Source organism: Jatropha curcas, chromosome 9 (genome assembly GCF_041381405.1).
Source record: "Jatropha curcas cultivar XTBG-Jc1 chromosome 9, XTBG_Jcur_1.0, whole genome shotgun sequence".
Lineage (NCBI taxonomy): Eukaryota > Viridiplantae > Streptophyta > Magnoliopsida > Malpighiales > Euphorbiaceae > Jatropha > Jatropha curcas.
Genome location: NC_143159.1, coordinates 25,462,799 through 25,528,249, shown reverse-complemented (window position 1 = coordinate 25,528,249; position 65,451 = coordinate 25,462,799). Strand labels below are relative to the sequence as shown.

Genomic DNA, 65,451 nt, shown 5'->3' with positions numbered 1-65,451 from the left:
AGGTGGCTAGATGGGTACATGTAATGGACTCTAGTCTCTAGGATTATAACAAGTTAGCTAGACTGTGTTTTAACTCTTTTCCATGTTTGCAAATTTGGAGTTGATTTCAATCTTTGTAAATGAATAATGGATTACACCAGTTTGAGGGTTCCTCGGGATTGGGTTCAAGATCTTGTTACTTAATCAAGTTGGGGTATGTTGGCCAATAGGTGTTTGTGTGGAATTTGGGGTTTAATTCAATTTTAATTTTTTTTTTCCGTAATAAATTCTGATGTCTGATTACAAAGCCTAAATTTTAAATTGAAATTGATTTTCGCCTTATGTGTTTGGTGAGTAAGGTCTTCCAAACTTGTCTTAGACGAGAATGTGAGCTGAAAACCTATACAGCTTGATTAAGTATACCAGTTTTACTGTTTACAGAACTTAACCCAACGTGTCATTTGTTCTTTGTAAAACACTTGTTTGGTCAAATCTAATTGGCATGAAAAAATGCAGACCAACTTTACTATGGCAAGAGAAATGAGGCCAGCCCTTGTAGGAATAAAGAACGTAGATAGACAGCAGGAAATTTGCTAGAGATGGAACTGCCACGAATTGTTTTCAGGAAAACTAGCAGGTGATGACTGACTGTTGGATTCAAAACAACTGTTGAGGTAGTGCAGTCACATTTAACTACATTCGCGTTGAATATTTTTGCAATTCTAATCTTGTGATGGTAGTTTGTAACTGGATGGAAGGTTTAGTTTAGTTTCGCTGTGATTTGTATTTCTGAAGGTCTTCTGGATGACCTGTTTGTATGTTCATCTTAAAAAGCTAGTCTTCAATTTAAGAATAGTTTTTAGTGTTGATCGTTAGTATTATTTTGCATTCAATGGTTCTCTTGTCTGTTGATTTGCAGTGCCCGCGTTCCTCTGTAGTGAAAGTCCTTAAAGAGTTTATGATGCTCTTAATTTGGATGCTTGAGGGTATTCTATTTTCCTGGTATTGGTATCCTCATTATTATATTGTCGTTTTGGGTTTTTAGTTTCATACTTTGCACCTGATAGTTGTTATAGTAGACAAGATGTAAATTCGTGCTATTAATCTTTCTTTTAGTATGGAAATTAATTGTTGATAGCCTGATGAGACCAGCTAGCAAGAATTAAGATGGGAATTCGTTTAACCATAAGATGATGAAGAAAGTGTTATACCTGAGCAAATGCCTTGTATATATATAATGGCTTCTTGCAGTTTCTGAATGCTCGCTTCTCGGGTCTCTGCTGTTAAAAAACTGTTAACCTAATTGCTTGTCTTATCAAGGTACTTGTGTAATGTTGATTCTACACACATGGAACTGTATGTGCATCTGCTCAATCAAACCTCGCAAGTTGTGTTACAATTTGCAGTTTTACCCTCTGATTTCATTTCTTGCTCTTTAATTTCTAGTCAGTCCAGGTCTCTATTGAACTAGTTTGTAATATTAGTCGTATTGGGGTGATTATTAGGTCTAAAATATAAGTTATTTTGAGTATTTTAAAGAATAATAAATGATGTTTTTTCTATATTATCTTTATTTACCTTAGATATAATAAATATTTTCACAAGTAACTATGAGTTGAGATAAAGGTTAATTTAGTTAAATTATTTTTAAGGTTGTTATAATCTAGGAAAATTAATTGATTTTTTAATTTTTTTGTAAAATTTTAAATGACTTACATTTTGAGACCGAGACTGAGGGATAATATGATAAACTTACATAAATGAGACAAGGAGATCTTTTTCCGCTTGTTTTAATAAATGCTTTGTGTTAGTGAAATCTGAGACTTGCTGGGTATTAAATGTAGTTGAAATGGGAGGGTATGTATGGTACACTACTCACTTGTTGCGCAGTATTGAAAAATTTAGCTATTTATATTGTTAGTATTAAAAAACGTGACTTCCCATTTTTTTTAGGGTTCAGCCCAATGTGGAATGGCGGCCCAAATGTTCCTCAAACTCATAAGTTTTTGTAGTCAACCAAACCCCAATGGTATGATAGATAGGGTATTTGTTGTTTTGTGTAAATTATTATGGATGTATAGTTATTTGTTGGATGTTTGATTTTGTCAAATTTCTAATGATATTTCAATTATGACCTAAAAAAAGATATTTTTAATTTTATCTAATTAATTAAGATTGTATAAGAAGAGTATATTTTGTTAATAATTAAACTGGATATAAGTCTTTTTTGTTAATATTTTGGTTAAACAATCACATTAACAATATTATTCACAAGAAATAATATTATTTCAATTAAAAAAAAAAAAATTTGATCTGGCAATTACTTTGAGTAATCTCTGGGCACTTATTTATTTATTTTAGAGTTAATTATATTTTTAGTGTTTAAACTTTTAATTTTTCTATTTTTCGTATTTAAATTGAAAAAACTTACAATTAAAATTTTAAATAATTAAGCGCATTTAACTGGAATTTCTTAGTGAAAAATGAAATTAAAGTATTTGATCTCATTATTTTACTTTTTTTATTTTCCTAGATTGTTACTCTCTTTTTTTTTCTCTTTCATTTTATTTTAGAATTGAAAAGAGTATTTATGATTTTCTTTTAAAAAAGAGATACAAGGCAATAAAAAATTTTTAAAAAAATAAATGAAAAAAGAGAGGTGGATTGATTAAATGTTTTATGTTTGAATATCATAGGTCAGAGTTAAATGGTAAATTGTAACCTTTCGGAAAAACAATCCAGCTAAATACATTTGATTACGTGTGTTTTAATAGTTCAATTGCAAATTTTTCATATTTAGACATTAAAATAAACAAATTAAAAAATTTATACACCACAAATATAATTATCCCTTTATTTTAATTCATTAGAAGCAAAATGAATCAAATATTATAGTTATGCAATAGAGAGTACGTAGCTTTTCCGTATATTCAACAGATTGGTGAAAACTCTAACAATGAAAAGAATTTAATCTCGAGACCTTTTACTTTTTACGTTCATAGAAAAAGTAAGAAAACCAACTAAATTAACTAATAGTTAAAGAATTTCAATTTTAATTTTTCGTATTTCAATTATAATTTTAAGTAAATTGGATTGTAAAAACAATATTTCATTAGCTGAATGCTTGGATTTCTTTTAAAAATTTCGCATATATACCGAAAAAAGAAGATAATAATAAATTAAGAGAAATGCCAGAGAAGTTTGTTAGGAACTGGACAATACTTTGGATGAAACAAGGGATATAATATATATATATATATATATATATATATATATTATCTTCTTTCTCTCCTTATCCTGTTATCCATTCTTAAAATTCTAATCCTGGACATAGAAAATGTTAAACTCAAAAGTACAGAAAAAAAGAACAGGTGTCTCTCGAAGAAATGAAGATGGTGCCATCTTTCAGTAAAGACATAATGCATGGTTATTTATTATCATGCAAGAACATCCAAACAACTCTTCCATTCGTCATTTGCTTCAGCTCTACAGCCACCACGTGTACTTATAATCCTTCTTGCATGTTGTTAATAATGTCTGAAACCAATCAAGCCCTTAATTAGATCAAACAATACCTATCTGCTGCTGTGTTTTTTCTCCCCTTCTCTTTGTTTCCTCTTAAAATTAACAAATTAAGATGGATTTTGTGAATTCTGTGTTGAACTGGGTTGTGCCTCCTGCAAGTTTAGTGATGTTGGCTTGTGCATGGCCTGCCGTGTGCTTTATAAATACTTGTGAGTGGTTTTATAAATCTTTTATCAGTGAAAATATGGAAGATAAAGTGGTTATTGTCACCGGTGCTTCTTCTGGTATAGGAGAGGTAAATTTCTTACCTTCTCTTCATTCTTTCTTTCGTTCTTTCTTAATTAATTGTATTTTTATGCTTTGATTTACCTTAATTAGTACTCCCTCCATACAGTTTTATCTGTTGTTTAAGGTTTTCTCACAGTAATTATTTTGGATGAACAACTTTTAAAAAGATTGAAATGGGAATGGATTCCCACTTTCCTAAACTCAATTTTGGTTCAATATTACATTTTTTCTGGTGGGTCAAAATCAGAAATTGATAATTGCAATATTAATGTCAGCAAATTGCATATGAATATGCAAAAAGAAAAGCAAATCTTGTATTGATTGCAAGGAGAGAACACAGACTCCGAGGGATTAGTGAGAAAGCTAGACAAGTCGGTGCAAAACATGTTACTATTATAGCTGCAGATGTTGTCAAGGAAGATGATTGTCGGAGATTTGTCAATGAGACCATAAACTTCTATGGACGAGGTATTCTGTATTCATATATGTAACCTGTAATTTACCCGAAATTCATCTTTTGGATCGATCTCAACACGAAATTTGGCTTGTTTGACTGTTTAGTGCACCTGAGAAACACACAATAAGAAAAGCGACTAACATGATTTTCTCTCAGCTCAAACGCGCTGCCTATTCTTGTTTCGGTAAAAAATGAGCCTAAATTGGATGTTTTTGTTAAAATTGATCCAAGAACTAAACTCAATCTTGGGTAAATTATACATTCATGATCAAATTTAGGTAAATTGGGCATTATTCTTTTCAAAAAATGAACAGATTATACTGTCTGATGATTATATTTTTCGATATGCAGTGGATCATCTAGTCAATACGGCAAGTCTTGGACACACATTTTATATGGAAGAAGTTACAGATACCTCTGTGTTCCCACATTTGCTGGTAATTAGGATTGTAAATGCTATTGTGTTTTTGAAGATAATATGAAAAGTTTGAACTTGTGCTAGTATAGTATTATATGCACTTGTTTTTATTAGAAATTAGTCCTGAAATATTGTGGAATCAATTGTTGATTTTCAGGACATAAATTTTTGGGGAAATGTGTATCCGACTTTTGTTGCTCTTCCTTATCTTCATCAAACGAACGGGCGAATCATTGTTAATGCCGCGATTGAGAACTGGTTACCTCTGCCAAGAATGAGCTTATATGCTGTGAGTAATATATAGTGTTCGGATTATTGTTACTTCTATTATTTATTTGAAATGCAATCATTTAGTTTATGATATTTAGTTGTCCTGCAAATCATAAAAAAAGTGAGTTCTGTTTTTATAACATTAGTTAGCAGATGAGACTACGTACATTTTAGTTGTCAAAAGAGGTGAAAAAAAAAGAAAAAGAAAAAGGAGTCGTAGTGAACAAGACTCTTTGGTTTCGAGAAAGAACATCTCTAAGGAAATTATTTTATAATTTTCAGGAAGTAAATTGCTCTAGAGTTACAAAAGACAATAATATGCATAACATAAATTTGAATGTATTTAAATAATAACATAAATTGCTAAGTTCATAGTACTTAATTGCATTTCTCTGGCTATTCTTGAGAAAGTTACTTCTCTTGACGAGGGAAGTTGGGTGACATATTTTCTGAAAAGTATAATTGATAACATACACCAAACAAAAACACTTTTGAATTCTCCGGAAAGTTCGTGTACTTGCTTCCAACTGAATATCACCTAAATCTTAATTCTAAACTAATTGGGATCGTCTATATATATGTATATTAGTATCTTATAGATATTAGCCGAATATTTGAGCAACAAAAAAGAAATTAAATTAAACAGAAATTGATGTTTTTCCTCTTTAAAATCTTTTTCTTCTCTTCTTAATTTTCTATAATGTGCATTTTTCATTTTGTGGCAGGCTGCAAAAGCTGCTTTGATAAACTTCTATGAGACACTGAGATTCGAATTGAATGATGATATTGGAATAACAATCGCAACGCATGGTTGGATTGGAAGCGAAATGAGCAGAGGAAAGTTCCGGATAGAGGAGGGTGCAGAGATGCAATGGATAGAAGAAAGAGAGGCAAGTCTTTACTCAATAGCTTTTATATCTGCACCATTCTAAACATAGGACCTCATCAACATGGTTCTGTCAATATTCGTAACCTTAAGTGATCAACTAATAGAATGTTATATACACATTGATTGCTCGGCTACTAAAGTTACTATTATATACTCTAAACTAATCACATTTTTATCTTAGGTACAAGCGGCTGGTGGTCCGGTGGAAGAGTATGCAAAGTTGATAGTATCCGGGGCTTGCCGAGGGAATCATTATGTGAAATTTCCAAGCTGGTATGATGTATTCCTTCTGTATAGGGTTTTTGCACCAAGTGTTCTCAACTGGGCATTTCGGTTACTGCTATCGGGGCATAGCGCAAGAAGAACTTCTCTTGTAGGCACCGGAAGACCTATGATTGAAGGAAGCTCTCCTAGGAAACTTCTTACCGGTCCTGTTAGCTTCAACAACCACAGTCTCCTGCAGATGCAGAAACTTGAATAAAAGAAGAAGCCTTTGGCCAAGTGAATTATGTAATTAGGATCTTCTTTTAGAGGGTCTTGTTTGTATACTTATTGGGGAAAAAGAGATCAAACAAAATATGTGTTTTGAGGCATCAGTTTGGAATTTTTGTGAAATTTGATGAATAAGTGGGGATTTTTTTTGTGATTTGTTCAATGTTAAAATAAAAATTTAGATTTATGAACTTTATTTGGTTTGATTTAACTCGGCTTTAGGCGGTTTGTAGTAGATCCGGTTTGCAGTTGAAATATATATTCTGTAAACACATGAAAAGAAATTTTAATTTGCACCCCTTTTTTTTTACCTTAATAATAAAATTATATATATATATATATATATATATATATATATATATACTTATTAAATATATTAAAGTCATTCAAATAGCGTACACGACCTCATAATAGATTACGACTTCACAACTTCGTAATAGATCCAGGTACGAATATTCTCCAAATATTCAAATAAAAAAAAGTCACCCAAATAATAAAAAAGAATTAATTACAATTTCACAACTTCATAATAAATTTGAATATTCTCCAAATATTCAAATAAAAAAAAATCACCTAAATAATAAAAAAGAATTCGAAAAAAGAATGCATTGAATAAATTTTGGAGGCTAATTAGAAAGTACTAATTGACGATGACAAGTCAAGGTTAGAAGGAGCAGTGAGTCATTAATATGAGCTCACATCTATTAATTAATGTATGATTGGATAATCTGTCAACTCTATACCTGTTTGACTGATTGAGATTTTAAGGTAAAAGAAGACTTTGGACATGGTCTGCCCCTTGCAAGAAATAAGCATTTATAGTTGCCAGATAAGCTTGTTCGTTAAATTTAATTATATTTTATTATTTGAGTAGCTCTTTATTATTTTTAAATATAATTTAAAATTATATTTATATTTAACCGTAATCTTTCTTTTGTAATCTCAAATTTTAATTTTGATGAATCGAAGTATATTATGTTATCCAATCATATAGGACTAGGATTATTTGTGGATAAGATAATTAATATTATTGACCAAAAATTCACTTGTACTAAGGAGGTATTAATATCGACAAATGAGAAGCAAATTCACAAGTCAATAGCCCATTTTTTAGGTTATTAAAGTGCACTTGTACTTTTTTTTATTTATTAAGAAATTCCAATGGATCAAAATAATACTATAGACTATATAATATAGATAATTTTCTCTTTAATTCATTAAATTGGTAAAACTACAGAGGTTAAGAGGACTATAAATTCGAGACCTCTCACTTCTCACATAAGTGAGAAGATCACACCTGATCGATAAAGTACATTTCTAATTAAAGGATATATTTAGAGATGAGTGTTCAATTTACTTAATATATAAGTATAATTTTTATAATAATAATTTTTATATTTTTCAACTATCTAATAAATATTTAATTGATCTAATTTTAAAAATTTAATAAAATAATTTTTACAAATTTAAATATTTTAATTAATATAATTCTATAAAATAAGTGTTTAATATATCGAAATAAAAATTAAAATCTCACAGTATTTTTTATAAAAAGCACAGGGACTGCGGCAGAAGTACAAATCGCAGCTACGGATATTTGATGAGGCCATGCATGATGCATGCATTTGAAGAAAGTCCTTTTCAAGGCTGAAACCGTCAAAGGGTATTGGAAAATCCATTCAGTACACCTGGATTTGATGTGAAATGACATTAATATCTTATGTTTTTATGTCCCAGGTACATTTTATTGGCCAAAATAAATTTTCAAAATTTTGGTAAAATGAGTCGGCTGGAAATTAGTGAAGTCAATAGCAAATTTATTTTCCACTCCCAATAAATAAATAAATAACAGGATAATGTTCACGTGTTGCAATTTCAGTGAAATTATCCGTTAAAAGTAAATTAATTAATTTTCTTAAATTTACATGTACATATTTTATTTACTCTTAATTAAATCCGGTTCGGATTTCAGAATATAAATATATACAAATATATTAAGTCAACAAAATATCCATTAAGAAAAAAAAGTGAACAAAATAAAACATTTGATAAAGAAAAGTATCCATATTTTTATAAAAAAGATAAAATAATAATAATAATAATAATAAGATCAATTTTTTAAATAGCAAATAATTATTGATTTGATGTATGAATTGTCCACGAATCGAAAACATCTTTCATTATAATTTTCTTGGTCATGTGGCTACTATTAAAGATTGTAGAACCTATACGAAATGAAGAAAATATATTTGTAGACTTTTTTTTTGTGAGCAACTATTTGAGTATGTTCGGTAAAAATTTATTTTTGATAACTGTTAGTTATTTTAATAGTTTTTAACTGTTTGTTTAGTTAAAAACTATTTAAATAGTTTCTCATAAAATGCTAGAAGTTAAATTTTACATAGATTGACTTTTTACTATCAAATATTATATTAACCTCTAATCTAAAAAGCTAATTCAGACGTTATGTTACTGAATATTATAAAAAAAATAGCATTTAGTCAAAAATTATGGCTACTAATAGTTCAAAAATAGCGTTATGTTACCGAATACTATAAAAAATAGCAATTAATTATTGATTTGATGTATGAGTTCTCGACGAATCGAAAACATCTTTCATTATAATTTTCTTGGTCATGTGGCTACTATTAAAGATTGTGGAACCTATATGAAACGAAGAAAATATATTTGTAGACTTCTTTTTTGCGAGCAACTATTTGAGTATGTTGGGTAAAAATTTATTTTTGATAATTGTTAGTTATTTTAATAGTTTTTAACTGTTTATTTAGTTAAAAAATATTTAAATAGTTTTTCATAAAATGCTAGAAGTTAAATTTTACATAGATTGACTTTTTACTATAAAATATTATATTAACATCTAATCTAAAAAAGTTAATTCAGACATTATGTTATCGAATACTCTAAAAAAACAGTGTTTAGTTAAAGCGCTAAAAGCTTTTGCCGAAGACAATCTTTGGAGAACTTTTAATTAGAATTGATTTTTTTTCCTGTGAATTTCATTTTTTATTTATTTATAGAATTCTTTCTATAAGCAACTATAATATTTGATACAATTTTATACTCAACTTGCACTTGAGATTTTTTTTTTTTGTTTAACAAAATATATTTAAAAATTATCTTCTAAATATCGTGTCAAATTTATTCCTAGCCGTTGGATCATTTTGAAAGAAAGCTCAAATTATCAAATACATAATCATATCATATTGATATATATAGCTAAATAGTATATACACATCGAAAGGCTATATCTATAAAGAGATCACCATTTTTAATCTAGATAATAAGAAACTAAAAATAGTAATCTTCAACAGAAATGTTTAAACTGTCTCCACTATCTCTGGACTGACTTCCACTGCCACTCCAATTCCCACGACCACCATCACCACCAACATCTCCCCACTCGAGCTGCTCTGTCTCAGAACCAAGAACTGCACCATTTCCATTAACTTCATTATCAGAAGACCCAACTCTGTTCATTATCATCTGCGCATCAACCGCCATACCAGCATCTGAAGCTGCTTTCTGTATAGACGTAGGGGACATGTCCCCTCTTACACTCGCGGGCAACATTAAATCGGGAAAATTTAAGCTGTCGATGGACGAGTGTCCTCTTAAACAATAAGAAGCTATATCATGAGCCACCGCAGCTGCCTCCGGGGAAGAATAAGAACCTAACCAGAGCCGCCTTTGTGTTCCGGGAACTCTTATCTCCGAAACCCATTTCCCCCACTTTCTCCGGCGAACTCCTTTGTATTTAGCTGTTTCAGCTGTCGTAGTAGTTCTTGAACCGCTCATTTTCTTGCAAAAGTGTGAACAAGGAAGACTTTCTTGAAATCGCAGTGGCAATGGTGAGAATAAAGAAACATGAAATGCTTAATATGAATATATAGGTTGAGAAGTGGAAAGTCATGACAGAAAGAAGGTCAAAATTTTCAAAGGTCAAAAATGAAAATAAATGAATAAAATAATAATTATTTATATTATAATCCAATGGGAGAAGTGGGCGGTGGTTTTAGTTAATGGTATGGGAAGTGTTTTGGAGAGACCATAACTCAGAAGTCAGAACAGAGAATAGAAGAGGAGGGCAAAAAGGGCAAATTGAGTTGAGTATTGGCTTTTTTGAAATTAAACGTGAGGCCTTAAAGAGTTGGTCCTGAAACGTGTTGCGGAATTTATAATGCAAACAAACAAACCGAAAAAAAAAAAATCTTCCCTTAAAAAAAATTATTATAAAGATTATAATCAGATGTTGCAAAATGATTTATTTTTATATTATATTTGGACACTAATAATCTTATAAATAATGAATATTAAGATTAATTTTTCAAATTAATAATTTTATTTATAATTATTACAAAAATAATAAATAATTTTTAAATATTATTATAAAGTAATTGATTATACTTTTTATTTATTTAACACATTAAAAAATATATATTCACATTATTATCAATGGTGAATTCATACTTTAACAAAAATCATTATTAAAATTTTATCAAACACTAAATAATCAGTTAACAACTAACAACCGCTATTAGTTATCAATTATTAAGGGTAAGCAAGGCTCTAATTTTTAACTAAAAATTGAACTAAACTTATCCATTTTAAATTTAAATAGTTGTTTTAAAAATTTTGATTATCAATCGATTTGAATATAGAAAACTATTTGAGTTTTTGATTCGGTTACCGTATATAACTAACCAATTTTTTTTTTTTTTAACTTCAAAATAGCTAACTCAATTATCATAAGAATATATTCGGTTTAGTTAATTGAATTCTTACCCTGTCAATTATGTTTAGTTAATGTGAATATAGTTATCCATTTAATTATATTATTTTCATATTTTTAATAGAATTAAAAAGAATTATCCGTGTATATATTTTAATTAGTTTTTACAGTTTGATCTAAAAATTAAAATTAATTGATATATTGTATAAGTAGTGCATGAATTGAATCTGAATTAAGCAAAGGGGGTTTTATTGATAAATTACCAAACCATGTTCTTTTCCTAGAGCAACAAAATGGGACAATCCAAACGTGATATTTGTATTCGAGTGGTGTGTAAACCATAATTGTCTAATCCCTGACAACGTCCTCATCGACGTTTGGTTCGCTTCTACTACGTACGTTGTCTCCCCATTTTCCATATCTAAAGGAATTAATTATATAACCTTTTTTTTTTTTTTTTTAAATGGAGATTGGTTGTATAATATATTGCGCAACGGACTTTAACGCTCCTTTTTGGATGGAGGTTATTTTTTTAAGAATCAAAATAACTGAGGAAAATAATTGTGAAAGGTAATTTTATTTTGTTTGGAAAAGAAAAAAAAATAATGAAAGAACGAAAATTTAATTTCTTTTTCTCCCCATCTCACTAAATAGAATCTCTCTGTTTGCGAGAAAAAATAATGGTGAAATATTGAAGTTTCTCCCATTTTTTATATGCAATTACCCAAATACTCAAACTACTTTTAACTAAATATTGAAATTATAAAATCATTTCTCTAAAAGGATAAGTGAGGGTAAAATGATAAGATATCAATATTAATATTTTTTTTCCTCTAAAATTTTACTTTTTGCAAACAAAGGAAAAAAAAAATTATTTTCCTTCATTGTTCAAATGCGAGGGTGAAAAATAAGAACAGAAAGAAAATTAACAATTTATCATTATTTTCTTTCGTTATTTTGATTCCTTCATTATTTTGATTCCTCTTCTTTCCAAACAGAGTGTAAGTATTTGAACCCCTATTCCCATTTTTCATAAACTTGTAATTCTGCTCTTTATATATTTATAGTATAATTTGTTGAATTTGTAATTATACACTTAAATTTTTATCAATGTTACTCTAAAACTCTAAATTTGGAGGGTGAAATATAATTTTAAAACTTATTTTGGATAGAATCACTAATTTTTTAAATTTAGAGGATCAAAATACAATTTTTTTTTTATTAAGAATGGCTAGTATGTGCCCGTTTCGCCCCTAAATATATTATTTGAAGGACAACATCATAGCTGTTAAAATTTGTAATTTTATTAAAAATTTTATGTTGAAAATCAAAGTTGTTATCCTTGTAGAAATTTGAGACAAATTTCAACAAATAAAAAATAAAAAATAAAAAAGATTAGCAACTTGAAACTTGAAAGTGAAAAGACTCAATGATGTGTGATAAATAGCAATATTGGAGATGTGAAAGATGGGTTTGAAAAGGTCTTCCACCACCTTCAACTTGGATTTACCAGACACTATTAGATTTGAAATTAAATTTTCATAAAGCTTGTATATTAATTTTTAGCCACAAATTATCTATATGCGCACATAAAATTTCCACCAACCTTGTCTTTTTTAAGCAAGAGGTGTATTCTTCATGTGCCAATTATCATTTCATTTTTTTATTATTATTATTATTATTGAAAGAGTCAAAAAATATAATTGTCTCTCATTCCATATACAAAAAAATTGAAAAAAAAAAAGCCAGAAATTACGGTTTAGAAAGTCAATTTGATTATTCGTCCCCCATCACTCAATCTCTATGAGGCAACGGTAAAGTTCAATTTGGCCATTGGAATTTCCAGAGGTCTAAGAATTGCGTTGACTGACCATACAACTATTGATGGGCAAAGTGGAAGTTGGATTACATTCTTATTACAATAATGCCACTGTCGGTGTATCCGGTAGATATTTTAACATATTTTCTTATTGAAACCAAGAAAAGCTCGATTTAATATTGGATGTGTTCTTATTTAATAGCCGTTAATTGTGTAGTAATTATCAGCTATTTAATTAGTATTTTATCAAATATTAAAAAGAATAATATTTTATAATTAGTTATTTTAAATTTTAAATATTAATATAAATTTGAATAATATAAAAAATAAAATTAGAAAAACTACGTGAAAATACTGTTTGAATAGGTCCTACAGGCAGTCCATCTATTCGACACGCTTGAGAAGCTTTTCCACAATCGAGTCACCTGCTCTTTGTCTAGATGGAAGTAATTTTTTTTTCTCCGAATCAAAAAAAAATAACAATAAAAATATCTAGAAAATAATATTTTTCTTTATTTAACAAAGAGGAAGAAAAAAAATTAAAAGAGTAATATTTTATTTATTTATTATCTGGATCTACATGTTTTGAATCTTTCTAATTTAAAGAGAAAATAATGGATAAAAGTGATATTTTTACTATTTTTATTTAATTATCCAAATGCTTCAAGTTAATTATTAAACTTTAACCATTTTTTACTATTCCATTATTTAAGTGAGGATATAATTGTCAATTATCAATAATTACATGTTTTTTCCTTTAATATTTTACCCTTTCAAACAGAGGAAAATAAATTTATTTTCTTTCTATCATTATATTCAAATGCTAAAATGAAAAATAATTATGAAAAGAAAATTGATAATTTCTCTACTATTTTCCTTTCTCCAATATTTTTCTCTCCCCTTCCAAACAAAGGGTTATGTAAGAGTGATTCTAATGTATTTGGTATGTTAAAAGGATCAACAGACAACAGTTGCTAGCTCATGTTACTGAGAATTATTATCAATGAACTTTTGTTAAATTAATTATTTTATAAAAAAATAAAATAATCATTAAAATATGATAAAGATATTATTAATAAATTATTATTATGAAAAGTATTTATAAATTTTTTACTAATACTTTTATTTATGTAACATTAAATCGACAAATATTCAAAGGTAAACACCTAACTATACTAGGAATAAATATTTTTTGTAAAAAAAATAATTATATTTCTAATTGTTATTTAATATTTTACATGTATAGTAATCAGCAATTCCTGTTTATTACCTTACCCAGGAACAGAGTAAATTACATATGTTATCCAATTAATTTTACATTATTAAGAAATTATTTTATTTTATATATTATCATTAAATATATGTAAAATTTTATATATTTACGAGTATGTATACTTATATCACATATTGTAATTTTTTTTTGGAAAATATTGTAATATTATTATTATAGCATATATAATAATTATATATTTTCATTACTATAAAATTTATTTATATTAAGAAAATATAATATTTTTAAACATATTTTTAGAATCAGTTAAGGTCAGGGTAGAGATTCAAATCGTCTCGCGTGGCATTTATCATCATTATCACTTAAAAAATATATTTTCTACCCCCAAAAGTTTTTCAAATTTTATCTATTAAACAATGCAATTTTTCTAAAAGTAATGCTCAAGAGAAAAAATGCAACAACTTTAGGGACCAATTAGGCAATTAGACTTGTTCATGGATTAGAGTACGGATCGGACCATCTGACAATATTACCAAGCTTGAACAAACTTTTTTTGAGCCTAAAACCGGTTCAAACCGGACCTGCAATAAGCACGATTTGACTTGAGCTAGGCTTAGCCACAATACCTACCAAAGCCCATGAGTATCCCGCAGGCTTAGCCAACCTGGATAAAAGTTTTCAAAATATTTTTCCGATGAAACCAGGCTTGGTCTAATAAAAAATTCTTAGTCCAACCAAACCAGACCCAAGCCCAGACCGAACTGAACTTGAACTGGTCTAGGGCCAATAATGTTTTTCTTCCCAACAGAAATTTCTAAAATGAGATGACAATTTGAAAATTCAGTATTTATTTTCCAGATTGGTTAAATATATGCAAATCAAAATATGACCATGATTTTTGTGAACGATATACAATAACATAAAAAGAAAATTAAAAAACACATAAAAAGAAAGGAAAAAAAAAAAAGATTATACATCCAAATGTGCTGTGAGTAAATAGAAAATTTACCTTCCTATGAAACCAAGATTCTTCTCACCCTCCAAAGAAGCAATGGTGTCTATTTGAAAGCATCAGATACAGCATATAAAAAGTCTAAGAAGCCTGTTCCCTTGAGGAGACCTTTCCCAGTCAAGAGCTCAAAATCTAATAACAACAAGAAGCCAATTACTGCTGCTTTCCCATTTATCAATTCATTCTTGCCGGTGAAGCCAAATGCCTCTGAATCCTCGTCAATTACCATTCTCACCTAAAAGATAAATCATATAACATTTCGATTTAGCATAACTCAAGACACGAACTTTTCTCACCTCTACATGGAGTGGGATGCATCTTAAAACAAATATGTAACTGCTTTTAAATTTACCTCATCCACATTGACATCACTTGCAGTCAAACCAGGTTGAGCCTTCCCACTAAACACTATTTCGGCTGATGCATCAGCTTTTTTACCTCCTCTCAAGCTGATGTAAATATTTTCTTCATCAGTTTTTACAGGAAATACGTAGAGTGTTCTCAAAGCAGGCGTAAGAACTCTCAGCACAGGATTTTTTGGATACCATTCTTTGATAGCTCCAGTTCGAAGATCAAATGTGCTATCAGTCGTCGGGCAAACTATACAACCATCCTGCAAAAGAACCAGCAAAAAAGGACTATCATGTTTCTTGGTTTCTTTGTTGTAGGAAAACACCATAACGTAATGCAGCTAAAATGGACATCAAAAGAGCCTAAAAACAGGCAACTCATTGTAAAAGCATTAATAAATCTAGAACTGTAAATGTACAGGTGCAGGCTCGTATTTTTTAAGAAAAATTGTGGGAAAATAAGTATGGACATAAATCGATGTTTACTTACTTACAAGGACAAATATGGTAAGGATATAATTTATCTATTTATTTTATGCTAAGTGCAATAACATAAAATTTTCAACAGCATTGACTAACATTTACAAATTAAAGAAAACACACTCACACCTGATGATTTTTCACATTACAGAATTCTTTAAAAGGGAAGAAAGTGCATTTAGAACAACATAGCCATCAAAAACATCAGACCACAAGCCCCATTGTAGGAGAATTTCAGAGGCCCTACATTAAGATTTGACAACTTCAGATTCCAATAAAATGGGTGGTTAAGATTCATATGCTCCCTATTTGTTCTTGAAGCAAAAAATAACTCTGATATCAGCTGTCAATAAACAAAATTAATGAAGGGCTCTGAAAAATGGACTAACCAGCTAATAAAAAAAAAAGGCATTAACTTACACCGTGTTACTGCAATTTCTTTAATGGCCAAAGCTATCTCTAACTATTACTAATTACATCCAACTTCAACCTGCATGTTAGGACCTGGCCTAGCAATTAGGGTGAGAAAAGAAGAGAAAGAGCGGGAAAGTAGAGACTAGAGAGAGAAAGAGGCAGAGGTAGAGGTAGATTATAGCAGAAAGCCGTTATCTTTTTTGTTTGATCCAATGCTAGTAGTCTAGTAAAAACTTCATTTTTTTATAGCTGCTCCAATAACTAATCTCCATGGCTTTTTTTATATATCAGCCATTATATAGCATATTGACCAAATCACAATGAAATCACTGCAATTGTTACACTGAGGTGTATCAAACATAATTTTTCTAAACAAATTCACAATAGCGCCAAAGTGACTGCCCACTTTGGCCGTGATAAAATGCTGGCACCAACACAGTTTTCAGGAGCAATCACAACAATTCAATCTCCTGTGACATCAGATATGTTTTATTGATTGATAGCCAATTCGCTCAAACAATTAAGAGCTAAAGAAAGTAATTAACAGAGCAATGGATGTTATAAACATGTAGCAAACTACCTCTGATCCAAATTAGGTTGAAAATCAACAACAAATAATGAATAAAGAGACCAAAAGAATCAACCAAAATAGGCTGAAATTGGTGGTGATACAACCAGGAAACAGACCACCAATCTGAACTTCCATTATTACTAAATCCCAATAAAAAAAGATTACTTTGCACAAAAAATCCTGATAGAATCAGGTTTTGACCAAAATAACTGAAACACACAGAATCCCAAATTATAAAATTGCCACAGTATCTTGAACAGTAAAACATTAAAGAATTCTAGAGTTTACTCCTGCATCATATTTGAAACTTTAAATGCAACTGCTAGCTATTATCTGAGCCTCCAGTTCCATTCTCAACACCACAATTTTTCTATTGCTTCTTTCATTAAGCAAACATGCACTTTCTACAATTCAATAACAATTAGTCCAAAACTAAGACCAATTAGAGACAGATGCCATTACATTCAATAACTAACTAATGGATAGAAAATGAACAAGAGGATCCCAAGAAAAAAAAATCAAGGTAAAATCACTACAATATTCAAAATTCCACACTAAAGACTTGAACTTTATTAAATTTTACAACTAATTAGCTAAAGATTAAAATTTAATTAAACCTGGGTCAGCTTAGCATTAAGGAGTCCTTCAGTATAAGCTCCTTCAGCTGGAGACCTATTCTCAATAGCAAAAACCTCATCTTTATACCAAAGCAACAGTATCGTCTCTCCATCCTGGAGAATTACCCGCCTTTCACCTTTCGGAAGTGCCGCCAGCGGGACCACCGGAACCCAATTTTCGCCATCGCCACCGGAAATCGGAGATCCCTCACTCACCGACACTTCTGTCGCCTTACACCTAATAATGGGTCGAGATTTTGCAGTCCATAGAGAGGCAAACTGGTCTTTTGCAGGCAATGCAGGGTGGTAATTGATACGATGCTGCAGCGGGTGGCGGCGGGAAACAGGGATACGGGGAGGGTTAAAGGAGTAATTTTGAGGCAAAGAAGAGGTGAGGTGAGAAGGAGTGGTGGCCATGGAAGAAGGCAGGAGTGGAGAATGGGAAAGGGTGAAGACTGAAGAGTTTGCATGGCCACACAAAGTAGATGATAATTAGGACCAAATCGGTGCCTTGTGCCTACTCTGAACCGCAAGATGAAGTTTGAGGTTGAACCGTTAGGACAATTTGTTGTTGTTTTTTCTCGTTATTGAATAGGTTTAAGTGTTTTTTAGTTAACTTTTACTAGTATCGGATTTTCTAGCTAAAATACAAATAAAAGAAATGCATTTTCCAATTTTACATTATTGTTTTATAAGATAAACGGTATTATAACTTTTAAAGTTTGGCCTAATGTGTCAACTCTGGGAGTTTTTTGTAATTTTATCCTACTTTAATCCTTTTATCAATTTTACTTCAATTTCGAACTTTAAAAGCAATAACACCCTCAATGAGGATGTTATTGTTATAAAAGTTTGAAATTGGGGTAAAATTAACAAAAACATCAATACATTAGGCCTCAAAAATATGCATAACTATAAGCATAAGGACAAAAGAAAAACGTACAAACTATTAAACCTAATGAATTCTTACCAATAATGAATTTTATAGTTCATCAAAACTAATGTAATGAATTCTTTTCATTCCATTTGGTGTAAAAAAATTTTTCAAAATTTTGGAGAATGCAATTGAATTCTCACATTCTTGTGTTTGGTATATTTAAAAAAATATATATTCATTTAAATTATACGGATTCAATTATCTGAAATTGAGCATTGAACTAAATTCCATTAACTTGATGAATTTATTTTATTTTATTCTTCATTTTTAAGCGTATTTTTTAGATAATCATCACACATTGCATTAGATTCTAAATTTATACTAAATATAAAGGCTTAAACTACAAAAACACTCCCAACTATGTTACTTGTTGTAAAATCACCCTAAAACGACTTTTATACCCCGGGCATTCTCATTTCGAAACTTAGATATATTGATACCCTAGTTTAATTTCTAAGTTAAAAAAGGACTAAAATAGTATTTAGTGCATGACCCATTTATTTACCTTGGGTTAACTTAATTGAAGAAATAAAAAATCATCATTTTAGTACCTTGCCCTTAACACCCAAAAATCCTCTCTTGTGAACCAACTTTTTTTTTTTTTTAACTACCAAATCCTAAAATCAAATCCTTAATGTACTCCTTAGGAAATGGATGCACTTAAATAAGCCATAACAACAACAAAGGGAGAAAATAACACTTAGATCAAGACAAACACAATGAAAAAAAAAAAAAAAAAAAAAAAAAATAAAAATAAAAACCAAATGAACAGAGTGGAGAAAAATTTACAGATAAAAGGTCATTCATTGTCAAAGAAGCAGCTCAAAGAACCCTCGTTTGCTTTCCAAATGTGGAAAAAAATAAATAAAAATCAAATGAAAAAAAAAAAAGAAAATATAAAGGCCTAGAAGATAATTAATTGTTTGTTTTAGAAGGTTTGTAATAAAAACCAGGTCCAATTTGTAAAAAATATACAAAAGTAAATAGTAATTTGCTCAATAAAATAATAACTTAAGGATTATTGAGTTTGCCTCGAGGCAATCTATCAATTTTCAGAAATCAAGAATATTTTTTAGTCCTAATATAGGCCCCAAGTTGCTCTTAGTGAAAATAAATAATCCCTACCCTAGTAGTAAGAGATAATACACTGGAATTTAGTGGTAGGCAAAAATTGAGTCTGGGATCTCCAAGTTTCGATGCATCATCCTTACCACTAGGATAGTAGATCATTTATTAACATTAAGAAGAATAATAGAATAAATAGTAACATATAAGATTTTTATCTTGATATGTATTGACCTGATGAATTTGAAACTATTTGTAATTGCTATTAACAGTGCGGAGTGTATAATAATCGTTATATATGGTAACAAATGCCAAAAAATACCTTCTCTTAGTACTTTTTAGTACTTCACAGAAGTTCAAAAATAATAAAGTACCTTCTCTTATTTTACTCCGCAGGATGGAGTAATATTTTTATTTAGTACATTGAGATTATAATATTACTAATAAGTTTCAAGAATTACATAGTAAAAATATACTTTATTTTTTTTTATAATTTTTAGTTTTTTTTTTCCAAATTTTATGTGTTTTTGTTAATTTTGAATAAAAACAAATAAATTTTAAATTTATTCTAAACATATAAAAGTTTATTAATAAATAGAATTCATTTGTAAATGAATTTCATATTTTTGAATTCATTTATACCAAACGGAGCATTTATATTTTAACTTTGCCTTCTATATGTTTAGTTCTCTCCTAACAATTGCAATGTTCTCTCTATTTTTATAGTTGTCTACATTTAGTATGAAGCAAGTCTTTCTTGTAGTGGAATAAGAAACTATGATTATGCTCTAAATATCTTTCTTTTAATATAAGGATTTCATTTTTCTGAGTATATGCATAGATTAATGAGTTTAATTCTTTTACATGTAAAATGTTTATTTTTAGCCCTAATTAGGTATCAAATGGAGAAATTAGGATTTTATGTTAATTGAATATCATTTTGATCTTAGGCATCACCGGATAAGAATCCTAATAATCATTTGTGAAATAATTTATTCTTATCTAGCAGGCTGAAATTTATTTAGTAATTATTTATAATTAAATGCTTTTAAATTACATAGCTTTTTTCTTTTTTTAATCGTGATTTCTCAAATAAGAGTAAAGTAATTTCAACATATTTTCCGTTGATTTATTTTTCTGAATACTCCAAACGATGAAAAATTGTGAAAATAAATATTTTTTTACAAGTTATTTTATGCAAACAAAAAGAGTTTAATTAGTCATAAAATTTTAATTCTTGGTACAAAAAAAATTAGACCCACTCCCATTACATCATTGTGATTGCTAGGTAAGTATTAGTTATACATGGAGAGGAATCCAATATAATACATTATTTAAATCTTAAAGTGGGACAAATGCATCTCTCTCAAAATTTTCTGATAACCTCAAATTTTATTTTAATTCATTAAAATTTTTAAATTATAAAAATTATATTTATTAAACACATTAATTTATAAAATTATTTTATTAAATACTTCAATTTATAGAATTTGAACTATTAAAAATTTGCTAAATAGTTGAAAAGTATACAAATTACCGGTTAAAAAAATTGTACTAACACTGTATTTGAAAGATATTTTATATATAAAAACCAAAATCCTATTAAAACTTTGACAAGACACAAAGTTTTAAATTTTTGTGATATATATAAAAACCTTTTACATTTTTACAAGAGAAACTTAATTTGTTCTGTGAATTCTTACATTTTGATTAATGGAGTCACTTTATTTTAATTTGAGCTAATTGGATTTATAAAATTTAATTTAATTTTAGTCCTCAATTGAATATGTAATAGGAAAAAATGGTAATAGACGAGAAAGTGGTATTTACAAGAAAGAAAATTTATATAAGAATTATATATTTTTTTTTACATACCAAATTAGTAATTAGCCCTTGTAGTTGGAGTTAGCTAAATTTGTATACAAAGACAAATTCATATATTATGCTACGGATCGAAATTACTTCCTTTGGAATCAAAGAAAATAAAATTAATTACATGAATTACTTATTTGTATGAAATTATGTGATTTTCTTAATAATAAGTAACTGCGTTTACGACTAATATATTATTTATGATATTCGAAAAATGATAAATTTAATATGATATGCAAAAGTTAATTTATGATATTAAGCAGCAAAATTGAGTTATAATTTTATATCAAGGACTAAAAGAAAAATTATTAATTTTGTAGTAATAAAAATAAATATTGATATTTTAAATCGAATTATTTATTATTTGATAAGGAATAGATGAGGGATAGTTTTTTTCTTTATTCACCAAATCACCAAATCGGCGAAAAGTTTTTATATTTAAAAGGTTTCAAATCAAAAACCTCGCACTATTATTTATATAAGTGAGAAAGTTAATCAAAGCACACGGCAAAATTATAAAAAAATTATTAATTGTATAATAATAAAAACAAACATTTATATTTTTAAAGCATATTAATTATTGTTTAATAATAAAAAAGTGTACCTCTTAACAACCAAAAATGGTCCACAGCCACCAAGGAATGGAATAATGGCACAAAACGTAGAATATCTTTTTTTTTTTTTTTAATTGAGAAAAAAAAATCTAAATCTCAAATGCTGACATGGAAAATCAATAAATCCTGTCCTATAAATATTGAGGGACGTCAAGGCAAAAACTTCTTGTCTCAAAATTAAGAAGTCTTTTCTTCTATCTTTCATTTTCCTGAGCAATATAATATCTGTCTTCCTTTTAAAGAAATTGAGGATATGGATATGGAAGAGAAGGCTTTTGCTTCTACTTTTGTTTACAGAGGCCATAAAATCACAGACAGCCTGGAAGAGAAAGTTTCAGTCTTTCTTCATGAAGAAGATTTTCATCCCTCTGATCCTTCTTTTGATGGTGAGGATGATGGTGATGATTTGCAGGACTCCATGGAAAGAACCTTATATTGGGAATCACAAGAAGCCTTGCTTCAGGTATTATTTTATTTCTTTTAATTAATTTTTGGTTAAATTTCTTGTTCTTTGATTAAGAAATAGAAAGAAAGAAACAAAACGAATAGAAGATAATTATATGTTTTGCAATTAATTAATTGTTAATTAATATGAGGATGAATTTCAGTTTTTTCTTAATTTTTTCTGTTAATTATTAGAGAGGTGTAGAAATGGAAATAAATTTCTTATTTACAGTGTTCAAAATCAAGAAATTTTTGTGGCAATGAAAGTAAATTTTAAAATTATAAATGAATTTTCAATTTGAAAAATTAAAATTAAAATCAAAGATTGAAAGAGGAGCAAATTTTTTCTGGTTCACTAATATTCTAGTTTTTGGATCTTTTGTCTCTTAGCTAGAATTAAGATAATTTTTAATAAAATTATGTTTAAAAAAAAAGAAGATATTTTTAGTATCATATTATATGTGCTAAACGTACGGTAAGCATTTAATGTCACGTGCTCAATTTATGCATTACTTTCTGGCACGCCACACCTGTAACAGTAGTAGTAATTGGTTGTAGTTCCGCCACGTGTGTGATCACCAAAATGAATTTAAGGCTTGCATGGATTTTTTTTTAAATCGAAATAAATTAAATTTAGAAATTTTTCTTTTTCATTGTCAACAATAGTAGTTTCTTAACTGGACCAAATTTTTTATAATTAACGACCAAATATGTTACAAATTTTTCGTATTTTTGCAGGAGGTTTTGGAGCGTTGTAGCTTAACAGGTTTAAAGATAAGACAAGAGATTAGCAGAATCATAGAGAAAGCAAAAGAGATAGAATATTGCCACTGTGTGAAGCTTAGCTCTAATGGCTGCAGCTCCTGTTTGAGAGTAAAGGTTGTTGATTTGTTGTCTCTAAAAGGGTTCAATGCATCTCTTTGCACATCCAAGTGGAAGAACACTCAAAAGTTTCCAGGAGGTAATCATTTTTACACTTCCATTTTCACGTTAGGGCAGCAAGCTAACTCAATCTCTGTAAAGATAACAACACAAAGTTCGATTTCTTAAAAACACACTCGCTGGAAGTAAAAAAAAACTTCTATAATCTATAGCCCGAAAAGAGATTACAACTCTTGTTATAAAAAAATAGTTTAAAAATAACAAAGTTTTGAACTTAGTTTTGATTTTGTTTTTTGTTTTTCTCTTTTGTAGGGAAGCATGAGTACATTGAAGTAATTGTAAACACAAGTGGGCGCAAGAAGCAAATCACATACCTAATAGAATTGGAATTCAAAGACCAATTTGAGATTGCAAAAGCATGTGATGAGTACAAGAAGCTCATAGCTCAATTACCAAAATATTACATAGGGAAAGCAGACTATCTAAATGCCATTGTTGGTATTATATGTGACTCAGCCAAGAGATCAATGAAGGAGAAGAAAATCCATATGGGTCCATGGAGAAAGAGAAGCTTCATGCAAATGAAATGGTCAAATTCTTCCTCGAAAGGTTTGATCGATGAATCTCGAATGCACTTCTCTGCAGCTCCTGCTATGATATGCACCTAAGTAGATGATCACTGGACAAACAATTGGGAAAACAGGAAAAAAAGAATAAGCATTACTGGTTTTGACAGCGAAGAAAGAGAAAATTTTGACTCCTATAGTTTGTAATTTGCTATATATATGTATATATATATATGCAAAATACTGGTAGTGTACTACTGTGTTTATGTGCCAATAGAATCAAGAAATGAGCATTTGCAATTGCGATTTTGCGGCATTTGAGAGGAGATGAGATGAGATGCTTAAGTATTAGCAATTATAGGTTAATGTTATGTGTGTGTGTGTGTGTGTGTGTGTGTAATCTAGTAGAGAGAACAGTCTATTACCAGGGAAAAACCCTTCTTTTCTTTCTCGTTTTTTATTTTTTATCAGAAATGTATTTACTTCTTGTTTTTTACTATGATACTATTCTATGTAATGAAGCAGATGACTTTCAGAGAACTTTCTTATTACTTTCTTGTCTCAATTATTTTTGTAATGCGGTTTATTAAGATATTAGTCTTAAAAGTTTGAATTTCTTGTACCAAAACCTGCCAAGAATGCCAGTTAACCCAACAAAAGTATATCTCTGGTTCAAATGCGCTGAAAGAAATCAACATGTTCTTCTTTGTAGAATGTGTAATGGCTATATCTAACTTATGGGTGTAATTCTCTTTCTAGATCACAGAATCACCATTCTGTTGGCATTGATATACAAATTTAAAAGTTGAAAATTCATTTGTTTTATTCCTAAAATATATTGTCATAAAATTTTAGATTGTTGAAGTTGTAAAATTCATTTGGAAATTCCACCCTTTTCTTTTTGGGATTTGATTTAGCTATATTCAAATTCATAATTAATTTTTTTTTTCATACAAAAATTTAGGATTATAAATGCATTTTACAAAATTTGGTAGAATTCAGTCATTCCAGACAGGGGTAAACACCCATTTTGGCAATAATATCATTTTAGATATTGAAAAAAACAGTTAAAATTGTTTAGCCCATCCAACTTCGACAAACCAACTTTTGAAGTTCACATTTTATTGCACACAAAAATTAAAGAACTGCATTATTATGGAAGCAAAACCAAACAAGGATGACACGAAATCGATAACGTATAGCAAAATAAAAGGGAAGGAATGGAGAATTCCACCACCCTTCTTCATATCCATTTTGTTCATTCTCCATCTCTGACCCATTCACAGGGTGAAATCAGATTTTCTACATACATAATGTCTTCACATTGGCGCTTACCAAATTGCCAAACACTCGTTAAGTGTTTTTTTCTTTAGGGTTACACCTTAATTAACCTAAATCCCCAAAATTATTTAACTGATAGCTGTTAAAATTTTAGATTCTGGGATATCCATAAATAAATTGAAATTATATGAAAATAAATTGACTGAGCCAAGCTATATCTTACCCATTAGAAAACTTATAGTTCTATTCTTTTACAAGACTGTTAGCCAAAACTTCAACACACTTGAAAGATACCAAAATTCTATTTCCTACAGTTCCATGTTTCCAAGCGCAACCGTGAAAGATAGCTCAATCTACTGTTAACGCATAACGAATTGGATAAGCATGCTCCTATGTGAAAATTTGCAAGAAACTAAAATTATACTACCATGGTACATAAATCATATGGAATCATTTGATAATTTTTTGGATATGGTAAATATATATATTTTGCACAACATATGGCCATTTTGTCCAAGTGTGTGCAAAGTCATGATCCATCCATCTTCAGGCTTTGAACAGTTGGAAAGAAGATGAAAGAATCCTGAACAGCCCATCTGGGTTATCAGCATGTACCTATTGAAAGATAATAATCGATATGAGCTGCTCATAAAGCATTTAATAAAATACTCAAGCCAAAATACATAAGTTTTTTAAGGAATATATCATGTCCTACACAATATAACGTGCAAACGAACATGTATGTCATGTGCTCATTATTCTTTTAGAAACTTAGGCCAGTGTGTCTATGTCATAATGTCTCGACATATCCTGTCCACGTCAATGCTTCATAGACCAGGATATAACAAGTTCAGGTGGTGATGGCAAATACATACCTCAAAATCGGGTAAACTTGTTAGGTTTTAGCAACCAACACCTGCTGACCTAAATAAATTTACAAGTCTTAACATCTAAAGCAGCCTGCAAGTAACTAATTACTCGTTGTATTTTTGGCTTTTCTTTCATGGGATGAGAAAGTGGGCCAATGACAGCTAATTACCTAAACGATTCAGGCTCGGAGGGACTAGCAACATTAAAAAAAGTAACAGCAACATACCCAGTGACCAGCATCTTCAAGGACATGCATTTCAACTCCACCTCCCTCCTCAGCAGCCAGATCCTCTGCAGCATGAATTCGCTGCAGATCTTCAAGGGCCCATCTGTGCAAACTCCTCTCTGCCTTCAGAAAATTGACATGAACACCTCTAGGCAAGTTCTCAACAAATTTCCTATATTTGATCAATTGCAGAAGAAGAATAAGTAAGGCAGCAGGGGACTTCAGCTTGACTGCTGAGTTTGGACAAACTAAGACAAAATAAATTCCACAACCCCACCAACAGCTCCCTTCACATTACCATAAATTTGTTTGTTCATAAGATCGGTACAGTTCAGAAATTCCCTCAAGGTCCAACACCCATGAGAAGCCTGATGATGAACTGGGAGGACCATTCCGTCGAAGATTAGTCACCACCCACTGTACATAACAATAAGGAAAAAAAATTAAAATCAAGAATCCAAAAGAATCAGGTCAAATCTTAACCAAAGAATATATTTAAAATAATACAAAACAATTGAATGGTAATTGGGCAGGAATGTTTTTTCCTGTAAAAATTGCTGTGGCATGAAATTAGCAACCTTATAATTATAAGGATCTCGAATAATCCCTGATAGAGAGAAGTTCTCTGGAGTGGATGTGGAGGTTCATAGTAGAAAAGGACCATCTCTGAAATCAGTCAGTTTTAGGAAGCACAGGATGGACCATAGTTGGTGAGGCAAGGTTATAGAATTGATTAGGAAGTATAGGTCAATTTCTAACTAATTTAAGCTTTAACATAGGGAATGTGAAAGCTTCTACTTAGTATAAAAAGATAGATTCTTATCATCTCCTCAAAAAATCAAATTCTCTGATCCTTTTTAGCTCGTCAAGGAGAGGAAAAGTCTTAGTGTATTCTTGCGTGATTGTTGCTGGAGAAAAGTGGTATTGGTATTAATGCTCTGATACCAGTTGTTGAGCCTCAGGTACCACTTGACTCAGCTCTTATACCACTTGTTGGGCCCTCACAAAGAATCAAGAGAAAATTGACGCAGCAGAAAAATAGAAATGGGACACACAGAAATTTACGTGGTTCACCCACTAATGTTTAGGGCTACGTCCACGGGACAAACTCTGAATCATTCTTCCACTATTAAAAATAGTAAGTACACAATGAGAGTAATACAAAATTAGTGGCACACAAAGTGTTTTCCAAAAACACCTCAAAATAATTTCCTCACTATTTTTCTCTCTCCTAATTTTAGGAAACCCTTCCTAAAACTAAATAACTCGCTCTCTATATTTTTTTTTCTTCCTTTCTGCTGTGTTTTGCTTGAGGCTTCTCTACCTCTATTAATAGGAGAGGAGGATGCGTTAATAACACGTCCACCGATTCTTTTCAAAGAAAACGTGTGTACTGTACACACGTTTTCCTCTTTCCTTTTTTTTTCTTCATTCAAAGCGTGTGGGTCCCACATGTCAGAGTGACCCACAACAATTCTCCCTCTTCCAACAATATAGTGGGACTCTTCATTCCTGCCGCTTTGACACACAGCTCGGACTTCTCCTTTTGTCTCAGTTGTTGACAGAGCAATACACTTCTGTAATCTTGACTGCTACGACACGGCTCCCCCTGCAAATGTGATTGGATATCCTGAAAATCCATTTCACTGCAGTCCAATGTTCCTTTCCAGGATTTGAAAGAAACCGACTCACTACTCCAACTGAGTGAGCAATATCTGGCCGTGTACAAACCATGACATACATCAAGCTTCCAACTGTTGAAGCATATGAAACCTTATCCATTCCTTCTTTCTCTTCATTGGTAGAAGGGCACTATTTAGAACTTAATTTAAAGTGATTAGCAAGAGGACAACTAACCACTTTAGTATTCTCTATTCTAAACCTTTGAAGTACTTTCTTAATGTACTTCTCCTATGACAACCATAATTTCTTGGCTCTTCGATCCCTTGTAATCTTCATGCCAAGAATCTGCTATGCTGGTCCCAAGTCTTTCATAGCAAAAGACTTACATAGCTGTTTCTTCAAGCTAGTGCTTCTGACCAACAATCAACATATCAACCACATAGAGCAAAAAACAATGTAGTCATCATCGGAGAATTTCTTTACGAAAAACACAGTGATTTGAAGTAGTCTTTCTGTAGCTATGCTACCCCATAACAGACTCAAACTTCTTGTACCACTGTCTCAGTGCCTGCTTCAAGCCTTACAGGCTCTTTTTCAGTTTGCAAACACAATTTTCTTTTTCTATGAAACCCTCTAGTTGCTTCATGTATATTTCTTCCTCCAAATCTCCATGTAGGAAGGTAGTCTTTCCATCCATTTGCGCGATTTTCAGATCAAAACTGGCAGCCGTTCCGAGCATTGTTCAAATGGATGTCATTTTCACAACTGGTGAAAAAGATCAAAATCAATACCCCTTTCTTTGATTGAATCTTTTCACAACCAGTCTAGCTTTGAATCGTGGTTGGGAGCTGTGTTCTTCCTGCTTGATCCTGAACACCCACTTGTTCTTCAAAGCTTTCTTGCCTTTGGGCAACTTCACCCACTCAAATGTTTCATCCTCATGCAAGGACTTCATTTCATCTTGCATGGCTTCAATCCAATTTCTCTTGTGTTCATTTCCATAGCTTCTTCAAAGCTTTCAGGTTCTCCCCCGTCAGTCATCAGTACATACTCATTGATTGGATATCTAGTAGATGGTTGTCAGACTCTACAAGATCTTCTTAATGTTTGAGAATCTTCCGATGCTGGTGGTTGAACATGAACAACATAATCTTCATCTGGTTCATTCTAATTAGGAACTTCTGGATTTTCTAACTCTGGCGCTTGTTCTTGTGGAACATTTTCTTATCTCCAATTTGTCTGCGTACTAATGGAGGGACTCTCTGTATGTCTGTTGAGTCTTCATCAGATCTATTGGCACTCTGCTTCAATAACTTCAATAGTCTGATCTTCAACAAATACAGCATCACGATTTATTGTAATCGTCTTCTGGATTGGGTCATAAAACTTATAGTCAAATTGGTCTTGGCCATAGCCAATGAATACACATTGTCGAGTCTTGACATCAAGCTTCGACCGTTCATCCTTCGGGACATGTACGAAGGTTTTGCAACCAAACACCCTCAAATGATCATAGGAAACATCCTTTCCTGACCATACTCTCTCTGGAGTATCATACTGTAGAGGGAAACAAGGTGAACGATAAACTGCTGTGAGTAAAGCGTCACCCCAAAATCTCTTAGACAACTTTGCATATGAGAGTAAACATCACAATCTCTCCATCAAAGTTCTAATCATCCTCCCAGCCAAACCATTCACTTGCGGCGTCTTGGGAGGTGTTGTTTGATGTCGAATGCCATGCTATTTGCGGAAAGCATCAAATGACCCAGTGTATTCTCCACCATTATCTATCCTGATACACTTCATTCTTACCTGTCTGTCTCTCAACCAAGTTTAGAAGACTTTAATGTATATACCCAGGTCTTCCTAGAATGGTCATCGATAAAATATCACAAAATATCGATTTCCACCATATGACATCGTCAATGGTCCACAGAAATCTAAATGAATCAAATCTAATACATTCTTCATTCTAGAAGAAGGGGTAATCTCGAAAGCTACTCTGTTTTGCTTTCTCGCCATACAATCAGGACATTTGTCTAGGTGAACTTCATCCAATCCAGGTAGTACGTTCTTTCTTGCCAGAGTTTTTTTACTCATGTGGCGTAGTCGTTTATGCCACAATTCAACTGTACTGTCATTCTCCGCTATACTCAAAGTGTTCTTGGGAGAGTTTCGCATGCATAACGTACAACTTTCGGTCTTTAGCTACCACAAATGAACCTTTTGTGAGCTTCCACTGACCATTTCTGAAGGTGCTACAGAAACCTTCATCATCAAATCTACCAACCGAGGTTTGGACGCATGCTCGAAAGCCCATTCTTCATCAGTCTTGTCTTCCGGTTTAGTTCAACTAAACACGGTCAAATGCATTTTGATTACCATAGAGAGATCTCACATTTTATTTCTCCATATATGGTAATACGCGCCATTTAGACTGATCATTTTGCTTATCAATTTTGACTTGTGCAGAATATTATCACCAACATAAACCGTATATTGAACAGTAGTATACATGAATAGTGACCATGAATAGTAACTATCTGCGTGAGTAGTAACTGTACATATGAATAGTACTATGCGTGAATAGTGCTGGGCTTACTTGAACCGGACTCAGCAACAGTAAGCCAATAGTACTGTTCACCATCAACTTTGAGTTACTATTTTACTATTCATCACTAAGTCGATTCTGCAACGTCTTTCTGAGCGGACAGCACCAATGGACTCGTCATAATTTTCTCTTCGTCGTGGTATATTTATTTTCAAAATATATAAACGAATTAGATACCACTATCTGACCGGCTCGATCTGCTGAAACCTTCGACTCTGATACCAGTTGTTGGGCCTCAGGTACCATTTGACTCAGCTCTGATACCACTTGTTGGGCCCTCACAAAGAATCAAGAGAAAATTGACGCAGCGGAAAAATAGAAATGGGGCACATCGAAATTTATGTGGTTCACCCTCAACTGTTTAGGGCTACATCCACGGGACAAATTCCAAATTGTTCTTCCACTATTAAAAATAGTAGGTACACAACGAGAGTAATACAAAAATAGTGGCACACAAAGTGTTTCCCAAAAACACCCCAAATTATTTCCTCACTATTTTTCTCTATCTTAATTTTAGAAAACCCTTCCTAAAACTAGATAACTCGCTCTCTACATTTTTTTTTCTTCCTTTCTGCTGTGTTTTGCTTGAGGCTTCGCTACCTCTATTTATAGGAGAGGAGGAGGCGTTAATAACGCGTCCACCGATTCTTTTCAAAGAAAACGTGTGTACTGTACACACGTTTTCCTCTTCCTTTGTTTTTTTCTTCATTCAAAGCGTGTGGGTCCCACATGTTGAAGGGACCCACAACAATTCTCCCCCTCCCGACGACATGGTGGGACTCTTCATTCCTGCCACTTTGACACACAGCTCGAACTTCTCCTTCTACCTCAATTGTTGACAGAGCAACACACTTTTGTAATCTTGACTGCCACGACATGGCTCCCCCTGCAAATATAGTTGGATATCCTGAAAAACCGATTTCTTTGAGTTACTATTTTACTATTCATCACTAAGTCGATTCTGCAACGTCTTTCCGAACGGATTGCACCAATGGACTCGTCATAATTTTCTCGTCGTTGTGGTATATTTATTTTCAAAATATATCTACGGATCTAGTACCGCTATCTACCTAGCTAGATCTGTTGAAACCTTCGGCTCTGATACCACTTGTTAGGGCCCGGTGATAAAAATTACGAGAATAATTACGCAACGAAAAAATAGAAATATGACATATATTTACGTTGGTCACCCTTAACTGTTTAGGGCTACGTCCACGGGACCAATTCCGAATATTTCTTCCACTAAAAATAGTAGGTATACAAAGAGAGTAATACAAAATAGTGGTACTCAAAAGTGTTTCCCAAAAACACCCAAATTATCCTCACTATTTTTCCCTACCCTAGTGTTAGACCCTTCCTAAAACTAGATAACTCTCTCCCTCTCAAACACAGATTTTTCTTTCTCTTCTATTTTTATTCTTCTTGTTGGTGTGATGAAATGAACTAAATCATCTCCTATTTATAGGAGAGGTGGACGCGTTAATCACGCGTTCACCGACAAACAAATCGCATCCACCAAAAAAAAATTGTCTTCTCTTCTTTTATTTTCAAGTTGTGTGGGTCCCATATGTCGGAGGGACCCACCACGTTTTCTTATCTTCCTCCTTTTTTTTAATTTTCAAATGTGGGTCCCACTGAGTGGGCACCGCCACAACAAATCTCCCCCTGCACACTCAAGTGGGGACGAAGGAAATGGGTGGTGATGTTGATTCGCGCAAATCATTCTGGATATCTGATGACCTTTGTAGGAGTAGTAGTTTCTTGGCAATCAAAATTGCAAAAATGCGTTGCACTCTCAGTGGGACTCACACTTGAGTGTGCAGGGGAGATTTGTTGTGAGCCTGAAGTAGTATTTCTGTAGCCTTGCTCCCCCATAACAGACTCAAACTTCTTGTACCACTGTCTCAGTGCCTGCTTCAAGCCGTACAGGCTCTTTTTCAGTTTGCAAACACAATCCTCTTTTGCTACGAAACCCTCTGGCTGCTCCATGTATATTTCTTCTCCTAAATCTCCATATAGGAAGGTAGTCTTTCCATCCATTTGCTCAATTTTCAGTTGAAAACTGGCGGCCGTTTCGAGCACTGTCCGTATGGATGTCATTTCACAACTAGTGAAAATATCAAAATCAATACCCTTTCTTTGATTGAATCCTTTCACAACCAGTCTAGCTTTGAATCGTGGTTGGGAGTTGTGTTCTTCCTGCTTGATCCTGATCACCCACTTGTTCTTCAAAGCTTTCTTACCGTTAGGCAACTTCACCAGCTCAAATGTTTCATCGTCATGCAAGGACTTCATTTCATCTTGCATGGCTTCAATCCAGTTCCTCTTGTGTTCATTTTCCATAGCTTCTTCAAAGCTTTTAGGTTCTCCCCCGTCAGTCGTCAGTACATACTCTTTGACTGAATATCTAGTAAATGGTTGTCAAACTCTACTAGATCTTCTTAATGTTTGAGAACCTTCCGGCGCTGGTGGTTGAACATGAACACCATAATCTTCATCTGGTTCATTTTCATTAGGAACTTTTGGATTTTCTAATTCTGGCACTTATTCTTGTGGAACATTTTCCTCATCTCCAAATCTTCATTCCAAGAAAGGAACATTGGACTGTAGTGAAATGGATTTTCAGGATATCCAACCACATTTGCAGGGGGAGCCATGTCGAGACAGTCAAGATTACAGAAGTGTGTTGCTCTGTCAACAACTGAGGTAGAAGGAGAAGTTCGAGCTATGTGTCAAAGCAGCAGGAATGAAGAGTCCCACCATGTCGTCCAGAGGGGGAGAATTGTTGTGGGTCCCTCCGACATGTGCGACCCACACGCTTTGAATGAAGAAAAAAAAGAGGAAAGAGGAAAACATGTGTACAGTACACACGTTTTTCTTTGAAAAGAATCGGTGGACGCGTTATTGACGCGTTATTAACGCGTCCTCCTCTCCTATAAATAGAGGTAGCAAAGCCTCAAGCAAAACACAACAGAAAGGAAGAAAACAAATGTAGAGAGAGAGTAATCCAGTTTTAGGAAGGGTTTACAAAAACTAGGGGAGAGAAAAATAGTGAGGAAATTATTTTGGTGTGTTTTTGGAAAACACTGTGTGCCACTATTTTTGTATACTCTCTTTGTGTAACTACTAATAGTGGAAGAATTATTCAGAGTTTGTCCCGTGGACGTTGCCCTAAACAATCAAGGGTGAACCACGTAAATTTTTGTGTCACAATTTTATTTTTTCCGCTGCGTTAATTTTCTCTTAATTGATTGAAAGGACCCAACGAGTGGTATCAGAGCTAAGGCAAGTGATACCTGAGGCCTAACAACTGGTATTAGGACTGATGCCCAACAACTACTATCAGAGCTAATGCCTAACGAGTGGTATCAGAGCATCAGCAAATGTGTCCTTGGTAAGAATCTCATTTCTACATAATATTCATTCACTTATCTGTTTGTATTCAGCAAGAGTCCCTGTCTCTTTGAGGAGGTGATATGAGAAGTATCCTCTGTAAGAATCTCATTTCTTTCAAAAAGATCAACTCCCTCAAGTTGTTCGTGTCTTCAATATATCTCTCCCTCTCATCCTCTTTCTCTCTCTATCTCTCTCTCTCTCTCTCTGAACATGCCTGGCTTTTATATCATCAATACCATTCAGTAACTCCGTATATTAACAACTAAGTTAATCCTAACTTTGTCAAATAAAATTAACTGGAAATAATTCTAGCAACATTTTATCTACAAAATCAACTCACACACTGAATTTGACTTTTTTATTCATAATTTTATCATTTGATAGAAATTCCATAATACTTATTAAGAATAAGTGATAGTGTTATTTTTATAGTATTTTCAATACAATTTTTATTAGGATGTTTAGTATTTTTAATTACTTTAAATCAGTTTTTATTTATTTATGTTTATCTTTTTATTCAAAGCTACCTTGAATCACAATTCACTTGGTGTTAAGGAAATTTGTAGGGTTTTGGCACAGAAAAGAGCAAAATAAAGCCAAACACTCAGGCTCTAGCACGCCCAAGGCATGCACATCAACACGCCCGTGCTGGAATCAAGAAGAACCAAGTGGAGAGTCAGACTCTAGCACGCCCCAGCCGTGCTGGACAGCACGCCCGTGCCACAAAGGAGATATCAACCCAAGGGCTTGTTTGCTGAAGCACGGTCGTGCTGCATTCATCCTGGACTTCCAGAGCCTAGCACGCCCTAGCCGTGCTATTTGGCACACCCGTGCCACAAGACCTTATTCAAGCGTGCCTCTGAGCACGGCCCGTGCTGATCCCTCCACAAAGCTAAGTTCTGGCACGCCCAGACCGTGCTTCCCAGCACGCCCGTGCTAAAGACCAAGAGCTTATTTGAGTCAAAATTGCCAACCAATTCCCACCATTTTCATGAGCTCACCTTGGATACTTTCTTCACATGCAAATTAAGTTCTAAGCTATGCACATGGAAAAGTCATGATTGAGAGAAATTTAAGGCCTAATGAGAACTTTATTACCTAAACAAGGTGGACTTAATGCCATAAACAATGTGGATTTCTTTCCCAAGAAATCTATAGAGAGGAAGGGCTCATTGTAAGGCATCCCATCCCCATACCATCCCATTCCATTCTATCTCATCCCAGATTTCATTCTCTTAGTCTTGTATACAGTTTCATTTCTTCAAGAGTTCAAGTATTCAAGAAGTTGTGCAAGGATTCATGGAAGCCATTTTGAGCTAATTGTTAACTAGTTCTTATTTCTAAACTCTTAATCTTGTTATTTTCTTTCATTATTCTGATTGATTATGAAATATTCAACAAGTATTATTGAGTTTTATTTAAGCACTATGTTTAACTAAATTCTCATACTGCTTAATTTCTTTTCCAATTTATAATATTAGATTTGTTTTTCTTTGTTCAAGCTATAATTTATTAATGAACTTAATGCTTCCAGGCAGAATTTCTCCCCTGGATTGAGTTATTTCATTAATCACTATCGGAAGAAGGATTTTTAACATGAAAAAGTTAATGAATCACATAAGAATAATAACTTAATGCGGAAGCTATATGGTTTGCCTCATGGGGGGTTTTCATGAATTAACAACTTTAATTTATGAATTCATACACAAACTATAAAACTTAATGATTTAATTCATGTTTGATTATGCTATGGGAAGATAGGTAGTTAGACGGAATTAAAATAGCTAACAATATATCGGGAGAGCTTGTTAGTAAGTTTAGAGTTGTTTCCCCTACTTAAACAATTAAAATTGATTAATGAACTAATAGAATAAATTGAATAGAATTAAGTGAAATCAAAATCCCTAGTAGTTTTAAATCCTTGATTTCTCTAATCAATTTTTGCCTGCTTGACTTCTTCTAATTTTTCTTATTGAATTTACATTCTTAAAACAATTTCCTCATTTATCATCTAAATAATAATAGGTTAACATAATTTTGGTACTTGGTATACAATCCTCGTGGGAACGACATTCTACTCATCATATATTATTTGTAGCGATTTCATACACTTGCGAAAGCACTGTCAATAAGTAATAGCCAACTGGCTTTCTTTTGCCCGATTTGAAAATAAAAGAAGCCCAGCAGAATTAAAAAAGCTCAAGCTAACAATTAATAAATAAAAATTAAGAGTATATTTTCATACCTCTGCAACATCCTTAGAAAATCCTGCTTGAAGAAGAGCATTCGCAACCTCTCGCTTTGAGGAGACCTTCCTTAAAGAAACATGTATTTGATATTTGTCATCTTATGCAATAATGAGAAAGAGAGAGATTGCAGATTGAACATATATCACATATATAAACAAACCTATAGCATTAATGTAGGATATCCAATGCATTGAAGCAAATTAAGACATAACTAAACAAGGAAATGTCATGGCAATTAACAGGGTATAAATATAATAATGCCAAACAACACTAACCAGAGACTACAATGTTAAATCCATTAAATTCAAGGTAAGGAGATTCTGCAAAATGCATTAGGTATGCAGATATAATGGATACCTGTTCTTGGAATGGATATCCAGGGATCAAGGAAAATTTAAAATAGCACACATTCATAGATATAAGCTGAATCCCTTCCGGTCAGTCTCTGGAATTTGTGAGAGCCCTCCCTCGCAAAGACTATTTTATGTTGTAAAGCTTGGTATATGGAGGGGAATGATTCAGTAAAATATTTACATTTTAGTGTTATTTGCTTGGAGAAATAAATCTTGAAGTATACATTTTTAATACTTTAACGCAAATTCTTCAGAGTTGTTACATGTATAGATTATATATGTATACCAATATAATTAACTTATATATTCTGCAGCTATAGAGTTTTAACTAAAACAATAAAAGAAAAAAAATTATACAATTACAAAATATTATTTTCATATTCTAGTGATTACCTGCTATTCAATTCATTAATAATATTCTATTCTTTTCAATAGTTTATAGGCTATAAAATGCTATCTTGCATGGCAGATTCGGTTAATTTAATCATGTAGGCATTAGGATCTAGCATCATATGAAACATAAAGGACAAAATACCAAAAGCCTCAAACAAAATTTATGTTGGACAATGTTGCAGAACTATAAGGATGGGTTTGGTCAAATTTGATTGACTAAGAAAAGGACAAGAACAGAAAACGGACATATCAGAAAACCAAAAAAAAAAAAAGCAGGAAATAGACTGAATGCAATGAGTCTAAAAGTGCTCGGCTTGTATAACATTCTAAGAGCACATATTCATTAAATAAAAATAAATAAAGTTCTTACAAATAAATAAATATCCACAAAGCCTACATAAATAACATAACACAATGTATACAAGTCCAATAAGGGAGCAACAGTATGGCCCATAAAATAGAAGGCATATGATGCATCTGAAGAAGGATGATCAAACTTGTAACAAACCTGATTTGGCAGCTTGCTAAGGAAAGATATCAATTCTGCCGGATGGTCTTCTCCATGTCCACCAGCTCGAACCTTTCCAGGAGTAGCATCTAGAACCCAAACCTGTAGTTGGGGAAAGGATAAGAACGAGGAAAGACAGAGAACACCAGAGGAAATGTCATTCTTTTTTTTCCTTAAATATGAGGAAACATAAATCTTAATCATGCTCGAACTACACTCCAACACCAAACAAACTTTGTTCAAAAAAAAAAAAAAAAATATCAGCAAGTTGCATAGTTAGATAGCAAAAGCAAATACAAAATTGCTAAATAACCTTCTAAAATTTTAAAATTTTAGAACTACATAAATTTCCATTCCTAATAAGTTAAAAAAAAACAACGTCATTGTTCAACAAAAATCAAATAATGTCAGCAAGTTTTCATCACCTAGATAGCAAAAGCAAAATATAAAATTGCTTATCCTTGTTCAATTTTCTATTTCTAAGACACAGAGAAAGCATAAATATTGCTAATGGGTCCCCTCCCCAAGACAGACTCAGACCACAATTAGGGTTATGATATAAGCTTCACCTATTGGGGAAGTACACGGCTAGTCAGTTAAGACCCTAGTTAGTACTGGAAACAATGTTTGCATGCATGAGGAAGTACACGGCTAGTCAGTTAAGACCCTAGTTAGTACTGGAAACAATGTTTGCATGCATGAGGTTTCCAATGATCTTAATTTACTGATATGTCAAAGTTAGAGCACGGTACACATGACTTGCCGTAAATTTAGAAGTAATTACTGCCTACAGAACTGACATTTCAACATAATCTCAAATTCTAAGAGCTTTTTAAACAGTATCTGGCACAACAAACTTACTCGAACTGGTCGTGCAAGAGGCTTTGCAGCTTGTTCCACCATACTCAAGGCAACTGCATGGATAATTGGGAAGTGCATTAATTACCTTAATCATCTGAAACATATTTAACTATCACAAGTTTGCCCAACAAGAAGTACCTTTTCCTCCAAAGCTGTGGCCAATAAGAACCCGGGGAGTTAATCTAAGCTTTGCCACCTATTCCAACAAGAAAACAGGGAGAGAAAATTAGAAAAGAACACTGGAGAACAAGTCCCAAATCCATATTTCTTAAGAAACCCGTTACTCAAATGCGCAGATTCTCTAATAAGGGATTTAAGCATACTCCGTTTGAGAACACTTGATGGTCCTATGACGGAGATCTTCACCTTTATTATTCTTGTACGTAAACAATTATTTCAAGAGTTTTAATGGAAACCATCAAAGGACAATTAGGCCCAGGGTTTAACCAACACCACATGCAGTGTTTAAACCCAAAAACTGAGATACACAAATAATGAGACCACACACTGTTAACCGCCAACAAAAATGAAATTGTATATGAAGAACACAACGTGCATAACCACATAGATTGGAGTAATATATTCTTCAGGACATCTCAGAGCTCGTGTTTATCTAATGCAAAATAATCAACATATTCAAGCATAAAAATTGTTAAGTTACACACCAGCTTTAAGACATCAAAAGCTGTTGAGGCAACAGTGTGGGGGCCCCTCTTCTTCACTGATGCTGAATCACCATGGCATCGTAAGTCTACTAAAAGAAACTGCAGAATACATAGTTGGACTGTTAAAACATTTTTATGAAACAATGTCAGAAATCAACATGATCTCAAGCCAACTTAATTGCAAGCAAACGTCAAACTAACACAAGGACAAATTTTAAACAAAATATCTTCAGAAGTTCAAAAGCAAACTTCTAAAGCAACCACAACATTGCTACATATCATTTGTATTCTTTTCCCACTTCTTTTGGTGGATGATTAGTACTATTTTGATTTGGAATGCAGGAAAAATGTGTTTCACATCAAAAGAGCAGATTGATACATATAAATCTTATTGGAACCAAAACCTTGAGGGAGAGAATTACACAGTCCTGTTAGCTCAACCAAGCATTTTTATATTTTGTCATAAACGATTAAATTGCAACAACATGATCTTAGAAGTTATTAACACTACCTGCCACATTGGAAATTCCTGTGCTAATCTCCGAGTAAATGTTCCTGTAACATGTCAAACAGAAGAATGACTGAGGAGCTCATTTTGAAGAGATATTAGTTAAGGTAAAAAAACAGAGAGCGAGCATGCTGAAAAACAACATTATGCTTTAAGGTAAAAGATTTCGAGAGTGAGCATGCTGAAAAACAACATTATGCTTAAAAAAATATCTAGATTGTATAAAGTCATAGATTTTGGCACTGAGAGAGTTTTTATAATGAATATTTTGTTTCAAACAAATCAACATGGCATATAAACTTATAACTAGCCTGAAACACTTAACAATACCTACCCCAGTTCTTTCGGCTCCCTAGAATGCCATGCAGAAGTACAGCAGTTGGTGGATCTGGCATTGACTTGTCCATTGCAGTACTCCACTTTACCTGCACTAGATCATTTTGCATAAGAAGTTCCATCCATTATAAAAGAAAAGCTAATTTTACCAAGAGATTCAGTAGCCTATCAACAAATAAGGTTCTCCAATGATTAGAATGGAAAACACAACTTTTCTCCTGTTAGACATGACAAACATTTTAGTTTCCTAAAATTTCACTGCTATCATTGTCATCGGGCATAAAATTGGAACCACAAGGAAACATCTCGCATCTCCAATTTTTTTCCTCTTATGTGATTTGAAGACAGCACTAATTATCTTAGCATTCTACAAATTTAATATGGTATTTTGACAAATGCATTCTGTCACCAAAAATATAAACTAACCATCATAACAAAATTCAGCAGCAAAAGCACCAATAAGTGTTGCTACATTGAGACACTTAAACCCAACATTTAATAAAATTTTTCAAGACTCATAACCAAAGAAAACTATTTGCCCTAATATATTAGAATGTGGAAGAGAAAGAACACAAAACCAACCCCATTACATGATTCCGAGAAAATTTATGAAACTTACAAGTTCTCCTTGAACAAGATCAAAAGCCTGCAACAAAAACACACAAGAAACTTTAAAGCGTCAGATCATTCTCTATGCTCTACTTTTACTTCGTTACAAATTGCTATCTTCTTTGTTCAATTTTTGAAAAGCTCAATTATACTTCATATAAAAATAAATTGTTAAAATTCTTATCTAAATACACATGCCTATGAGAAGAAAATTTTCATTTACCAAGACATCAGAGCGGTCAGCCACATTTCTACCAGGCGCTAGCCTCTCGTCTACCAATGCCATGCGTATACTTCCATTTTTAGTAGCTTTGCTTGATTGACCAACAGCTGACCAAAATGTGCTGCTCTAAAATTAGAAAAAATAAAAATCATAGCACCTATTTTTTTTAAAAAAAAAAAAAAAAAAAAAAAAAAAACACAATTCAACAAAACAAAACTAACCAATTAAATTTTAAAAAGTAAAATAAAATAAATTGGTACCTGGTGGCGATCAGGCATGGAAATTCTAGTGGTGGCTTTCCGATTTAAGCTGGAAATCAACTTCAGATCAACATAAGTAACAGTAGATTTGCCGGTAAAATGCGAAGCCGCAGACATTCTCTGTAGAGACGAGAGATTGCAAAGACGAATAAGAAGCTTGTAGGATTCACCCAAATGGCGAATCTAATTCGGATAGAAAGTGAAAGAAATTAGATACAATAAATGTAGGAGAAGGCGGAGACACCGAAGCTAGGTAGCTAGATTTCGGTGTCTCTCTTTCTCTCCGAGTCAGAGCTGAGCCCCCTTGACAGTTGAAGACAAAGGCGCGTTTTCTCTTTTTGGTGTCAACCTCTCGTTTATTTCAAGTTAAGTTGTGATGCGCCAACTGGGAAACGTGGGAGTTGGGAGTTGGGACTGTCGCTGACAGCTGTGCCTGTGTTCATAAACCAACCAAATCTTTTGAATCAAATCGAATTAAATCGAACCGTTAGTAGTCTGTATGATTTTAAAATACCTTATTTTGCAATTTGTTAAATTACCTCTTATTTTAGTTTTGGAGTAAAGCTCAATGCCGGTAATTTGGAAACAATATATAATTTACCAAAAATTAACTTTTCCTAAATATAATTAAAAAGTAATTAAATATCTAATTTAAATCAAATATACTTAAATAATAATCAAAAAATGATAATATTTTTCTAACCAAATATTTCAATATAGTCAAATATTTTTCTAATTCTATAATTTTCTTAAATCAAATACTTGTTAAATTTTTTTAAAATTAAATACTATAAAGTTTATAATAATTATTATATTTTTAAATAATTTTTTATTTTCTAACTTTAAATTTTTTTTAAGTAATTTTTATTAGTTACAAGGAATAAATACTAATTTTATCTTTAAACTTGTTTAACAAGATCAAAAAGATTAGATTTGACCTTTTGGACCAATTTAGCTATTGAACTTGTTTAAATAATTAAAAAGATCTAATTTAATTTTTTAGGCAATTTAACCCTTAAATTTATTTTAAATGATTAAAAAAATCGTATTTGTCATTTTGAGTCAATTTAATCTCTAATTCTTCATTATACTTAAATGTGAAATATCATTATATAGACATTTATTAAAATTATAATTGAGATTGAGCTAACTAATTTATTAAAAAATTAAATTAATTATAAAATGTAGGAAGATGATATACAAAGTATATTGTATCTCTCTAACTTAATCGATGGTTTTGAATTTATAAATATGTATTAATTTGAACATTTTAACTTAACCTTTGTTATTGAGTTATCCTTTATGAAATCTATGCGTTTTCACGTTGAATAAATTAAAGTTATAATAGATATTTATATATTTATTATATTACAAGAAATTATGCTTATGGATTTTAAATTTATATTCATAAGTGTTGAAAAAATTCGATTCGAACTGGGTTTAGTTTATATTTGGAACTGGCAGGTCTGTCGCCGGACCAGGAGAGAAGAAAGAACGAAAAAGAGAAAAAAAGATTTAATGCATTCTAGGGTATTTCAGTTCGATTCGAACTGGGTTTGATCCAACTCAATGGTTTAATCCAATTTTCAGTTGATTTACATATTTTTCAATTGAGTTTGACGATTTAAAATTGATTTTCGGAGCATAGAAAATTACTTTCCATTAAATTTCATTAGTTGAAATTTACGGTTAAATTTTAAATGAAAAATTATTTGAAAATTAATTTTTGGATTATTTCACTTGCATGTACAACATAAATTTTAATTATAATTGTTAATTTTTTAATTATATTATGTTAATTAATTTATTAAGATAAAAAATAAATTAATTTAAATTTTTTAGATAATTCATATTAATTAAATTAATTATATGGCTAACTATATTAATTTAATTTTTTAGATAAATCAATATTAAGTATTACAATTAATCAAATATTATTTATATTCAAATTATAAAATTTATCTGGTTATTGGCCGCGTTCCCCGTTTACAAATGTCATTGTTTAGCTGTCGAAGATGAAGCATTAGCTAGTGTTAGAAATGGAAGTGACCCTGTCTCGATCTCTTTGTATTAATCTCCATTCTTTCTCTCCAAATCCCTTCAATAATGGCGACCACAACAATAAACATTTCTTCAAAATCATGGCCTGCATGCCAACTCCATACCCCAAAAGATACCGCAAAAGAATTCCCAAATATCAGAAAAAGAAACTTAAACGATTCAAAGAAAAAGATGCATTTCCAGCTTCATTACCACTTCATTCAAAAAACCCAGGAGCAATTTGCGAAGACATTCAAAAATTTGCCAGAGAAAACAAGCTTAAGGAAGCTCTTACCATTATGGATTACTTAGATCAGCAAGGCATTCCAGTTAATGTCACTACTTTCTCTTCCCTTATTGCAGCTTGCATTCGATCCAAATCTTTAGATCAAGCAAAACAAATCCATGTTTTTATTCGCATCAATGGGTTTGAAAACAATGAGTTTCTGAGAACTAAACTGGTTCACATGTACACTGCTTGCGGTTCTTTAAAAGATGCCCAACAGGTGTTCGATGAATGTTCTAGTAGTAGTAGTAGCGTATATCCATGGAATGCGCTGCTTAGAGGTACTGTAGTATCGGGTAGTAAAAGATATCTAGATGTGCTTTCTACTTATACAACAATGCGAGAATTAGGTGTTGAATTGAATGTGTATAGTTTCTCTAATGTTATTAAGAGCTTTGCGGGTGCATCGGCTCTTAGACAAGGGTTAAAGGCTCATGCTGTTTTGGTAAAGAACGGATTGATTGACAGTTCAATACTCAGGACTAGTTTGATTGATATGTATTTTAAGTGTGGTAAGATTAAGCTTGCACATAAAGTGTTTGAAGAAACGCTTGACAGAGATATTGTTTTCTGGGGTGCAATGATTTCTGGATTTGCACATAATAGGCGTCAATGGGAAGCATTGGATTATTTTAGATGGATGGTAAGTGAAGGGATGTACCCAAATTCGGTCATAGTAACCACAATCCTCAATGTGATAGGAGACAAATGGGCGAGAAAGTTAGGCAAAGAGATTCATGGGTATGTTGTGAAAACAAAGAGTTATTCGAAACAGTTGACAATTCAGTCTGGATTAATTGATATGTATTGTAAGTGTGGGGATATGGGTTCCAGTAGAAGGGTTTTTTATGGCTCCATGGAGAGAAATGCTATATCTTGGACTGCTTTGATGTCTGGTTATGCATCAAATGGAAGGCTCGAGCAAGCATTGAGATCAGTTTCTTGGATGCAGCAGGAAGGGTTTAGGCCTGATGTTGTCACGGTTGCGACTATTGTTCCAGTATGTTCAGAATTGAAGGCTTTGAATCACGGCAAGGAAATTCATGCTTATGCAGTTAAGAATTTATTCTTCCCTAATGTCTCTGTAACGACTTCTTTGATGAAAATGTATTCAAAATGTGGGGTTTTAGATTATTCTGTTAAATTGTTTAATAACATGGAGAGCAGGAATGTAATCTCATGGACAGCGATTATTGATTCATATGCGGAAAATGGGTGTATAAATGAAGCGATGAATGTGTTTAGGTCAATGCAGTTGTCAAAGCACAGGCCAGACTCGGTTGTAATGTCAAGAATGTTGAGTATATGTGCCGAAATTAAAGCTGTGAAACTTGGGAAGGAGATTCACGGGCATGCCATTAAGAAAGATTTCGAGTCAATCCCTTTTGTTTCAGCAGATCTTGTTAAGATGTATGGGAGAAGTGGATTGATTGATAATGCAAAATCAATTTTCCATGCAATTCCTGTCAAGGGCTCAATGGCATGGACTGCAATTATAGAGGCATACGGATATAATAATCTATGGCAAGAGGCAATATATCTTTTTCATGAGATGATTTCTGGTGGTTTCACTCCCACCCATTTCACATTCAAAGTAGTTCTATCAATTTGCGATCAAGCTGGATTTGCAGATGATGCTTGCCGGATCTTTGAATTAATGTCTCGAAGATATAAAATTAAAGCATCTGAAGAACATTGCTCTATTATTGCGGGACTTCTTACCCGGGCTGGTCGCACTCAGGAAGCCGAAAGATTCACAAAGATGAGTTCTTCCTAACCATGAAAAAAATGTTATTTGCCTTTTCTTTTTTACCCTTCAAGTTCTTGTAAACTCCTTTATGTTAGTTCAATCTATACTCTATAGTACTTGTGGAAGTTGTATAGATTTGTCATAATTTGTGTATCGTAGGAAGGTAGATGAAAGGAAATTCTCAACTTGCCTAGAAGTGTTCAAATTTTAAGTGCATATAAGCTGTTGGAACTACGAAGTCAAGTTAATATGAATTTTTCTTCCAAGAGACTGGAAGATGTAAATCTTGGCTGAATTCATGTGCAGTTGATTTTTAATACCCAGTACACCATTGGGCAAAATTAGTTGTTTGAGTTTTCTTTTTATAAAACGCTATCTTAAAACGCTATCTTAACTAGTTCAAACGCTATATTGTTGAACACTATAAAAAACTACTTAAAAAGTTATTGCAGAATACAACTTTAGTAACATAAATACCCATAAATGTAGTGCTCCAATACTTCAAAATTAATAACTTCCAAATAATATAAATAACTTTGGAAATAGTTTTATTAGCCAATTCTATTTGTATTGCAAATCAAGTGTACTCTGATTGATATTTCCACGTCTTGTAAAAGCTAAAAGCTGTAGGGAGTGAGAAGTTTTCAGAGTAGTATAATTTAAACTAGGTATATATAATATAATATAATATAACTAGGTTTAGGCTTATTGTGCGGGTTGCCTAGTTGATGTCTTTTATAGTTTATAATTTGTAAATGTATTTTAAATATGATATCAAGAATACAAATAACAATTAACTTTTTTAATTACTGTATTATTTATATCAATATTTTTCTATATGTAATTTTTAATATTTAAAAACTTATTTGAATTGTTGCATTATTTTGATATATTTATTTAATTCTTTTTTCTAATTTTTAATCTAATTGTTGCACTTATATTATTTTTTTAAAATAAGATTTATTTTTAATTTAATATTTTGAGAATTCTAAAAAAATTCTTATGCATTTTCTTAGTAATTGTTTGAGACCAACATTATATATTTTCAAAATTATCGATAGCAAGCACAGAAAGAGAAAGCACATGTTATATAGATGTAAAAACTTTTATTAAAAATATATATATAATTTTTTTAAATAATTATCTATGCATATCTACTAATTATTAACCTAATTTTTATTTAAATTATATATATATATATATATATATATATATATATATATATATTTCCATTCAAAAAACTTTTTATATATATTCCGAATATAAATACATAACCATAATTCTATCAAATAATTCCTCAACAACGGGCCTATTGATGAGATTTCTAACCAAATTAAGCAAGAATACAGGAAGTTAGAAGATTTATGAACAACTCAAAAGGAGAAGCAAGAAAGAGAAATTAGCAACCTATATAACAATATTTTTCTACCTAATGGAATTCAATGAAAACACACATACACCATACACTAATAAGAAATCTGATGCTAATACTCCAATGCAATTCAATGAAAATACATGTGAGATGATCCCAAAAAATATTTGTAAGTAAATGATGGATATTAATCAATGTAGTTATGGATAGTTTCAACCAGAGAAACTAAAGAGATAAACAAATTAATACAATTGAAAGAACGTACTTACATGTTGTTGGGCAAAACAGGCACCAAAAGAAATTCATTTACCATGAAAAAGAATGAACTTACGTGTAACTTTGCAAGAGAAAACAATATAAAAAGATACGATGAAACAATCAAGAGAATATAAATACGATATTATCAAAAAAAAAATTCTAAATGATAATGGTAATAATATATATCTTGAAAAAAGAAATAAAATATAAACTGAAGTAAGGAAAGTCTACCATGGATTCTATATATTGGCTGAAAATTGAATAAAAATACAACTACAACAATAATTTAAAATGAAGATTAGCAGATTGAGTTTTTGCATCTAAAAGAGTACCACTTAAAATGAAGAAGTCAACTCGCCGAGTTCCTACGTGAAGAATCGCACTTTACATTTACAAATAAATATAAATGAACCTAGAATTAATGAAGAAGCTCAAATTTAGGCAATAAGATGATAAAAGATTCAACTATCAGCTTCTAAATTTAAATTTTAAATATTATTTTATTGTAGATAATAAATAAAATTTTTAATTAATCCAATCAAATTAAGTAAAAATTAAAAACTTTATAGAAAAAGGAAAAAAAATTAAGAGAATGTATTAAAAATTAGAAATTTTGTTAAAAAAGGAAAAAGGAAATGTTGAAACCACATGATGCCAACTCAGCATTTTAATGTTATTTTTTGCTTGAGGAATATATATATATATATATATATATATATAAGAGTCAAGGACAGTCTCAACAAATATTTCCAAAACTTTCTTTCCATAGATTTCCGCTTCTTTATAACACTTTTTCTCCCTACATAATCACTACCACCTATATCTGAGAATCTCTCAATGGATTTTTATTTCAAAAACATTTATTTTTTGCGGAAATTTGATATAAGTCAAAACTCAGAAAAGTAGAAATAGAACGACAATATTTGAAGGTAAGCTTGGCAAGTTCTATTTTGGTTATTGCAAGAGTATATAAGAGTTGAATTACTTGTGTTAAAACAATTTGTTGTAGCTTTTTGCCACATAAAGCTGTTGTGCATGAATCAATAAGCAGAAGCCAAGAACAATATAAATTATACAATTTCTCTCTCTAGTTTATCTCTCTAAAATAAGAAAAATAAGAATAAGAATAAGTGATTAATATGGTAATAGAAATCTTTATAGTTCCTTATTGTTATTATTGAAATAATAATAAAATTATGATTCAATTTAGAAAGAAATATGAACAAGTTTTCTCTCTAAAAGTTTTGGGATTAAGAATTTTTTTTTTATATCAATTTTAATTGGTGATTAAAAAGGAAAATGGACTTAAAGATTGGGTTTCTCATAAGATTTTAATCATTTTGGTGGTGAGGTTGAAAGATTTTGAGATAATCTAGTTTTTCGGTCACCGCGGCAGTAGCATCGATGATATTCCAACAAGAGAAAAAATTGATTTTAGAACAAAATTGATTTTGTCTTTTAGTTAAGGTCATTGATGTTATTTTATAATAATTTAATGTCTAAAGTACATAAAATGGACGGGAAGGAAACGGTGTTTAACGGACTAAAAACATGAGAGTATAGTAGTGTATTTACAAAAAAAAAATACAAAAATAAAGTAGTTAATGTCGATAAAATATAAGAGTACGGTTATAATTTACCATTTATTATTATCCAACATCTTCGCATTACATTCGTCGAATTGGACATCGCGGATGAGAGTTCTATATTTGGGGAATAAATTTTGTTCAAGCATTATATTGGGCTTAGTATTTTATTAGGTTAACCACTCATGTTATCACTATTTAATTATTTAATTTTAAGAGTAATAAAATAAAATATAATTAAATTTATTTCTGATATTATATTTTAATTTAACTATATAATTATTAATTAGTGGATCACATAAAATATATCAATTTAACTATATTTATAATATTATAATTTCTTCATTAGTTGAACCAAAAAAAGAAGTCTCCTCAATAGTTATGGAAAAAAACAAATGATAATAGTAGCAATATTTATAGTATTATTGAGAAATAGGGAACATTAAGAACAACAAATCCGATTCCAATGAAGAATACAATTTTGGTACATTGCATACAAAATAATAACAACAAAATGACAAAAAATAAAGAAAAAAGAAAAAAAAAAAAAAAGAGGCTAGTGAGAGAGAGAGAGAGAGTGGCCCTTTTACAATTTCCACTACAAATCAATTCATTTATTGGCCAAGCCAAAATCTTTACCTTTATAAAAGCAAGGGAGAAAATGGACTCTTCACATACTATTCCATCAAACAGTGCCATCACTATATTTATTTTGTTCTCAATAACAACCATCCAATTAGCGAAAAATCTCGTAATGAAAAGACTTTGAGTTCGAGAATTTTCACTAAAACACCAATATATAATTAACTTTAAAAATCCTTTTTTAATTACTCAAAATAAATCTTATTATTATTATTATTATTATTAGATGATATGCAGAAAAGGCACCTTTATGCATGTAGCGTCTTTAATCTATCCTAATTAGTTGTTGTATATGAACGAAACACAACTAGACAGAAATTAATATTATTAACTCTTTAATCCTCTTTTTTTTTTTTTTGGTTATATGTTATGTAAAAAAAAATAATATTATAATATATTTTATATCAAAGAACATACCTAATTTTTAAGAAAACGACATGAGGCATACCATGTCAACAAAATAATCGAATTAATTCATAATAAAATTTTAAAAATACCATATAAAATTACTAAAATTAAAAATTTCGTGATAAGTACATAAAACCAATAAAGTTTAAACATTTTATTTTTGTCATTAGGCACAATATAACAAAACAACAAATCTATATTTAGGACTTTGGTTAACAAATTATTAGTATAAAATAAATATAAAAAAAAAGAAAACAACGTAAATATTATATTAGTAATTAGTGTTATATAGGAATATTCTATTACCTAAGGATCCCAAAGTGAATCATTTTGCATATTATCCCATTCATCGTCCTCAAAATCATTGCAGAACATCATAGCCTCTTCTGCCATTGCCATTTGCATCCACATCTTCGGTGAATCCAAAGGAGACTCGTTAATAGCCTGAATTTGACTCTGCGAGAGTCTAACTGTCACCGGACCGACAACATTGGTCGAGCTAGAGCCGCCACTATTACTATTACTACCACCACTACTACCGCCACTGCCACCCTCTCGCTCAGGCGGCCTAAGACGAATAGCAGCCTCATGGGCCGCCATGCGAATATCATCTCCATTAGAGCTTATAGGCTTTGGAAGCTCATTAACCAACTCAGGAAAATTAAGCTTAGCTTCACGTCCTCTGAAATGCAAAGCCGCTACATCATAAGCTGCTGCTGCCATTTCTGGCGTTTCGAAACTCCCTAACCATATTCTGGTTTTTTTCCCTGGCTCACGGATCTCCGATACCCATTTCCCCCATTTTCGCTTACGTACCCCTCTATAGATAGATGGGGTACCGCTTTGGCTACTGGTTTGCTCTTGCATTAAAGAAAGTTTTTTGCTTGAATTGAATGTGCTAACTGGTAAGGAATAATGTCATCTGGTTATATGTATATATAGATGTGGAAATTAGAATCAGAATCCATGAGGCTTCCAAGCAGTTGCAGAAGTGAAAATGATATGTGCTTTACTTAGGTTCGTGTTCCTAACGTCACTTTAGGTTGTTTGAATCCTAGGAAAGGAAAATAAAATTTAGGATTTTGATGAAATAACCAATCAAAGAATGGCAAGTGTACGAGTTTTTCTGAATGCAAAAGATTGGATTTTTATTTAGTTTGTGGAGGCTAAGAAGAACCCAACAAAATGGATATTGTTATTAATTAAGATTAATTAACAACATAAAAATATTATTATTATTATTATAATTATGTTTTTCTCCTGTTTATAACGCGGTTTGAAACCAGGTGGAGAAGCAGGAGATGGGCTGAGAATGATTGGGACCCACTTTATATTTGTGTATCTCTCTATCTATGATCTATAGACATAGATAGAGAGATAGAGAGGTCTCTGTGTATTTATTGGTAATAAAGTATTTGTGGTTATTAGAGCAGAAATGGTTATGGTTTTTAGCTTTCTTCCACAATGGAAGGAATTGAAATCGAAATTGCAGTAAGTGAAAGATGGAGATGATGACGTCTTTATGATTTGTGGCTGGCGAGAGAGACTGTGGGTATTCGAACAATACCGACAATCATGTCGGGTCTAGAATTTATAGGTTTCCGAACATAAATTAAAGTCATTGGTTTTGGTTATAAGAGAGAAGAAAATCAATTTGTGATTTGAGATAATCACCGAGTGAAATGCACTTTTTGCTCAATTATCAATTCACTTGATTTATCGTTTTGATTGAAGACATGAAGAATAAAATTAGTAGAAAGTGAAGAATTTTTTTTTTTTTTTGAATTTTGGGTTTAAAATGTAATTTTTTTAAAAAACTTTAGAGTGCTAAAACATAAATTTATTCTAAGAAATACTCGATCCATCCTTAAAAAGATGAAATTGTTTTCATTTTGTGTTTGTCACAAGTTATAGGTTACTTTCCCTTTTGAAAGTATAATTAACTTTTTAATTGTTTAATATACTCTTATTTAATATTCTTTTTTTTATTTCATTCTTTGTTGAAATTAACATTTAATATCAATATGGGAGATATTAGAAGAAATATGGGTAAAATTAATTATTTAAATTATATTAATTATTGCCTTCAAAAATAATTATGTTAATCATTTTTCATTAATTTGTGTGAGAGTAGAAACAAAGAGACTAAGGAAGTATGTATTTTTGAAGCTTAGAACAACATGGGAGCCTTTTAGTTCATACAATTCACACTCCTAGATATTCATGGCGCCTCCTCCACCATAGTGTGAGAGTTGGGAGCAACTCCAAAAGCAAGATGATACTGATGGCTCAAGGGTCAAATTCTAATCTCAGAATTTTGATGATTAAAACAAAACAAATAAATTTAAATTATATTATTTGTGCTAATAATATTTTATGCAGAATACTTATGGAAAGTAACAAACGAACAAGGCAAGTCCTATAAAATCCATAGTGTATGAAGACATCCGAAGACCCTAGTGGTTAGGTCTTTAGGATTCATTGTAGAATAGAGAGAAAATTCATCTATAAGCACAAAAATTAATCTTTCTCTTATAAAAATTTTTTCGAAAAATTAGATTCTTCAAAATAAATCTTCTCGTCAAAAAGTTGTTTTCGAAATTCCTTTTAAGAAATCGAAATGATTCAATTACCTAAAATTAAAGAGATTATGTCTCTAACGATTTTGGTAATAAACCTTATGCTTTCTTTTTCGGAAATCCTCTTTGAACATCTAAGAATTTTAACTTATTCTCTAACCTAAAACGAAGGAAGATCTTATTTTTTTCGTTTTAGTAAATAGTATCTTTTCGAAAAATATTTCTCAAATAAATTGCTTTCGAAAATCTTTATGTTTAAGGAAAGAGAGATCGTCTTCTATTTTCCTACCAAAAGGATAAAACAAATTTTTGGTAACTAAGATTTTCGTATCTTCTAAATAAGGAAAGCAAATATTCTGATTTCAAAAAGAAATATCCACTTTCTAAAAATGAGAGTTACAAATCTCTCTATAAAAAGGAGTTTTTCACTCTTTGAAATGTGTGGAAGAAAGAGTTTTCGTTTTAAGAGTATTCACCTATTGATTACATCTTTATCTCTCAAAACTTACTCTCTACCCCTGTTTTTCTTTTCATCTTTATACTTTTATGTTTTTATCTTTAAAAGAGAAAAGAATTTTTATAATAACTACTTTTGAAAAACATTTTTGTGTTCTAAACGATTTTCTAATCCGAAAAACTGTTTTTCCTGTGCTTATATTTGCATTTCTGTCTGTCTATTTAGATTCTGATATCTTTAGTAGACAGGTCTTTATTTGATAAACAATTGTGTAATAGCTTAGGTAAGAAGCTATTGTGAAAGAGGTTATCAAGCAACCTTCTCCGTGAGAGAGATTCTAATATCTTGAATTGAGTTTCTGTACTCTGTCAAAAACAGAAAGAGTTGAGGTTAACTAGAACCTTTGGAAAATCTAGTGGGATAAAGGGTAGATATAGGTGTTGATCGATTGTCTTGTACTATTGGTTTGTCTCTTACCCTTGAAAAGAGATAACATAGTTGAGGATCTCAAGATGAGTCTTGGGGAGTGGATGTAGGCGAGTTAGTGCCGCACTACTATAAATCACTGTGTTGATCTTTTTAATTTCTGAACTTTTGCTTGATACTGCTTTACTTACACTTCTGTTTATATTTTAGAAATGCTAAGATTGTTAATGGATTTGATGTTCTAAAACTGAAATAAGTCTTATCTTCTCTGAATTTTAGAACTCTGGAATTCTGATAAGTGAATATACCAAGTTCTAAACTGTTCTTCTATTTACAGTATATTTCACTACTTAGGTTTCTAATCAGTTTTCTAAACTCGATTAAAGCTTTGTGAAGCAGTTCTAATTTCAATAACTGTCTCTCACACAATCTTATATGATTTTCTAAACTTTATGAGAAAGCTCTAAATACAATAGCTTTCTGTCATAAAGAAGTTCTAATATTGAATAAGACATTGTGAAGCAGTTCTAATTAATAGCTCCACTTTGCATAGTCTTTTTATAAAACTTTGTGAGGTAGTTCTAATCCATAATTTATTCTCACAAGTTCTCTATTTTTCCGCTGCACTTAGAATTCTGAATTTTGTTTTAAAATCTAAAATTTATATTTTTAGAAAACTCAATTCACCCCCCTCTTGGGTTGTGCCATACATATACGGGACCCACAGGTACTCCGTCAACAGAGTTGACAAAGCAATCATAAGACACAACAGTTTTCTATCATGCTCCTATAACAAATGTCTCTTTGTTGATTCATACGCACATAAAAAGCAATCTTGTAAAGGTGAATAAGAAATTATATAAACCAACTAGTCCTCCAAGAAGCTAGACCTCTTAAGCGCTTCCTTTCAACTATAGCTTCCCGAAATGAAAGTAATTAGAGTAGAATAGTACCATATACCCTATCACCACCATAGATTGAAATGACAATCTCATAGATAGGATATCTATAGGAGGTAATACACGTGAATTAAAATAAAGAAGATTTGTTGATTTTATTCTCTCTCCGTCTTTTTTTTTTTATTTTTTGAAAGGCAATACTACATATTTCATTAAGATAAATCAAACAACAAGGAACCAACAATAATAGAAGGAGGGATAGGACCACACTCCTTCAAATCAGACATAAAATAAGCATTAGTTGCTAGAAGATCAACAACCTTATTCGCTGATCTTTTAGCATAAACAACAGAACAATGAGGAAGTTCTTTAAGGAGAGCCTTACAGTCTAGGATTAAACAACTAAAGTAAGAGGTGTTGACTTTACTATGCTGCATCGCCTGGACTAGAAGAAGAGAGTCTGTTTCAAACACCACACGTTGAAGGCCCTTGCCTTTAACCCAACTCAGTGCCTCTCTAAAGGAGAGAGCCTCTGCCACCTTAGGATTAAACCCACCATATAAAGACAGCTAACATGCATTCACCATAAACCCATCTTCATCTCTTAGTACCCAAATAGTACCTGCAACAGGCGACGTTGGATGCACAACTGCATCACAGTTGCATTTCAGGAACGTTGCTAGAGTTTTACCCATCTAACAGTATCAGATGGTTGAAGGCCAGGCGAGACAGATGTATGAAGCTGGGCTTACTGCCAAGCAAGTAGCTAAGAGTGGGCCTGAGATAATAAAGTCACAGCAGGGGTGTCAACATTATTCCAAAGAACTGAGTTGTGATGGGTTCATATTACCCACAGAGTCATATGCAATTTTTCCACTTCATTTGTACCATAATTCAGCATTGCAGAACTCAATCATTCTTCTATGGAGATATTTTGATGCAACTGGTGAAAGGTTGCAACACCTAGCAAAATAGAACTCCAACAAATTACTGCAAACTCACAAGTAACAAGCATATGAATCAAAGTTTCCAGCTGATAATCACAGAGAGGACAAGCACCATTAATATCCAAACCTTATTGAATCAGTCTAGCTCAAACTAGAATACAACCATTAAAGATGTGCCATAATAAGATTATGACCTTAGGGGTATCTTCAAAGCCCAGACTTTTCAAAAAATGTGCCATGTCAAGCCTTGCTGCTGCAGCATTTTTTGTCTGCAGTTAAACTCCTGTACGCACTATGGATCGAATAACTCCCGCTCTTGTCAAACAGCCAAATCCAGTCATTAGATCTACATTCAAAGCTCAATGGAACTTCTAGAATTAAGCTTCTATCGCAGGCATTAAATAGTGACTCTACCACTTCCCTCTTCCATGGCAGTCCATCCTCTGATATAAGATTTTTAACAGTAAAAATATCACAATCAGATGGCATAGTGGAGCTTTCCCAAGCATTAAGTGAATCCAGAAGCCACGCATCTGACCATACTGATATAGAATCACTAGTACCCACTCGCTTAATAACTCCTGATTTCACCGGAGGAATAGCTTTGAAGATGCTACTCCATATGTAGCTGGGATTTGATCCAAGTGTTGCATCAAAAACAGTAGAAGACGGATAATAATGAGCCTTGTATATACGAGATACCAAGGAATCAAGACTATGGATCAAGCGCCAAACTTGCTTCCCCAAGAGCGCAAGATTAAACTCATGTAACCTCCTAAAATTCATACCCCCCATTACTTTAGGCTGACACAGTAACTCCCATCTCTGCCAGTGAATACCCTGAGATCCAGCCGAATTATTTCCCCTCCAAAATCTATTTATCAAACGTTGCAGTTGTTCATAAATTCCTAGTGGAATAAAAAATACACTTATAGTGTATGTTGGTAGGTCTTGCACTACAACTTTGAGAAGAACTTCTTCACCAGCCCATGACAACAAAGATCTATTCCAACCTTGAATTCTTTTCTAAACTTTATCTTTCAAAAAAGCAAAGACCTCATTTTTATTTCTTCCAACCGTTGAGGGGAGACCTAGATACTGCCCCAACCAAATCATCACTTTCCCCTACTTGTAGAATATCCCGAATTTTGTTTTTCACAGGCTAAGCAGTGTTTGGGCTGTAAGCAATAGAGGACTTCCTAAAATTTATAGTTTGGCCTGGGGCCCTTTCATAAGCATTAAGCACTCCTTTAAAGAAGCACACTCAAATTCTATTGCATTGAAAAATAGAAGACTATCGTCGGCGAAGAACAAGTGATTTACAAAAGGGGCACCTTTAATCACGCTATACTCCATTAACATGCCTCTTTGTTCTCAGACTCGAAGCAGCAGTGATAGGTCCTCTGCACAAATTATAAATAAATATGGAGAAAGGGGGCATCCTTGTCTCAGGCCCCTTTATGGAAGTACAGGTCCCAGTTCCTCGCCGTTATGCAACACAGAGTACCTAACTGAAGAAACACAAAACATTATCAGCTTAATCTAGCCCCATTCAAAACCCAGTCGTTCCATCATACCCTGTAGAAAATCCCATTCCATACAGTCATAGGCTTTGCTCATGTCAATTTTCAACGCTGCTAATCCTACTAAACCTTGTCGTTTCCGCTTAAGATGATGAGTTACTTCATAAGCAACCATAATGTTGTCTGAAATTAGCTTGCCAAGGATAAAAGCATTTTGAGATGGGAAATAAATGTGGAAGAACTCTTTTCAATCTATTAGCAAGTACTTTGGCAATGATCTTATAAAGGACATTCACAACGCTATGGGACGATGATCAGACATAGAAACATGTTCCTTCTTCTTTAGGATGAGGGCTATATGAGTATCATTTAAGCTCAGCGAAAACAAACATGAGTGGAGAAATTCCAAACAAGTTGCAACTATATATAGGCCAACTATATGCCAATGTTTCTGATAAAATCCCGGATTATTCCATTCGGACCCAGGGATTTATCCGGAAACATTGAGAATACAGCTTCTTTAATCTCATCTACTTGGAAGGAGGCACCCAACATCTAATTATGATATTCCGAAACCAGAGTCTGCACATATGAGAAAACATCAGATCCCAAACAACCGTTAGAAGAAAAGAGCTTCTAGAAATAGTCCACCGTTAAATCTTCCAACCCATGGCCTTGTTCCCTCCAATCACCTGCTTCACTATGCAAATGAGTTATGAGTTTGCGTTTGCGCCTACAGGAGGCTTTAGCATGGAAGAACTTTGAATTTGCATACCCTTGCAACCAGAACTGTTTCGAGCATTGCTTCTAATAAAGTTCCATCTCTTCTAGACTGCGTTCATAGAGCGAACCAATGTCTAAATATTGAGCCACTAAAGTTGGGTCTATTCATTTTTGGAGCAATTCTAATTGCTTCTTCAGCTTAACCACTTTCAACCGCCTCTCCATCAAAAATCCACTGCCCTGTTCATTCAAATCCTTCCCACAAGCATTGATTTTCGACCACTGAAAGACTGGGGTTGGAAAGCCAAAAGAGCTCAATAATAGTAATACATCCTAGTTCCCCTAACCACTGGTTCTCGAAACGAAATCGAGATGTACCTCTGGGAGTAAGGACCGATGAAGGTTTTTTCAAAAGGGGGGAGTGGTCAGATGCTCTCATCGGAAGGTTTACAACCTTGTGATTCAGACTCTGTTGAGGCACTACTGTACCCGATCACTTGACCCATTCCCCCTCTCTCAAGTGAAAATATAACCCTCCATACCCAAGTCATGCAGACTTCTTGCGTGTACAACCTCTCTAAACCCGTCAAACAACCGTGAAGGATGAGGATGGAGTCCGCTTTTCTCTGATTCACAAATAACATCATTAAAATCCCCCATACATCACCAAGGCAGGGAGGATTTGTGCTTTAGAGTTTTCAAAAGGTCCTAGGAATCACGACGCTGGCTTCTATTGTATGGCCATAAAATCCCGTTAAGTGCCAAGACTCCTGATCTGGAAGGGATACCACCATATCTATATGGAAATTTGAATAACTAAGGAGCTGAGTAGTATTTTTATGCTTCCAAAATAGGGCCAGGCCTCCACTTAAAACTCTACTATCTACCACAAAGCTTCCCTCAAAACCAATATCTTTGCAAACAACATTTATTTTTTCCCTACTAACTTTGGTCTCAATTAAAAAAATGAAACTGGGCTTGTATGTACAAGTCATGTCCTTAAGGACTCAAACTGTATGTGGGTTGCATAGCCCATGATAGTTTCCAACTGATGGAATTCCTAATGTGCGATGGGTCTGGACCCTAGGACCCACCATAGAAAAGCATCAGACTGCTCAGTCAAAAGGTCAACACTCATAACCATCCCCATTTCATCTTGGGCTTTCCCATCATCACAAATCCTTCTTTTTCCATATGCCACTTGGGGCCCAATGAGAGAGTTGTTAGGCCTAATTTCAGCAAGAGTTCCCACAAAGTTGTTATGCCCAGTGTGGGTTTGTTCCTTCCCCGACACAATAGCCACTCCCTTCCTTCTAACAATAGCTTCCTTGCCACGATTCCCTTTTGTAAACGTCATGAAAATAGGATAATTTGGTAACTACTCTCCACAAACTTCTGTAGCCCCCACTATCCCCTCTTCACCACTTCCAATTCCAGTTGACGGTTGCTCCTTCAATAACCAACGATTTCCTACTGCCGTAACTGTCCAATGTGATCCTCCTTGTAACTCAGGACCGTACAGGCGCTCAGTTGGGTTTCCATAACTCACAGCCAACCGATTACAGAATCTCTCAGCATGGCCTATGATGCCACAGTTAAAACAAAAGCTTGGAAGCCATTCATACTTGAAAGCTATCCATAACCGTTCTCCCCGGTCTCTTTATCCACATACATTGTTTAAGAGGACAACAACAATCCAATAAAACTCGAACCCGCATGTATCCTTTCCACATGCCCGAGAAATTGGTCTTATCAGCACTCACAAACTCGCCCAAGTAGTTGCCAATGGATTGAGCCACCTTCGTCGAAATGAATCCATTTGGAATATCATGGACTTGTATCCAAATGTAGCACTAACAAACTTGCCCAAGTAGTTGCCAATGGATTGTCATTCCAACTTATGGCAGTAACGTGGTATTAACTCCCTAACCAATTAATTTTTATAAATTCAACCCGAATCAAATATTAATTTCGATAAAAGTAGATAAATCGACCAATCGAACTCCTTTTCAACAGGCTAACCAAAATGATTAGTTTGATGCAATCAGTTAATTTGCACATCCCTAACTCTCCTCCTCACTAAACAAATCGACATATCTCTAAGGAACTAACTCACTTTTCTGAAGCCTTTGGTCTTCGTTCCCATCTCTTGGTTTCTAACTAGTCTTATTAATAATTGGCTCAAAAAAACGTTTTTCTCCTTTGTGAATCTCGTAATATCAAAGTGATTTTGTTTTTTTTTTTAATATTAGAGGAAAATCTTGAACGTGAGTCTTTATCAAGTTATATATATATATATATATATATATATATATGATTCACCTGAATTTATTTTTAACGGATTTCAATATTAGTTAAATTAGTTTGGGACAGATATAAATACTCCCTCCGTCCTATTTTATTTGCTTGTTATTCCTTTTATTGATGTCTCAAAATATTTGTAAGGTTTTAAAATTTAGATATGTAAATAAGTAAATAATTATTTTTCTCATAATAACATTTATGATTATTGATTAAACGAATTAATGTCTTAATGGGTTAGAGTAAAAAATGGCAAAATAACTTTTATTGACTAAATTCTTAATATGCGTGTTTTGTCAAGCCATGCAAACAAAATGGGACGAGGAAGTATTAGATTTGCTACTACTACAGGGAATTTGGATCAGATTTGAGTATAAAATTTTAAGTAACCTTGGTACCCATTCCATCTAAAAATAAATTAAAAAATTACTAAAATTCAAAGTTTGAATATAGAAAGTTAAATCTCAAATGAATTGAAATATTATGGTGTTACTTATTAATAGTTGTTGAATGAATTTTTAATTTATTATTGGATGATATTACACTTTTAATTTCATTCAAAAATAATTAAATTGTTAGGGGTGTCAAAATGGATTGGCGTGTCGGGTTCGACACGGATTCATATAACATGTGACACAATTAGGATCAATGCGAACACGGTCTATTTAATAATCGTGTCAAATTTATCAACATGAATATGACTCAAAAATTAGACAAGTGACACAAACATGATACGTATAACTCGCCTAATATCATAAACAGATTAAATGGGTTATGTTGACCCGTATACGATCCTTGTAACCTGTCTAATATCATAGACAGGTTAAATAAGTCATGTTGACCTATATGCGACCCACTTAACCTGCTCATGATATTTTTAAGTTTAACATACTTAACTCAAATTATATTTCAAAATTAACTTTTACACGTAAATGCATAAATTTTTCTAGATTTGCTACTAAAATAAAAAAAAATAATATAATAAAAGTTTAAATAGGATTTTAGTTGGAGTATTTATGTCTGCCCTTAAATAAATGGGTCACTCCCCTAACCCGCATATCAACTCGTGACATAACACATAAATTCATGTTATATATGAGTGGCCGGTTTGTGACACGAAATACAAAATTCTATCTCATTGAGATATATCGAAAAAGTTACAATGCTAAGATTTTGCTAATTTGGTATCCTGCGAAGCCTTTTATCAAGGTATCGATAGTAAAAGCCATGCATAGTATGACCTGCATCAAAAAATGCATACACACTATTATTTTTAATATTGATAATAATTTGAGAATTTAACTAATTATATTGAAATAAGAAATTAAGTTTTTTTTTTATTTTATGTTTATAATTTATTATAATGACTGTTTATTTATTTAAAAATATTAATGTATTATACTTATTTAGTGCAGTGTATACTAAGAGTATGGATATTTTAACTTTTTAAAATTATCGTATTCCGTGCATTCTCATATCTCGTGTTCTGTATCTGTGCAACGTAGCTGCTAATATATGAGATTACTTAAACACATGAAATTTTCTTTTGCGTTTGTATTTTGTACATGAATTATCTTTAAAAAAAAAAAGCAGGAACTAAAAGGTCGCATTTACAATTTTCTGAACTAATTTTATTATTATTTAAAAATTTAAAAATTTTATATTTGAATTGTTGATTATTATTAATTTATAAAATAATTAATTAAATTACATATTCAGATATTGTGAATTTGAATTTGAATTTTTTATAATATATTTATAAATTTATACATTTATAGTTTTAAAAAAACTAATAAGACCCCATTTTTTTTTTTTTTAGAAAAAATATACTAATAAGCACAAGTGTCGTTGTCTAAAAATCTTATGAGCTTTAAGTTTAGACATGATTAATTGAATCGAATTGAAGGTATTGTAATTTCAATAACACAATAATTTAATATAACAACCTGTGGGAAAAATAAGTCTTTTAATAATGTATATTATATATAAAAGTGGAAATGAGGGGATAATAGGATTCAATAATGTTTTTAATAAAATTTAAAATATTCTCAAATAATCTTATTGATGATCAATTAAATTTTATTTAAATATTATGCTTAATAAATAATTAAAGTTAACTATATATTAATAAATATTTTTTTATTTTTAATTATTATATTATAAGGCTACATGAAAATTAAAAATTCTTTTATTTGCTATATATGTTTTTAAAATTTAGGATTTAAATTAAATTTTAGAGCTTAAACATATTACATACTTCATGTAGTTATTATATACATTATGTTGCTCTCTTTAACTTAATAGATAATGAAATAAATTTATAATTTACAATCTAGATATATCTGGGAGTAAAGAAGGGAATTATGAGATTTTCTAAAGTAGTCTTAGTTTTAATTTGGAATTCTTAATACATCATTTTAATTAACTTTTTATGCATTTTAATCAGAAAAAATAATTCTATTTATGCTTTTAAAGATACTTTTTAGTTGTATTTTTAATTCTTTTTAATAAAAAAAATAGATTTACATTTATATTTTTGAATATCCTTTTAGTTAGATTTTTTATGTATTTTAATTTGAGAAAATATGTATATGTATAGATATTCTCTATTTGATATTGTAATATTATTGTCCAATGATTTTTGTGATTAATAGTTTTTTATGATCTTAATCATATATTCTCATATTATATTGCTTTTTGGAAGATAAATCGAAAATCTTAATTCAACTATTGAAAATAAGTTAAATATAATGAAATTAAAATAATTTTTTTTAAAATATATTATTTCTCTTTGATTTTTTTTGGAGAGAATGTGTGTACACTTATTTGAATCATTTATATATTATTATATTTTAAATTTTTTTTAATTTAATAAAAGTAATAGAAGTATGAAATTATAGAATTTGACTAATATTAAAAAAAAAAATTTTTTTTAGTCTAATGAAATCTTTTTTAAAAAATAGGATATAAATATTTGAATTTGCTATAATTTTTATTTTCAACTTTTCTATATTAAAAATGAAACAAAGAGAAAATTCAAGAGCTCTATTTTTATTCAATATTTTATTTTTTTATTTTTAAAATTTATGGAAATTATTCTATGATTTAATTAGATATATTTTTTTAAATATTTTTTAAATAGATACAAAAATAATTAGACCATTAAAATTTTAAAATTTTTTCAAATATTTTTTATATATGACTTGATAAAGTACATTCCATTACCAATATTGTTATTTATCACTTCACATGTTGATTCCCATGTGGAGTTGAGAACTTTAAGCAATTTATTCTGGATTATGTGCAAAGACATGGTCTAAAATATTAAATAGTATTGATAAAATTTCAGCTTAATTTCATCTGACGAAAATAATTGATGTAGAAATCAAAACCATGTCTTATATTAGCTATGCAAAGTAAGTCTTGATTCATTAGATTAATATTATAGTATCGCCAAATTATAGAATATTTTGCAATATGGTAAATGTAAATTTATAGTGATTTTATATAATTAATTAACAATAAAATTATATATTTTTTATTAAAATGAGAAACAGAAACATCATTTGTTTTCAATTAGATATTACAGTACAAAACATGTTATAAAATTTCATTGTATATATAAAGTGCAACATTAATTAATCATTGTATTTATTTTAATTTAAATAAGAATTTATACTTTAATATTATATAAATAACAAAATTAAACGAGTAAAGTTAACATGCAACGCACATCATATAGAACTAATATTACTAAATACAATTTATAAAATATTATTTATAACAATAAAACAACTCCTAGGAAAAATAAATCTTTAATATGTATTTATAAATTAAAAACTATCAAAACAATCAGCTCTGCGTGTGACATCCTACTGAATCGAATCGTTGCATAGAGTCGAGTCGAGTCGAGCCAAACTAGAACCCGGTTCGAGCCATTAGAGTCCAGAGTGGGGTAAAATGGGATTTAAATTAAATACTTAATTGCATTGGACTTAATTGAATGAAACATAAAGATAAAAGTATAAGGATTAGGACCAAATTGAAATAAAGTATAAAGTTGAGGTATTATTTGGTAATTTGTAACATACATGTAGAGATAAATTTAGAAGTTACCCAACAATTCCATTCACTTTCCCTTTTCCATCTTCTCCTTCATCTTCTTCCTTCACTTTCCCTTCTCCATCTTCTCCTAAATCTTCCTGTGTAGTGTGATGATAGTGATAAGATATGTTGCTGAATGTTGAGTAATAGGTTTGAGAATGTTGATTAAGCATGGGATGCATTGAATAAATGATTTGGAGATTGAAGTCATGCTGAAACAGGTTTGGTGGAAAACTGACCAGTAACTTCAACCTGACTTTGAACCTGTGTACTGATGGAATTAGGAAGTGGTATAGAAAAGTTATTTGTTCCTTTATGTTTTAGCTGTCTATGAGCTTTGGAATCACCTAAATTGGACTTATAAATTGAAAGATATGCCCAAAATAGTACAAACTGTGTAGGTTGAAAATCAAAATCTGGGCGGACTGGAAGGTGCTGCTTTAGCTCAATATTTGCCTACTTTACCAACATATGTCAGAGAGGTGGTAGAAGACATATTTGTACCCTAATGTGTTATCTAACCATAGAATTTGGACTCACCTAAATGGGCCTTATAAATTGAGAGATATGACTAAAATGGTACAAACGGTGCAAACTGAAAACCAACAGTTGGGCAAACTGGAAGTTGCTACTTTAATTCAATATTTGACTACTTTACCCACATCTTTCAGAGAGGTGGTAGAAGACATATTTGTACTCTCATGTGTTAGCTAACCATAGAATTTGGAATTACCTAAATTGGCCTTATAAATTGAGAGATATGACCAAAATGTTATAAATTGTGCAAACTGAAAACCAACAGCTGGGCAGACTAGAAGTTGCTACTTTAGCTCAATATTTGACTCCTTTACCCACATATTTCAGAGAAGTGATAGAAGACATATTTTGTACCCTAATTTGTTAGCTAACCAGAAAATTTAGAAATACCTGAATTGGACTTAAGTAGAAAGAGTTATGCTAGAATTTGTAACACATGTACAGGCTGCCCTAGCAATTTATCAATTGTTTCTACCTTACATGCAAGTTATCAATTGTTTGCATTACTACTCATTAGATGTTACTTGTATTTGTCTACGAAAAAGCATGAAACAGGTTAGAAACATACAGGATGAGATAGCATACAGGTAAACAGTCTGGTTTATGACTTTTATGAATACTTTAATATGTTTATTGTATTATTAAAATACAAATAATATGTTCCACTGAGGTTAGGTGGAAAAAACGTAGATAAGACTATGTCGCGACATAGAATAACAGATCTGCGCCCCATACAGTTTGGTACTCCAACTACAGGTCGTTGAGTGGATATGATTTATATACGGGTCATAGCAGCCCAGCCATACAGTATTCATCCAGTTTCATCTAGTTCTTCTTATCACTTAGGTTTCACTGTAACCTTATGGAGCCATACAGTTATGAGATTGTATTATGTATAAATTATAAAAGGTGCATAATGCATACAGCATAATAAACAGCAAGTAAGATCATGAAAGTATAATGATATGTGTGATTACATGTTTATTTATTTATTTCTTATTAAGTTGAGATATCCACTGAATTTTATTTGCTCAGCGAGTTACCTGTTTTAACTCGCAAGTTCTAGGCTTGGACCGTAGAGAATCATCTTTACAACTGCTGCAGTTCATCATTTGAAGACCCAGTCTTCAGGGTAGCTACTCATTTTGATATTTTGGTTCTGTCTATACTTATCATGGCATGTACAGGGCACATAGTTGGGTCCATTTCATTTTGAAAACTATTATCATGTCTTGTAAATAGTAAGCACATAGCTGTATCTAACTAATGTCGAAAGCAACAGCATGACATCATATTTAGCCTACAGGATGATATTAGCATGACAGAACATAGGTTCAACCAGATTGTAGCATCTCGGCTCAGTTCATTCGAGTTAATGGATGGACCAGAAAGGGACGTTACACTGCGCGGACCTCCACTTAATTACAAATAGAACAAATATATTTCTAGATAATTTATAATTATTACACATTAGATATAAATAATTCAAAATTAAATTTATTAGAAAAAATTAATATCATTGATGAAAAGATAAATATAGCTGGAAATATGTACTACAATAAAATATTTTTCTTAATGCATTTAATATTTTATGATTATGTTTCTTAATTTGTTCATATTTTTATTTTTAATTTGATCGTAATTTACATCTCTCTCTATAAGGAATGGTACTCCAACTTCCTTGACGCCGTCATCGTTA

At 31.6% G+C, this 65,451-nt stretch overlaps 7 protein-coding genes across 8 annotated transcripts; 3 read left to right on the top strand and 4 right to left on the bottom strand.

The window, feature by feature from the left end:
- Window positions 1-3,436: 3,436 nt before the first annotated feature.
- HSD5 (hydroxysteroid dehydrogenase 5) lies at window positions 3,437-6,509 on the top strand. The gene is made up of 6 exons (XM_012221934.4): window positions 3,437-3,799; window positions 4,068-4,260; window positions 4,601-4,686; window positions 4,825-4,956; window positions 5,663-5,827; window positions 6,008-6,509. The coding sequence occupies exons 1-6, from the start codon at window positions 3,617-3,619 to the stop codon at window positions 6,305-6,307; spliced, it is 1,059 nt and encodes a 352-aa protein (XP_012077324.1). The 5' UTR covers window positions 3,437-3,616; the 3' UTR covers window positions 6,308-6,509.
- Window positions 6,510-9,517: 3,008 nt separating this feature from the next.
- On the bottom strand, window positions 9,518-10,413 carry LOC105640504 (Integrase-type DNA-binding superfamily protein). The gene has a single exon (XM_012224839.4). The coding sequence runs from the start codon at window positions 10,132-10,134 to the stop codon at window positions 9,628-9,630; it is 507 nt and encodes a 168-aa protein (XP_012080229.3). The 5' UTR covers window positions 10,135-10,413; the 3' UTR covers window positions 9,518-9,627.
- A 4,536-nt stretch (window positions 10,414-14,949) lies between these two features.
- On the bottom strand, window positions 14,950-18,078 carry LOC105638163 (Rieske (2Fe-2S) domain-containing protein). Its single transcript, XM_012221922.4, has 3 exons — window positions 17,563-18,078; window positions 15,483-15,743; window positions 14,950-15,365 (listed from the first exon to the last, which is right to left on the bottom strand). The coding sequence occupies exons 1-3, from the start codon at window positions 17,977-17,979 to the stop codon at window positions 15,177-15,179; spliced, it is 867 nt and encodes a 288-aa protein (XP_012077312.1). The 5' UTR covers window positions 17,980-18,078; the 3' UTR covers window positions 14,950-15,176.
- A 4,138-nt stretch (window positions 18,079-22,216) lies between these two features.
- LOC105638154 (hypothetical protein) lies at window positions 22,217-24,493 on the top strand. Its single transcript, XM_012221909.4, has 3 exons — window positions 22,217-22,513; window positions 23,233-23,455; window positions 23,689-24,493. Exons 1-3 carry the CDS (start codon window positions 22,304-22,306, stop codon window positions 24,042-24,044), a joined length of 789 nt encoding a protein of 262 aa, XP_012077299.1. The 5' UTR covers window positions 22,217-22,303; the 3' UTR covers window positions 24,045-24,493.
- Window positions 24,494-25,421: 928 nt separating this feature from the next.
- LOC105638140 (alpha/beta-Hydrolases superfamily protein) lies at window positions 25,422-41,276 on the bottom strand. Of its 2 annotated transcripts, XM_020681689.3 has the most exons (14): window positions 41,132-41,276; window positions 40,915-41,034; window positions 40,655-40,780; window positions 40,442-40,468; window positions 39,821-39,911; window positions 39,490-39,533; window positions 38,979-39,077; window positions 38,452-38,509; window positions 38,314-38,366; window positions 37,453-37,554; window positions 36,195-36,260; window positions 26,618-26,736; window positions 26,320-26,491; window positions 25,422-25,838 (listed from the first exon to the last, which is right to left on the bottom strand). In XM_020681689.3, the coding sequence occupies exons 2-14, from the start codon at window positions 41,029-41,031 to the stop codon at window positions 25,770-25,772; spliced, it is 1,143 nt and encodes a 380-aa protein (XP_020537348.1). In that variant the 5' UTR covers window positions 41,032-41,034; window positions 41,132-41,276; the 3' UTR covers window positions 25,422-25,769. The 2 variants fall into 2 exon arrangements, with proteins under 2 accessions (XP_020537348.1, XP_089582003.1); XM_089725877.1 differs by having other exon boundaries at window positions 40,655-40,811; window positions 40,915-41,263.
- A 1,613-nt stretch (window positions 41,277-42,889) lies between these two features.
- On the top strand, window positions 42,890-45,331 carry LOC105638132 (Pentatricopeptide repeat (PPR-like) superfamily protein). The gene has a single exon (XM_012221876.4). The coding sequence runs from the start codon at window positions 42,954-42,956 to the stop codon at window positions 45,015-45,017; it is 2,064 nt and encodes a 687-aa protein (XP_012077266.1). The 5' UTR covers window positions 42,890-42,953; the 3' UTR covers window positions 45,018-45,331.
- A 4,055-nt stretch (window positions 45,332-49,386) lies between these two features.
- Window positions 49,387-50,425, bottom strand: LOC105638123 (ethylene-responsive transcription factor ERF021). The gene has a single exon (XM_012221865.4). It carries the CDS (start codon window positions 50,121-50,123, stop codon window positions 49,563-49,565), a length of 561 nt encoding a protein of 186 aa, XP_012077255.1. The 5' UTR covers window positions 50,124-50,425; the 3' UTR covers window positions 49,387-49,562.
- Between the last annotated feature and the right edge of the window lie 15,026 nt (window positions 50,426-65,451).

Bases quoted from the DNA above. Each gene is read 5' to 3' on its own strand.
- HSD5 (XM_012221934.4), top strand. From the start codon at position 3,617: ATGGATTTTGTGAATTCTGTGTTGAACTGGGTTGTGCCTCCTGCAAGT. The intron at 4,261-4,600 runs GTATTCTGTATT...TTCGATATGCAG, and splicing joins CATAAACTTCTATGGACGAG to TGGATCATCTAGTCAATACG. The intron at 4,687-4,824 runs GTAATTAGGATT...GTTGATTTTCAG, and splicing joins CTGTGTTCCCACATTTGCTG to GACATAAATTTTTGGGGAAA.
- LOC105640504 (XM_012224839.4), bottom strand. From the start codon at position 10,134: ATGAGCGGTTCAAGAACTACTACGACAGCTGAAACAGCTAAATACAAA.
- LOC105638163 (XM_012221922.4), bottom strand. From the start codon at position 17,979: ATGGCCACCACTCCTTCTCACCTCACCTCTTCTTTGCCTCAAAATTAC. The intron at 15,744-17,562 runs GTTTAATTAAAT...GTTCTTTTGCAG, and splicing joins TTAATGCTAAGCTGACCCAG to GATGGTTGTATAGTTTGCCC. The intron at 15,366-15,482 runs GTAAATTTAAAA...TTTATCTTTTAG, and splicing joins GTGATGTCAATGTGGATGAG to GTGAGAATGGTAATTGACGA.
- LOC105638154 (XM_012221909.4), top strand. From the start codon at position 22,304: ATGGATATGGAAGAGAAGGCTTTTGCTTCTACTTTTGTTTACAGAGGC. The intron at 22,514-23,232 runs GTATTATTTTAT...GTATTTTTGCAG, and splicing joins CACAAGAAGCCTTGCTTCAG to GAGGTTTTGGAGCGTTGTAG. The intron at 23,456-23,688 runs GTAATCATTTTT...TCTCTTTTGTAG, and splicing joins CACTCAAAAGTTTCCAGGAG to GGAAGCATGAGTACATTGAA.
- LOC105638140 (XM_020681689.3), bottom strand. From the start codon at position 41,031: ATGTCTGCGGCTTCGCATTTTACCGGCAAATCTACTGTTACTTATGTT. The intron at 38,367-38,451 runs GTACTTCTTGTT...TTATCCATGCAG, and splicing joins CCACAGCTTTGGAGGAAAAG to TTGCCTTGAGTATGGTGGAA. The intron at 36,261-37,452 runs GTTTGTTACAAG...TCTTTAAGGAAG, and splicing joins TTAGCAAGCTGCCAAATCAG to GTCTCCTCAAAGCGAGAGGT.
- LOC105638132 (XM_012221876.4), top strand. From the start codon at position 42,954: ATGGAAGTGACCCTGTCTCGATCTCTTTGTATTAATCTCCATTCTTTC.
- LOC105638123 (XM_012221865.4), bottom strand. From the start codon at position 50,123: ATGCAAGAGCAAACCAGTAGCCAAAGCGGTACCCCATCTATCTATAGA.